This window comes from Zingiber officinale, chromosome 2B (assembly GCF_018446385.1).
Source record: "Zingiber officinale cultivar Zhangliang chromosome 2B, Zo_v1.1, whole genome shotgun sequence".
NCBI classification, from domain to species: Eukaryota; Viridiplantae; Streptophyta; class Magnoliopsida; order Zingiberales; family Zingiberaceae; genus Zingiber; species Zingiber officinale.
The window spans coordinates 72,623,656-72,695,744 of record NC_055989.1 but is presented as its reverse complement, the minus strand read 5'-3'; the positions used below and the strand labels follow the sequence as shown (position 1 = coordinate 72,695,744).

The 72,089-nt window shown below is 37.3% G+C and overlaps 1 protein-coding gene across 1 annotated transcript; it reads left to right on the top strand.

The window, feature by feature from the left end:
- Window positions 1-34,930: 34,930 nt before the first annotated feature.
- Window positions 34,931-51,687, top strand: LOC122045866 (chromatin-remodeling ATPase INO80-like). The gene is made up of 22 exons (XM_042606269.1): window positions 34,931-35,201; window positions 35,597-35,684; window positions 35,882-36,738; window positions 36,834-37,034; window positions 37,137-37,247; window positions 41,448-41,878; window positions 42,013-42,121; window positions 42,192-42,272; window positions 43,556-43,728; window positions 43,830-43,955; window positions 44,121-44,282; window positions 44,358-44,415; window positions 46,099-46,329; window positions 46,527-46,670; window positions 46,795-47,355; window positions 47,458-47,712; window positions 47,872-47,979; window positions 48,697-48,791; window positions 49,369-49,525; window positions 50,125-50,322; window positions 50,580-50,711; window positions 50,970-51,687. The coding sequence occupies exons 1-22, from the start codon at window positions 35,139-35,141 to the stop codon at window positions 51,183-51,185; spliced, it is 4,557 nt and encodes a 1,518-aa protein (XP_042462203.1). The 5' UTR covers window positions 34,931-35,138; the 3' UTR covers window positions 51,186-51,687.
- The last annotated feature ends 20,402 nt before the right edge of the window (window positions 51,688-72,089 follow it).

The following is a 72,089-nucleotide window of genomic DNA, read 5'->3' as shown; positions in this document are numbered from 1 at the left end:
GTCTTATTAGGTTCACCCTTACTAGATTTTGCATAAATAAGTCTCCTAGGGTTATCATCTACATTAACCCTATTCCTATCATTATATCTAAATCTATATTTATGCTTGGGTAAATAATCTACATTATTTATAACAAGCATATAAGAATTAGAGCTTGTATTAAACTTCAAAATAGGGATTACCTTCTCTTTTACCTTTGAAGCTCCTCCTTGACTTGAGCTTTTATTCTTTTTCCATTTCTTCAAGTGCGCCAATTTCTTGAGCTCTCCTCTCCTTGGGCACTTAGTGTGGTAGTAACCATACTCACTACACGTAAAGCATCTAATATGCTTCTTCTCCTTCTTCCTACAACTCACATTAGTTAAATCAATCTTAGTGAGTTTAGGGTTTATCTCCCTTACCTTTTGGAGTGATAAACACATACTCTTATAGTGCCCCATCTTACCACACTCAAAGCATTTGATGTGGCTCTTCCCGCTCTTCTTGGTGGATGAGGTGGAGAATTGAGCTTCCAAGATCTCTTCTTCCTTGGATGGCTCCTCTTCCTCTTCACTCAAAGATGTGGCGGTTCCACTTCCTCTTCCCTTGAAGATCTGGATGACACTTCCTCATCTTCTTCTCCTCCTCGGATGTTGAACACGTGTTAACATCTGATTGGTCCTTCTCCTTGGGCTCCTCCACTTCTTGTGTTTGTGTAGGGTTCTCATGAAGCGCGATTACTTTGCTCCATAACTCATGAGCACACTTGTACTCACCTACATGTGACACAATACTAGGAGGTAATAAATTCAATACAATTCTAGTTACCTCCTTATCCGTCTTCGCTTACTTCCTTTGCTCCTTAGTCCAATACCGAGGTCGGAGGCACTTCCCCTTCTTGTCCGTCAGAACTTCGAATGGAACTTCCAATGAGGTTTATGTCGGGACCGAATATGTAGCTAGAGGGGGGGGGGGGGGGGAATAGCTCGTCGCATGCTCGTGGTTGGCGTTACTTGTTTCTTCAAAGATGTGCAGCGGAAATACAAAGAAGCAAATGCATACAACGCTAACAAATGGATTTTACTTGGTATCCACCTCACAAGAGGTGACTAGTCCAAGGATCCACGCACACACACACACACACCTCCACTATGAATAACACTCCTTTATGGTAACTACCAAAGGCGAAGAAGCCCTACAATCTCTCTATACAAGAAGAAAGCAAAGGGAAAACAGATATAAGAAATATCTTACAAGATAAGCAATGAAAACCCTAACCCTAGCTTTTCTTCTTGTTGTGTTCTCGCCTCTTGACTTGGATGTCTCTCCAAGATCTTTCAAGAACTGACGATCTGAACCTCAAAGAGTTGCTGTGGAGATGCTGGTGAAGATCGGAGCTGAACAGTGTAAGTGATGCCGAAGAAGACGCACGCCAACGACCTTTATCTGCGCCAACGGTTGGATCCTGATCGATTGGATTGCTCCCAATCGATCGGGGAGGCTTTGGATAGATCAATGGATCGATCCAGAGCGCCTCTATGCTCTCTGGAATAGCCTGGATCGATCGGTGGATCGATTCAGGGCTTATTGCGATAAATCACGCCACCCCAATCGATCCACTGATCGATCCAGAGGCGTTCTGTGCGCTCTGTGACTTGCCCACTCGAGGCTTGTCGTGGGGACCTTCCCAATCGATCGGCCGATCGATTGGGCATCAGCCAATCGATCGGCTAATCGATCCAAACTTGGTTTTTGCCCAAAACCAAATCCCAAGCCCCCAAACCAACATCCGGTCAATCCATGACCTGTTGGTTCATCATGCCTAGCATCCGGTCACCCTTGACCTGCTAGGACTCCCTCACCAAGTGTCCGGTCAACCCCTTTAACCCACTTGGACTTTTCCTCATCGTGCCAAGTATCCGGTCACTCCCTTGACCTACTTGAACTCTTCCCTTCTTTCCAAGTATCCGGTCAATCCCTTTGACCTACTTAGACTTTTCTTCCTCGTGCCAAGTATCCGGTCAATCCCTTTAACCTACTTGGACTTTCACCAGATGTCTGGTCAACCTTGACCCATCTGGATTTCCCCATGCCTGGCTTCACTCACCAGGACTTCCCTTTTGCCTAGCTTCACTCACTAGGACTTCTCTTCTGCCTGGCTTCACTCACCAGGTCTTTCACCTAGCTTCACTCACTAGGATTTTTACCTGGCTTCACTCATCAGGATTTTCCTTCTACCTAGCTTCACTCTCTAGGTCTTTCACCTGGCTTCACTCACCGGGATTTTCCTTCTGCCTGGCTTCACTCACCAGGACTTTCACCTAGCTTCACTCACTAGGATTTTCCTTTTGCCTAACATCCCAGTTAGGACTTCTCAGTCAAGTATCTGGTCAACATTGACCTACTTGACTCTTCTTCAATCAACCTGATCAGACCCTGATCAGAAGGGAATTGTACCAAACAATCTCCCCAAATGAACAACTGCACCTGCACTTGTCCATATCATCGAAGTCTTGTATTGTCAAACATTGAAACCCAAACCAAGACTTAAGCTTGGTCAACCAGGTCAACCTTGACCTGAGGGATATTGCACCAACAGTCCAATGGTCCCAATCCATTTGGAACCGAGTCTCTAACTGCTTCCTCCAATACTCAAAATCATCTCGATCATATGGAGGTGGAATTCAGATATCCCATCCTAGAGGTACTTCGGACTCTATCTTCCTCTAGCACTTTGCTTCCTCGGTGATTAATCCGTAGAAGAGTGATCCGCTCTGATACCATTTGTTGGGGCCTTGACGCCGCTAGAGGGGAGTGAATAGCGTCTCACCCAAATCGTTCGCTTCCTATAATGTTAGTGTACAGCAGAATACAAAACAAACTAAATAGAAAGCTAAACTAAAACAAGAAGAATAAAGACAAGCAAACCACAAAGACACGATCATTTACGTGGTTCGGAGATAAAACTCCTACTCCACGACTATCCGTAAGGTGGACGATCCCAATCCATCGGTGGATGACTCACTGGAAAACTTCGGCTCACTCAAACCTCCTTCTTGATGGAGAAACCTCACCACAACCTTGATCCAAACATGCTTAGATCACAAGGGAAGTTTGGAGCACTTAGGATACTTCTAATAGACTTTAACTAAGTCTATTTCATCAACTATGGCCAAGCACCCTGAGTTCTCTTAAATAGATCTTGGGATAAAACACAAGTTGTGTTTCCCACCACCAGTCGACTAGTGTATACACCAGTCGACTGGTCCTAAGTGAAATTCAACAGTTACAGGCCAACGAATTGATACCAGTCGACTGCTATAGTGCACCAGTCGGCTGCTGCAGTACTCAATTGACTACTACAGTACCAGTTGAGTGCTACAGTGCCATCTAACTGCTATAGTACCACTCGGCTATTTTCGCAGCCGTCGGGCATAGAAACATTCTGTGTCCTGCCTCAGTCAACTAGTCAAACTCTAACCTTAGGATTTGACCCAGTCGAGTTCATTCACTAAGCACTCGTCCTCGTCTGACCAACCTAGACCTAGTCTTCTAGCCTCCTCCATCATCCTTGTGTCCCTCGGTTGCCTCTCCATCCTTCATGCCTTGCCTTCTGGAGCTTCCTTCAACCTTGTCATCATTGTCAAGTCTTCACCGCCAAGAGGCCACACCTCCGAGACTTCATCCATTGACAAGTCACACTTGGACTTATGTTATCAAGACTTTATGCTTAGGCTTACACCGTCAAGATTTACACTTGGACTTTCCTCCTTTGCTAAGATCGCACTTGGACTTTTCTTACTGTATATGTATCTTGCACACTTACAATTTATATCAAATACAACAATAAATCTAACTTAAATTTTTGCCCAAAGATCAAAATCTAAGGTACCTAAATTGTTACAACAAATTGGACCGATGGCTAAAGTCCAAACTTTGACTCATCCTCACTAGAACTCTCTCCTCCAGTGACTTACCTTCACTTACCAATTTACAATCTATTGACTAGCCTCTCGACCCACCAAGTCTTCTCTCCAGTTGTTAGGTTCGTAGACCCAATTAGACTTAGACCAGTTGTCAGGCCCCACGGATATAGCCGGACTTCCTGCCAGATATCAGGTCATCCCTTTAACCTATTTGGGCTTCGCACCAACTATCGGGTCCTCAGACCTAGTTGAGTTTCATCCTGATGTCAGGTCCCCTAGACCTGCCAATCTTTGCAAGCTCGATAAATGCATTAGATTACAAAAATACCTAAATTAACTCACTTGTCATTCATCAAAATCTGAGTTAGACTGTTAGTGTAAATTACACCAACACTATTCATATAAGTGTCACTATACAAGGTTGTCTCAGAAATTAACTTTCGCTTGATGGTGAAAGATACATCTATACGAGGAATGGAAAGAAGGCTAAAATAGAGTCAATTAGTGTTTTTAGCTTTGTTTAAGAACTAATGTCTTTCTAAATTTTGAAAATATATTTATTGTACTATCTTTTTAATAGAATTTAATTTTAATTCCTTATTTGAACAAATTAGGTTATTCTTGTTCATTTAGGAATAGAATTTTTAATATTTTCTTAAATTTGGTGTTGGAGCTAATACATACAGACATTTGTGGATCATTTCCAAAGGCATCTTAGAATGGTCAAACATATTTTATTAGCTTCATAGATGATTACTCTCAATTTGGCTATTTATACCTTATTCATGAGAAATCATAATCACTGGACATGTTTAAAATTTTTAAAGACGAAGTTTAAAAATACTAGGTAAGAAAATAAAAGCCATCCGATCCAATCATGAAGGTGAATATTACAGTCAATATAATAGATTAGGTGAACAACATCTAGGACCTTTTGTGATCTACCCTGCTGAGTGTGAGATTGTGCCTCAATATATTATGTATAGTACACATAGTCAGAATGATGTGGCTAAGAGCCACAATCGAACCCTAAAAGACATGGTGAGAAGTATGTTGACCTTCACTTCTCTATCAGAGTCTTTATGGAGTGAGGCACTAAGACTGCAGTTTACCTACTCAATAGAGTATCTAATAAAATAGTAACTAAAATCTCATTCGAGATGTGGATGGATAGATAGCCTAGCATTATACATTTACACATCTGGGGTTGTCCAATTGAGGCTAGGTTTTATAGGCCTAACGAAAGGAAACTAGACTTAAGAATAGTTAGTTGTAATTTTATAGTTACTCTAAGAAATCAATGAGGTATAAATTTTATCCATCTAAGAGATACTTCTTTGAAACGGAAAACACCAAATTTATTGAGGACAGTGGGAGTGATAAAATTAGGGAAGTATCTTTTGAGAAAAGCATTGATGATCCTCTTGTAGTCATTGCTAGTGCAATCAATAGCAGTATGGTTACCATACCACATATTATGGATATTGCACATCTAGTGAACGTAATGAACTAAGATATTATCATAACATCTCTAATGTAATTGGAGGAGCTTACCACTAAAATCAAGGTATTGCCTCATATTGATGAGCAGATACCTCAATTACATCAAGTACAAGTGCCTTTAGACGATTCACAAGGGAATGGAGAACCATGACTTCTTGTGATTATGTTTATCTCCAAGAGTATGATTTTGACATAGGGTTGGAAAGTTATTCTATATCCTTCCAAGAGATCGAATAATGCTCTAACCCTTAAAGCTAGATTAATGTCACGTAAGAAGAGTTGAAGTCTATGATAGATAATGATGTTTAGAAACTCGCTGAATTGCTTGAAGATTTGAAATCTGTTAGTTATAAAAGGATATTTAAAACCAAGTTGCATTCAAAGGGCAATATCAAAAAGTATAAGGTTCATCTTATTGCTAAGGGATCTACTCAAAAAGAAAATATTGATTACAAGGAGATCTCACCTGTGTCGATGAAAGACTCCCTTAGGATAATCATGACACTGTAGTTTATTATAATTTAGAGTTCCACCAAATCAATGTAAAGACTGTGTTCCTCAATGGAGACATTGAAGAATATATATATATATAGTGCAACCAGAGAACTTTGGGTCTCAAGACTCAAATCACCTAATATGTAAATTAAAGAAGTTCATTTATTATTTGAAATAACATCCCATTAGTGATACCAAAAATTTGATCAAGTGGTTGTCTCTTTTGGATTTAGAGAAAATCCTGTTGATCAGTATATATATCAAGTTTACTAGGAGCAAGTTTGTTATACTTGTCTTATATGTGGATGACATATTGCTTACGAGCAATAATAAGAGTTTGCTGCATGAAACCAAGTCATTTTTATTTGATATTTTTGAAATAAAAGATCTTGGTGAAGCATCCTTTATTTTAGACATACAGATTCGTCATAATCATTCAAGAGGCATTCTTGAACTTTTATAACAGGTCTATATTGAAAAGTGTTTATAAGATATGACATGCAAAACTATGCACTTGGTAACACACCTGTGACTAAAGGTAACAAATTCAATTTATAGCAGTATTCACGTCTTGAACTTGAAATAAAGGAGATTGAATAATTCTCTTATGCGTCAGTTGTGGTAAATCTCATGTATACACAAGTTTGTACCTGACTAGATATAACATTTATAATGGGGATGTTAAACAGATATGTTAGTAACCCATGACCGTCACATTGGAAAGCAGTAAAGAGAGTGATGCGATATTTGTAAAGAACTAAGGGATACATGCTCATGTATCAAAGGTCAGATTTGTTGGTATGGTTAGCACTAACGGTCTAACCCAAGTTTTGATGAATAACAAAGTAGGTTAAGTTAGTTTTATTGTTATCTAACGCTCTGATCGAGTGTGCAGGAGAAGCACAGACAAGTTGACGGACTGACCGGATGTCTGGCACGAAGCCCAACTAGGTTGACGGGCTGACCGGATAGCTGGCACGAAGTATAGATGGGTCGACGGGCTGACCGAACATTTGACACGAAGTCCAGCTGGGTCAAAGGGCCGACTGGATAGTTGGCATGAAGTCCAGACGGGTCGACGGGTCGACGAGCTGACCGAACATCTGTCAGGTAAGTCGAGGTAAGTCATTGAGGGGAGTGACTGTAAGGACGTGTTCCCGGGAAGGAAACTTAGGCGCCGATCCAACTTAAAACCATTTCAGAACTCTAAGTCGAGATCTTGACTAGATTCCGGGCTCGGTGAGATGGAATCTAATTAATACTATGTTTAATTATAAACTGTTCTAACATTCTATTTTGCAGGGTATATAACTTATATTTGCCTCCGGACTAACGTTTTCTTGCAAGAAGGGAAGTACTGGAAAGCAAAGGTCCGAACGCCCGAAAGGGATCCAGATGCCCGGAAGGGATCCGAGCGCTCGGAAGTGATCCGGGTGCCCGGAGGCAAATTTTATCCTCCAACACACATTGACACGTGGAGCTTCATGGTTGGCTCGGCTACATCAGAGTCTAGGCGCCCGGAAAGGATCTGAGCGCCCGGAACCTCCTATATAAGGAGGGTTGATGCTGGAGCAAAACACGATTTACTACAACGTCTTCCAACTCTTGCGCTGCCGTGTTGTGCTCTTGCAACATCTCTCTGACAAAGTGTTGTTGTTTTATTTTCCTTATTGTCGGTATTATTTTCTTTAAAGCAATTGTACTTTTACTTGTAATACACATTTCGAATTGCTAGTGGATTGCCCAACAAAAGCACTAAACGTGTGCGGGTCTTGGATTAGGAGTCGACAAAGGCTTCAAACCAAGTAAAACACCTTGTGTTAGCGTTGTTATTGTTTTCACTTTTTCCACTGCTCACTTTCGATATTTTTTAAAATCGCTATTCACCCCCTCTAGCGAATTCTCGATCTAACAAGTGGTATCAGAGCAGGTACTGCTCTGATTTGGTGCAACCACCAATTAGACAGGGGGTGAAACTCTTTTCCATTTTTTTTTATTTTCAGTTTTTTATAATATTCCAAATTGGTATTGTTACCTCTTTGGAAATCCTTTCATTGTAATTTAATCTGAATTGGTGCAACACCAATTCAGTTATTTTTAGATTCCTTTTATTTTATCCCGCACTACTAATCCAAGACCAAGTCTTGGGACCCTCGTCTATTTGTTTAATTGTGTGCAGGTTAGAAAATGTCTCAAGTCGAAGGCCAATTCAACGGGGATGATTTCCTGTACTGGAAGAAGCGAATGGAGGTCTACCTAAAGACCGATTTCGACCAATGGTTCAGCGTCACAAGAGGCTACAAAGTACTGATCGACAACTTCGGAATTCCATTGGACCCGGAACAGTGGACTCCGGACATGAGGAAGAAAGCGTTAATGGACTTCAAAGCACTCAACATGCTACAATACGGGTTGACAAAGGAAGAGCTAAACCGGGTAGGACCGCACCAAAATGAAAAAGAATTGTGGGATAAACTGATTGAACTACACGAAGGAACAAGCGACGCCAAGGTAACAAAGCGTGATCTCCTTTTAAATAAATTATTCAATATTAAAATGCAAGAGGGAGAAACGACGAGCCAACTGCATGCGAGGATCAAAGATATCCTCAACGGACTCCACACGATAGGGCACCAAATGGAGAATCACGATCTAATCAGGTACGCGTTAAATGCTTTTCCGCGTAATACTTTGTGGGCGTCTATCGTGGATGCCTACAAAATTTTAAAAAATTTATCCAAATTAAAACTCGATGAATTATTTTGTGAATTAGAATTACACGAGCAAACTAATGTTGGGACCGAGAAAGATGTTGCCTTGTTTGCAGGTTCCTCTAAGGAAAGAACGAAGACCAAGCCTGAACATGAAGACGAGTCTGACCAGGATTCTGAAGATGAAGAGTACCTGGTGAACCTGGTAAGGAAAATGTTCACCAGGAGAAAGAAAGACTTCAGCAAGAAGGACCTGCAGAAGATCAACTCCCCAACCAAACCAAAGAATGTGACATGCTTCGGGTGCAACAAGAAGGGTCACTATAAGAACGAGTGCCCGAGATTGAAGAGCGACAAGACGAAGATGACCAAGAAGAAGGCTCTCAAAGTGACGTGAGACGACTCGTCCTTAGAAGAATCGGAGGCTGAAGATTAGAAGTACCAGATTTACCTCGCATTGATGGCACGCGAAGCAAAATCGGAGGACGAATCGAAAGACGGGTCCGAATCGAATCGAGCCACGAGTCCGTACTCGTTTCCGAATGTCCTGAAGAGGTATACTCTAGTTTGAATAAGAAGTTTTTTAGAATTATTGTGTGTTTAAATAGGAAATTAGTTACAATAGAAAATGAAAATAAATTGCTCCTTGAGGAAAACCAAAACCTCAAGGAACAAATCACAAATGTTAATCTAACTCAAGACTTAACGCTTGAGGAGGAAAATTTAACATTAAAAATAGAAATTAATAAATTAAAAGACCTTTTAGAAAAATTTACAACAAGATCCAAGAATTTAGATTTAATTTTAAATAATCAAAAAGCAATTTATAACAAAATCGAACTTGGTTACAAGTTAAGTTCTAATAAAACATTTAAATCATTAATAACCCAACATAAACAACAAAACAAAGCGTGGGTTTCGAAAGCATGTTTAACCACGCAAGTAGGAATTAATCAATATTACATACCAAAAGATAAAATATATTATGTAACATTAGATAAACCAAATCAAACACCAAAATACAAACCTAAACCAATAAGTTCAAAATCTAAATATTTTAAAATCCACTAAAACTTAGAATATCATCAAGTTAAATTTAACATAAAAGTAATAGACATAAACCATGAACTAAAACTTAAAAATAAAGGCCAATAATTCAGGGGGAGGTTCCAGAATAGCTAGCACCTTCAAAAATAATCTACCCGATAGGGTAACTGAAAATAACCTACCCGGCAGGGTAACTAGGACTAGTTAAAAAGGGGCAAAGTTTAACTTGACTTACGGTACTGATGAAGTTTGGATGATAGTACGTTAGGGAAGCTTAGTCTATGTATGTCTAGGAAGATATAGCTTCGACCTGGTGCATTTGACTAAGTGGAACTAACTGAATCTACTCCTTACGGATCCTAACTAGTTAGACCAAGGTTTTGTATTAAGTTCAGTGGATAGAACTATTTGAAAAACCTCGAAGGCATGGTTACTCTAATGATGTACAAGTGACTCACCATAGCCTAGAAGTTTATCCAAAGAATCTCTATTTGTTGAGCCCAAAACTAAACCTGAATCTAACACAAAGTTAAACCAAACCCTAAAATTGAACCTAATTCATCTCACAAAATTATAGGATTTCCTGATTGAAAATTTAGATCGGGTGAGATGACTAAGAATTAAAAATTAAAATTAATTAAATTTAATTAAAATTTAAAATAAAAAATAAAAAATAAAAAATAAAAAATAAAAAAATTAATTAAATTAAAAATAAAAATTAATTAAATTAAAATTAAATTATAATTAAAATTGTAATTAAATTTATTTTAAAATCAACTTAAATTTTTTTTACTTAAAAATTTATTTTAAAGAATTCATTTTAAAACTAACTTAATTTTTTTTTAACTTAAAAATTTATTTTAAAAATAAACCTAATTTTTTTTAAAAAAAATTATTTTAAAAATTCATTTTAAAAACTAACTTAAATTTTTTAAAAATTACTTTAAAAATCAACTTAAATTCTTTTACTTAAAAATTCATTTTAAAACTAACTTTATTTTTTTAACTTAAAAATTTTTAATTTTAAAAATTAACTTAAATGCTTTTAACTTAAAAATTTATTTTAAAAATTTATTTTAAAATTACCTTAATTTTTTTTAACTTAAAAAATTTATTTTAAAATCAACTTAATTTTTTTTAACTTAAAAAAAATTATTTTAAAAATTTATTTTAAAATTTACTTAAATTTTTTTAACCTAAAAATCAATTTTGTTTTAACTTAAAAAATTATTTGAAAATTTTATTTAACTAAAAAAAATTACTAAGGCATTATTTTTTCATAAAATAATCAAATTTAAGAATTATTTTTGAGAAGAGATTAAGCTTAGCCCTACAATAAGTCTAAAGGGGTTTAGGAAAGACAATATCTATACAATTAACCTAACAACTTCTTTAATTAAGTGTTATTTAACACAAAAAGAAGAAACTTGGTTATGACATAGAAGAATGTCACACACAAATTTCAGAAATATAAGCAAAGTAAATTGATTAGTTAGAGGTTTACCAAAATTACCTAACTTAGACTCAACAATATGTAATGCTTGTCAACAAGGTAAACAAACAAAATCTACTCACAAACCAACTAATCAATCTCAAACCAATTCAATACTAGAACTTCTACATCTAGACCTATTTGACTCTCATGGGGTCAAGTCAATAAATGGAAGTCTATATTATCTAGTAATAATAGACGACTATTCTAGGTTCACTTGGGTAAAATTCTTAAAAAATAAGGATGAAACTTTTGAAATTTTTACAAACTTTTACAAACAAGTTGAAAATGAAAAAGACCTTAAAATTAAAAGAATTAGAAGTGGCAATGGAGGAGAATTTAAAAATCATAATTTTAATAAATTTTATCTTGAAAATGGATATCATCACGAATTTTCATGTCCTAAAACTCCCAAAAAAATAGAATTGTAGAAAGAAAAAAATAGAACTCTACTTGAAGCTTCTAGAACTATGCTTAACGAATATAATCTACCTAAATACTTTTGGGCAGAAGCTGTTAGTACAACTTGCTATGTATAAAATAGAACAACACTAAATAAAACACACAACAAAACCTTTTTCAAAATATTTTATAATAAACGACCCAATATAAAATACTTTAAAGTATTTGGGTGTCCAGCCTTCATTCTAAACACAAGAGAACACCTAGGAAAATTCACCTCTAAAGTAGAAAATGAAATCTTTGTAGAATATTCACTAAATAGTAGAGGTTACAGAATATATAATAAAGTCACTTTAAAAATTGAAGAAACCACTAATGTAAAATTTGAAGAATTTAAACAAAATCTAGAATAAACCCAAATTCAACCAATTGAATTTATTCAAGGCAACAATAATCAAGAAAGAACCAATGAATGTTTCAATCACGAAGAAGAAGAAGAACCTCTAGAGAATCAACCTCCTAAGACCATAAGAGTCAACTAAAATCATCCAATTGACCAAATAATTGGTGATCCAGACTTAAGAGTTTAGACTAGGTCATCTTTTAGAAACCTAAGTCAAATTTCTCTGATTTCAAAAATTGAACCCAAAACCGTAGCTGAATCTTTACTTGACCCAGGCTGGGTCATAACTATGCAAGAGGAACTAGCTCAATTTGAGCGTAATGAAGTTTGAGACTTAGTACCACCACCCAAAAATAAGAAAATAATAGAAACAAAATGGGTATTTAGAAATAAATTAAGTGAAACAGGGGAAATTACTAGAAACAAAGCTAGACTAGTTGCTAAGGGGTTTAATCAAGTAGAGGGACTTGACTATGATGAAACTTATACCCCAGTAGCTAGATTAGAGTTCATTAGAATGTTACTCAGTTATGCAACACATAAATGGTTCAGACTATATCAAATGGATGTTAAATTTGTCTTTCTAAATGGACTGGTAAAAGAAGAAGTCTATGTAGGACAACCACCTGGGTTTGAAACTATATCTTTAAATTAAAGAAAGCCTTATACGGACTTAAGTAAGCACCCAGAGCATGGTATGAACAGTTGACCTCTTACTGGTATCTAAAGGATTCAATCAAGGTCAAATTGACCCAACTCTATTCGTTAAATTTATAAAAGAAGAAATATTTATAGCCCAAATCTATGTGGATGATATAATTTTTGGCTCAACTAACTCAGAATTTTTAGAAGAATTTAAAAATCTAATGGAACAAGAATTTGAAATAAGCTTAGTAGGTAAATTGACCTACTTTTTAGGTTTATAAATTAAACAAACAAATGAGGGAAATTATATTTATCAACAAAAATATAATAAAGAATTACTTAAAAAATTCAGAATGGAAAATACTAAAGAAATAAAAATACCTATGGCAGTTAACACTATTCTAGATGACGACCCAAATGGAAAACTAATTGACTTAAAATACTATAAGAGTGTTATAGGTAGCCTATTATACTTAACTACAAGCCGACCTGATATTTTATTTGCAGTTGGAATGTGTACTAGATACCAAACCTGTGCTAAAGAATCTCATTTGACTCAAGTGAAAAGAATCTTTAGATACCTTAAAGGAACAACAAATGTAGGAATTTGTATCCTAGAACTAGTAATTTTGAATTAATAGGGTATTCTGACTCAAATTATGCTAGATGTAAATTAGACCGCAAGAGCACAAGTGGTGGATGTCAACTACTAGGTCTATCACTTGTCAGCTAGTTTAGTAGAAAGCAACACTGTGTTGCTCTATTTTCAACTGAGTCAAAGTATATAGCCATAGGAGAATGCGTTGCATAACTATTATGGATGATGCACACTTTAAAAGATTTTAACTTAAACCTTACAAATGTAAAAGTATTAATTAACAATATTAGTTAAATTAATTTAACAAAAAATCCTGTGCATCATTCCAAAACCAAACACATTGAAATTAAGCACCACTTTATCAGGGATCATGTCACTAAAGGAGATATTAAACTCAAGTACATTGAGTCCAAATCTAATTTAGCTGACATATTTGTTGGGACCGAAAATGTAGCTAGAGGGGGGTGAATAGCTCGGTGCGCTCGTCGTGCTCTTCGTTGCTTGTTTCTTCAAAGATATGCAGCGGAAAATACAAAGAAAACAAACACAACGCTAAGACTAAGGATTTACTTGGTATCCACCTCAAGAAGAGGTGACTAGTCCAAGGATCCACACACTCACGCACCCTCCACTAATAAAACACTCCTTTTCGGTAACTACCGAAGGCGGAGAAGCCCTACAAGTTCACACTACAAGAAGAAAGAAAGCGTACAAAATACAAGCAATAGCTTACAAGTTTGCACAAGGAAACCCTAACCCTAACTTTCTTCTTCAGCTGTAGATTTGCCTCTTGACTTGGAAAAACCTCCAAGAACCTTCAAGAACTGGCGATCTGAACTTTTTGGAGAAGTTCTGGAGTTGCTGTGAAGATCTGAAATGAAATCTGGAAGTTTTGCCAAAGGAATCGAACGCCTGCAGCTAAATATGATGCCAATGGTCGGATCCCGATCGATTGGATTGCTCCCAATCGATCGGGGAGGCTTTGGATCGATCGATCCAGAGCGCCTCTGTGCTCTCGAGAAAATGCCTGGATAGATTGGCCGATCGATCCAGACCCCATCGAGCGAAATCGTAGCTTCCCAATCGATCGCCTGATCGATTGGGGGCTCTAGATCGATCGGTTGATCGATCCAAAGCTGTTCTGTTCGCGCGATGCTTCTCCCCAATCGATCCACTGATCGATTGGGAGAAGGCCTGTCGTGAGGACTCACCCAATCGATCGGTCGATCGATTGGGCATGTGTCAATCGATCGGCTGATCGATCCGGCTCCTTGTTTTTGCCCAAAAACAAGTCCAAAGTCCCCTAAACCAACATCCGATCATCCATGACCTGTTAATTCATCGTGCCTAGCATCTGGTCACCCTTGACCTACTAGGACTCGCTCACCAAGTATTCGGTTAATCCCTTTGGCCCACTTGGACTTTTCTCCTCGTGCCAAGTATCCGGTCAATCCCTTTGACCTACTTGGACTTTCCTGTTGGGTTCTTCGGGCCGCGAAAACCGCTTTTTCGCGTCGCGGAAACCCCGAGTCACCCAAAGCCATGGATCTCGTGCAAAGATTCGTAAACAAAATTTTCGAAAAACCTTTTTCTTGTACGAGTTTGTAAAAACTTTAGATCTACACTAAAGTTAAGATCATTACCCTTGTAGCGAAGCCCTTCGCGTTCCCGCTTGTCCAAGATGTCGCCGGATCTCTAGTTGTCAAAGTAGACAACCTCTATATGTATCCACACAGACACAAGTAGAAGGAGATGACCAAAACACAAGGTGTGCTAGCACCAATGGAGTGTTCGGCCAAGGAGTGGGAGAAGGAGAAGAGAGAGCACCCAAGGGAGAAGAAGAGTGAATGAATCAATTGAGAGGAAAATCAAAAAACCCCCTTAGCCATCAAGTGGCCGACCACTCTAGGAGGTGTAAAACCCCCCACATTAATTCCAATTAATGTGGAGACCATTAAGAGTTGTAACCCCCATGAGGTGGCACTCTAGGATGATGTGGATCAACACTATTGGTCCACATCTTGCCACCTCACTAAATGACATGGCAACAAGTGTAACCTCCTCATTTAATGTGGGCCGGCCACATTAAATGCTATGGAGGCTTGTAACCTCCATGAGGTGGCACACATTGATGATGTGGAGCAATCCTATTGGTCCACATCTTGCCAACTCACTAGTGATGTGGCAAAAAGTCAAGTCAAACATGACTTTTTCTCTTCCTCTCAAATCAAGTCAAACTTGATCAAATCTCTCTCATGGTTTATCTAATCCAACAATATGATTCAAGCCAACTTAATATAATGAATCTAATTCATTAAATTAAGTTGATTTAATGAGTCATAATCTAAATTAGACTCATTAAATACATGAATCAACTTGAGTCCAACTCAATTAGCCCAATTTGGATTACTCTTAATCCAATATGATTCATCAAATGAATCTAATCCTCTTGGTTCATCATATGAACCAAATCTCCATCTAATTGTCCTTAGTGTGTGACCCTATAGGTTCTTGTAACGTTGGCAATGCCCTAAACCCATTTAGGAGCATAAATAATTAGCGGTATCTAGCAACACATCATTACTACCCAAGTTACAAGAATGTCGAGATCCGACATCACCTTGTGACAACCAATTGTGACTCCTCACAAAATATGTCAAATGTCCTTCTATCCTTGACATCTAGATTGATCAATGTGAGGCATAGACCGTGTCATCCTCTAATCAATCTAAATCTTGAACTCCAAGTAGACTCACTCGATCAAATGAGCTCAACATCTCATGTTGACTCATTTGGGCATGGCCATGCACTTCGTGGTCTAACTCTATCAAGAATATTGATGTCGCTCCCGTCATATGGGAGGGATAGATCCATCTACATCACTCACATCCCTCTGCATAATTTATTACATACCCAGTAATCGCCTTTATAGTCCACCCTGTTACGGGTGACGTTTGACGAAACCAAAGTACATAACTCCTTATGTAGGGATCCATGGTGACTTCAGGTCAAAGGACTAATAGTCATACTAATAGCCACATGAGAAAGTATATGACACTCATATAACGATCCATGATACTTTCTCATGGCGGGTCATTCAGTATACATTCTCTAATGCATACCCATGTGTTAGCTTGATATCTCTATATCCATGACTTGTGAGATCAAGTCATCGAGCTGACCTACATGCTAGTCTTATTGTATTAACATTGTCCCTGAATGTTAATACTCGACTAGGAATGATTTAGAGTAGTGTTCCCTATATCATCTCACTATCGATTCAACCAATCGATTGATATAGGTAAGAACCTTTCTACTCTAGGACGTTACTATACTTATTTTATCTGGCACTAATACAAATAAGCATAATAACCAAAAACCAAATGCCTTAATATATATACATGAATATGATATACATGAGTCCATACAATCATCAAATGATTGGCTCTAGGGCTCTAACTAACATTTCCAACACCAGATGTCCGATCAACCTTGATCCATCTGAATTTCCTCATGCCAAGTATCCGGTCAATCCCTTTGACCTACTTGGACTTTCCAACACCAGATGTCCGATCAACCTTGATCCATCTGGATTTCCTCGTGCCAAGTATCCGGTCAATCCCTTTTGACTTACTTGGACTTTCCATTGCCCGACTTCACTCACCGGTGTTAGGACCAAAAGTAGCTAGAGGGGGGGGGGGTGAATAGCTCGTCGCGTTCGCTCGGTGTGCTTCGTTGCTTGTTTCTTCTTGGATGCGCAGCGGAAAATACAGAAACAAACACAAACACGCTAACACTAGGATTTTACTTGGTATCCACCTCCAAAGGAGGTGACTAATCCAAGGATCCACACCACGCACACACCCTCCACTATGAAACACTCCTTTATGGTAACTACCAAAGGCGGAGAAGCCCTACAACACTCTCAATACAAGAAGAGGAAAGGGAAATACAAGATAAGCAAAAGCTTACAAGATGTGCAATAAAAACCCTAACCCTAACTTCTTCCTCTTGGCTTTGATCCGCCTCTTGACTTGGAGAACTTCCAAGATCCTTCAAGAACTGGCGATCTCGGGCTTGGAGAGAGCTGTGGAGAAGCTGGCGAGAATCTGAGATCAGTCGGTGAAGCGATACCGAAGGAATCGTGCGCCTGCGGCTTTTATCGACGCCAACGGTCGGATCCCGATCGATTCGAATGTTCCTAATCGATCGGGGAGGCTTTGGATCGATCCACGGATCGATCCAGAGCGCCTCTGTGCTCTGGAAAAACGCCTGGATCGATCCATGGATCGATCCAGCGCTTATCGCGCGAAGCAGCATCGTCCCAATCGATCCACTGATCGATTGGAACCTTTGGATCGATCCACGGATCGATCCAGAGGCTCTCTGTTCGCTGGGACAGGTCTGGATCGATCCACTGATCGATCCAGAGCCTGGATCGATCCCCTGATCGATCCAGCACTTGGTTTTTGCCCAAAACCAAGCCCCAAACCTCCCAAACCAACATCCGGTCAACCTTGACCTGTTGGTATGTCATGCCTAGCATCTAGTTACTCCCTTGACCTGCTAGGTCTCCCTCACCAAGTGTCCGGTCAATCCCTTTGACCTACTTGGACTTTTCTCTGTGCCAAGTATCCGGTCAATCCCTTTGACCTACTTGGACTTCCCAACACCAGATGTCCGATCATCCTTGATCCATCTGGATTTCCCTTGCCTGGCTTCACTCACCAGGACTTTCACCTAGCTTCACTCACTAGGACTTCCTTCTGCCTGGCTTCACTCACCAGGACTTTCACCTGGCTTCACTCACCAGGATTTCCATCTGCCTAGCTTCACTCACTAGGACTTCCCAGTCAAGTATCTGGTCAACCTTGACCTACTTGACTCTTCTTCAATCAGTATCTTATTGTCAAACATCTAAACCCAAACCAAGACTCAGCTTGGTTAACCAGGTCAACCTTGACCTGAGGGATATTGCACCAACAATCTCCCCCTTTTTGATGTTTGACAATACCACAATAACACTTACAATCCCACATGTAAGTTAGGCTAATCCCATAGCCTCCTTCTTCATGCCACTAGGTAATGAAAGCATAAGTTAAGCTCTTCATTTTCCCCCTAAGAGGGCAAACTCCCTCTAGGTAATGAAAGCCTAACTTACTCCCTTTCATGAGTCCTTTCATTCTCCCCCTATGACCTTCCCATAGGTAATGAGGGCCTAAAACTTAAACCATACATTCTCCCCCTATTGGCACACATCAACCCATCGTTGGACACACATCAACCTATGCTCCAATTTTGGGCACACTTCAACAACTCCATTGTTGAAAAACTCTCCCCCTGAAGAGTTGCTCATCGTGATCAACACGATAATGAAGGTCCCATACCCGTCATTATCACCCATGCTCACCCTTGAGCATTGACACGGTCCAATGACCTAAATGAAGGTCCCATACCCTTCATTCTTCCGTAACTTCTCCCTCAATGTTGACAAATGCCCAACCTTGAGCACTTTCAACCACTTGAGTTGCCACTTGAAATAATGAGGATATCCACTCCCCATTTCTCCCCATTTCAAGTTTAAATGCTCAACCTTGAGCAAGTTCACAACAGAAGGTTAATCACCTTCCAAGGTTCATGAAAAATAATTTTCATGTCTTTAAAGAGTCCCTCTCCCTAAAGACATGGTGGTAACTTCTGTCATTGCACCAACAATGACTTGGAATCCCTAAACCATTAGGAAACCCAAATTTAGAAGTTTTGAGGTTCAAATATTCAAAATTTGAAACAAACCTCAACCTAAACTTCAACTTAGCCTTCCTTAACCAATCCATCCTTGTTTTCACATGAAAACATCATTTTTATGTATACAAATGTATTTTAGGGGTTTGGAATGGTTACCTAGACTAAAATAGGTTCAAAGATGCTGAAATCAGGCCTTCCCAGCCAAAATCAGCAACTTGGATCGATTGGAGTTGGGTTCCAATCGATTGAACCTTGCTGAATCGATCCACTGATCGATTCAGACTCCCTGGATCGATCGGCTGATCGATCCAGCGAGCTTCTGCTCGCAGGAATTACCTTCTGAATCGATCCACGGATTGATTCAGGCACTCCAATCGATCCATGGATCGATCGGAGCTCTGATAGTTGCTGAAATTCCATTTCAGTCAACTTCAGAAACCCCTAGAAAATTCTACAAAAATCCAAAAATTATGAAATTTTGTGTAGACATTATTTAGGGCATTTACTATTAAGGAAAAATAGTTTTCTATGAAAATACTTCATATTTTCAAAGATTGACACAAACTTGAGAACTTGCAAAAACTTTAGTGTTTTCTTCAAGTTTGTGTCTAACTATTCAATGGTGATTACTATCAAAAGATAGCCTTCACCAAGGTTTTCCAAAATCATTTTGATTTTTTTTTTTTTAAAACCAATATCCCATCATGTTCCTTGGGCATAATGCACATGACTTGTACATTAGCTTTCCCAATGATGGGAAAACACATAACTATTTGTTTTGATGAATTTAAAACTCAAAGGAATGCACTAAATCAACATCTTGAGTTTTGTTCATCATCCTAACATCTCACTTGTATCTAATGTGAACTAAAACACATACAAGTCACCTTATGGTCTTTGTGAGATGTAAATTTTGGTTTTGCCCTAATCTAGGGATCATGCATATCTATCTAGACATTTTAGAGATATTAGACATCCACCTAGGATGTCACTTGTTAATAAGTGTTGTTAAATGCCATTTGTCCTTAATTACAAGGAATTAAACGAATGCATGATAATGTTATGGCATACATCAAAATAAAATAACTTTCAAAAGAAAGATTCTTATAACTACACGATGTATGCATGACATGACATGATATTTTTGTATTTTTCATAATAAGTCATGAATGCAAAAATAGACATGATGTCATGGCATATGATGGGCAAACAATCATGGCAAGATTTAGCATAAATAAAATATACCTAGATTAACTATCTAAGCATCCTTAAAACCTTAGCTAAACTTACAACTTAAACCTAGATTGCCCTAACGTGCTTCAAGAAAATGCCAAAGCCTAAATTTGCATTTCTAATTCCCTAGATTATTGTATGCCAATTGAAAATAAACACGTCCTCAAATGTTGGCATATTCCATTTTTCCTCAAGAGTGATTACTTAAATCAAGGCCCGGATTGCCTTAAGTTTCCAAGAGAATACCAAAATCCCAACTTGGTATTTCTCAAGGTTTTTCCAATTTGTGCCATTTTAAGATAAAATCAATTTTTCACCATTAGGCACATTTTACTCTTTCAAGGAGTAAATAATAATTCCATTTCATTTTCAAAGGTTAACAAAAACTTTGAAAATGCTCCTTGAGTGTCAATTTTCTCAAAGTTGGGTTAACTACCCTTCTAATCGGAGTTGACACTCTCTATCCCATCTATGGGGTAGAGAAGATGCTCCTAGGAACCCAACACCTATTGGTGCTCCTTGGATGCTCTAGGTACTCACTAGGGATAACTTCCCTAGATACCTTCCTAGTGACCTTGTTGGGCTTCTTAGAAGCCTTGGTCACATTTTCTAGGTCAACTCTAGGGATAGCCTCCCTTGTGACCTTGTTAGTGACTTTCTTAGACTTCTTAGAAGTCTTAGTCACTTTGGTTGCAAAAATACTCTTAGGGATGACTTCCCTAGTATTCTTGGCTTGACCACTAGACCTAGGGTTTGTTCCATAACTATATGGAACCCTATGATAACTAGGCACATCCTTCTTAGCTTTTGATTTGTATCCCAAACCTTTATGGCCATTGGATGGCTTTGATTTTCCTAACCCTAAGTTATGCTCATTTTGCCCTAATAGGATATTTTCCATCCTTTTTAGGGTCTTTTCCATTTTATCAAGTCTTGACCTCAAGACTTGATTTTCTCTCACTAAGTCCTTAGTATTGGATCCATGAGCATTTTTGTTTCTAGGCTTGTATCTAAAATCCTTAGAGTTATTGTCTAGATCTTTACCTACATTCCTAACCTTAGGTGTAGTCTTGGCATGTAGGGCCACATGCTTTTCCTTAATGCTATCATGCTTCCTATGTTCATGGTAAATAGCATTGAAATGATATAAATTTGACCTAGCATGCTTTTTACCATTATGCAAGGGAGTAGGCTCAATGAAAGTTACCTTTCTTTTTACCTTGGAGGCTCCCCCTTGACTAGTGCCTCCTTGAGCCTTGACCATCTTCTTCCCCTTGGGGCATTGACTCCGATAATGCCCCTTTTGATTGCAAGAGAAGCATATGATATGCTCCTTGCTCTTCTTCGTTCCGGGGACGGTCTCCTTGGGCTTCACCTTGCCCTTTTGTGCCAGTTGGCCCTTCTTTTTGGCCAACTTGGGACACTTGCTCTTGTAGTGCCCACTTTCCCTACACTCAAAACATATTATATGATTTTTATTATTAATTGAAATATTTGTACCTTTGCTTGTAGGGGAGGCATCTTTTCCTTTGGATCCGGAGGTAGAAGCTTCCTCTTGATCGGACCTTGATTCTCCTCCATTTGATTTTTCTTGACTTGTGGAGGTAGAACCTTCTTCCTCCTCTTCGTCTCTTGACCCGGATGTAGAAGCTTCTCCTTCTTCTTGATCCGGCGTCACCAAGGATTGCTCCCCCTCAATCCTAGAGGTGGAGGCTTCATCATCTTGAATATGAAACAAGGAGTATGCTCCCTCCTTGTTCCCTTCGTTGCATTCCCTTGAGGATGAAGCTTCTTGGATTTCCTCTTCTTCGGAGGTTGAACATCTCTCAACCTCGGAATCCTCCTCTTGGTCTTGCTCCAAAGAGTCACCCTCTCTGGATTCTTCTTGATCTTGTACAGTGGAGGGGATCTCTTCATGAAGCTTGGCCAATTTGCTCCAAAGCTCCTTGGCATCTTCGAATTCTCCAACTTGAGCCAAGATGTGGCTAGGCAATAAGTTGACCAAAAGCTTGGTCACTTTGTCATTTACCTCGCCCATTTGAATTTGCTCCGAGCTCCATCTGCTTTTCTTTAGAAGCTTGCCCTTGGAGTTCGTTGGAGCTTTGAAGCCTTCCATTAGAGCAAACCATTGCTCTATCTCCATCATAAGAAAATTTTCGATTCTTGATTTCCAAGAATCGAAGCTTGCCGATGTGTACGGTGGAGCCACCCTTGTGTCAAATCCAAGTCCATCTTGGAATTGCATCTTGAAGTTGAGCTTGACAAAATCTTGAACTTGAAGAATTTGCTCCAACTTCTTCACCCTCTAGCTTTTCTTGATATGCTTGACCCTTCCGGCGATGATTCCAGTGAAGAGCGGCCTCGCTCTGATACCACTTGTTAGGACCAAAAGTAGCTAGAGGGGGGGGGGGTGAATAGCTCGTCGCGTTCACTCGGTGTGCTTCGTTGCTTGTTTCTTCTTGGATGCGCAGCGGAAAATACAGAAACAAACACAAACACGCTAACACTAGGATTTTACTTGGTATCCACCTCCAAAGGAGGTGACTAATTCAAGGATCCACACCACGCACACACCCTCCACTATGAAACACTCCTTTATGGTAACTACCAAAGGCGGAGAAGCCCTACAACACTCTCAATACAAGAAGAGGAAAGGGAAATACAAGATAAGCAAAAGCTTACAAGATGTGCAATAAAAACCCTAACCCTAACTTCTTCCTCTTGGCTTTGATCCGCCTCTTGACTTGAAGAACTTCCAAGATCCTTCAAGAACTGGCGATCTCGAGCTTGGAGAGAGCTGTGGAGAAGCTGGCGAGAATCTGAGATCAGTCGGTGAAGCGATACCGAAGGAATCGTGCGCCTGCGGCTTTTATCGACGCCAACGGTCGGATCCCGATCGATTCGAATGTTCCTAATCGATCGGGGAGGCTTTGGATCGATCCACGGATCGATCCAGAGCGCCTCTGTGCTCTGGAAAAATGCCTGGATCGATCCATGGATCGATCCAGCGCTTATCGCGCGAAGCAGCATCGTCCCAATCGATCCACTGATCGATCGGGACCTTTGGATCGATCCACGGATCGATCCAGAGGCTCTCTGTTCGCTGGGACAGGTCTGGATCGATCCACTGATCGATCCAGAGCCTGGATCGATCCCCTGATCGATCCAGCACTTGGTTTTTGCCCAAAACCAAGCCCCAAACCTCCCAAACCAACATCCGGTCAACCTTGACCTGTTGGTATGTCATGCCTAGCATCTAGTTACTCCCTTGACCTGCTAGGTCTCCCTCACCAAGTGTCCGGTCAATCCCTTTGACCTACTTGGACTTTTCTCTGTGCCAAGTATCCGGTCAATCCCTTTGACCTACTTGGACTTCCCAACACCAGATGTCCGATCATCCTTGATCCATCTGGATTTCCCTTGCCTGGCTTCACTCACCAGGACTTTCACCTAGCTTCACTCACTAGGACTTCCTTCTGCCTGGCTTCACTCACCAGGACTTTCACCTGGCTTCACTCACCAGGATTTCCATCTGCCTAGCTTCACTCACTAGGACTTCCCAGTCAAGTATCTGGTCAACCTTGACCTACTTGACTCTTCTTCAATCAGTATCTTATTGTCAAACATCTAAACCCAAACCAAGACTCAGCTTGGTTAATCAGGTCAACCTTGACCTGAGGGATATTGCACCAACAACCGGAACTTTCACCTGACTTCACTCACCAGGATTTCCTTCTGCCTAGCTTCACTCACTAGGTCTTTCACCTGGCTTCACTCATTAGGACTTCCTTCTGCCTAGCTTCACTCACTAGGACTTTCACCAGGCTTCACTCACCAGGATTTCTCCTGCCTAGCTTCACTCACTAGGTCTTTCACCTGGCTTCACTCACTAGGATTTTCTCCTACCTAGCTTCACTCACTAGGTCTTTTCAGTCAAGTATCCAGTCAACCTTGACCTACTTGACTATCCTTGCCAATCTCCCCACATGAACAATCGCACCTGCAATCTCCATGTGTTGTTTACATGTATTGTCAAACATCGAAACTCAACCATCACGACTCGAGCTTGAACCAATTCAAGCTCAGTCAACCAGGTCAATCTTGACCTAGGGACTATTGCACCAACAATCTCCCTCTTTTTGATGTTTGACAATATCTTCTTTAAGTTAGGCTAATCTCATAGCCTCAACTTCCTTCATGCCAATATGTGAATGATGCTTCCCTTCATTCTCCTCCTTTTCTAGAGGGCAAACTCTCCCTTTAGGTAATGAAGGCCTAACTTAACCATACTCATTCTCCCCCTATTGGCACACATCAAAAACTCTCCCCCTGAAGAGTTACCCAAACGTTGTTCACAACTTCACTCGTTGCTCACAACCCAACAACGAAGGCCCCATACCCTTCATTATCATTTAATGCTCATCCTTGAGCAGACACCATTTGAATAATGAAGATATCCACTCTCCATTATATTCAAATGCCCAACCTTGAGCATATTCGCTAAAGAAGGTTAACCACCTTCCAAGGTGTATGGAAAAAATATTTTTCATGTCCTTAAAGAGTAACTCCCCTTAAAGACATGCACATAACTTCTGTCATTGCACCAACAATGACTTGGAATCCCTAAACCTTTAGGAAACCCAAAATTAGAAGTTTTGAGGTTCATAAAATCAATAATGAAATCAAACCTCAACCTAAACTTCGACTTAGTCTTCCTTAACCAATCCATCCTTGTTTTTATCATGAAAACTCCCTTTAAATGTGTATAAATATGTTTAAGGGGTTAGGAATGGTTACCTAGACTAAAGATGGTCCAAAATGTTGAAATCAGGCTTTACCAGCCAAAATCAGCATTCCCAATCGATTGGAGTTGGGTCACAATCGATTGAACCTGCTTGAATCGATCCACTCATCGATTCAGAAGGGCTGGATCGATCGGTGGATCGATCCAGGAAGCTTCTGTTTGCGAGAAGCTTGCTCTCAATCGATCGCCCGATCGATTGAGACCCTTCAATCGATCGGGTGATCGATTGAAGCTCTGAAAGAGCTGAAATTCCATTTCAGTCAATTTCAGAAACCCCTAGAAAAATCTACACAATTCCAAAAATCATAAAAATCGTTGTAGACATTGTTTAGGGCATATAGTATCATGGAAAAATAGTTTCCTAAGAAAATACTTCATATTTTCAAAGATTGACACAAACTTGAAAACTTGTAAACACTTTAGTGTTTTCTTCAAGTTTGTGCTCAACTATTCAATGATGATTACTATCAAAAGATAGCCTTCACCAAGGTTTTCCAAAAGCATTTTAAAATCATTTTCAAAACCAATATCCAACCATATTCTTTGGGCTCAGTGCACATGACTTGTACATTAGCTTTCCCAATGATTGGAAAACACATAACTATGTGTTTTGATGAATTTAAAATTCAAAAGAATACACTAAATCAACATCTTGAGTTTTGTTCATCATCCTAACATCTCATTTGTATTTAATGTGTACGAAATCACATACAAGTCACCTTATAGTTCTTTAGTGAGATGTAAACTTTGGTTTTGCCCTAAACTAGGGATCATACATATCTATCTAGGCATTTTGAGATCATTAACATCCACTTAAGATGTTACATGTTAACGAATGTCATTTGTCCTTAGATTTGCAAGAATTTTAAAATAATGCATGATATGTTATGGCATACATCAAACATAGATAACTTTTCAAAAGAAAATTTTCTATGACTACATGATGTATGTATGACATGACATGATATTTTTGTGCTTTTCATAATAGAGCATGAATACAAAAATAAACATGATGTCATGGTATATAATGAGCAACCAAAACATGGAAAATTAGCATAAATAAAATACCTAGATTACCTATCTAAGTATCCTAAAAACTTTAGCTAAATTAAAATTAAACCTAGATTGCCCCTATTTCTCAAGAAAATGCCAAACCCCGATTTTGACATTTCTTTTGCTTTTCTTAATTTGTGCCAATTTGAATTAAGCACATTCCTCAAATTTTGGCACCATTTACTCTTCCAAGAGTAACCAATTCAAATTAAGGCTTAAATTGCCTTTGCTTTCCTAAGAACATACCACAATCCCAACTTGGTAGTTCTTATGATTTTTCCAAATGTGCCAAATTGATTTTAAGATTAAACTTCTCGCATTATGGCACATCTTACTCTTTCCAAGAGTAAGCCATTTATCCTTATCATTTTCAAAGGTTAACAATAACCTTGAAAATGCCCTTAGAGTGCCAACTTCATCATGATTAGGTTAACTACCCTTTCAATTAGAGTTGACACTCTCTAACCCTTCTAAGGGGTAGAGAAAATGCTCCTAGGAACCCAAAACCTATTGGTGCTCCTTGGACGCTCTAGGTATTCACTAGGGATAACTTCCCTAGATACCTTCCTAATGACCTTGTTAGGCTTCGTAGAAGCCTTGGTCACACTTTCTAGGTCAACCCTAGGGATTTCTTCCCTTGTGACCTTCTTTGTGACTTTCTTGGACTTCTTAGAAGTCTTAGTCACATTTGTTGCAAAAATACTCTTAGGAATAACCTCCCTAGTATTCTTGACTTGATCCTTAGACCTAGACTCGGTTCCATAGCTATATGGAACCCTATGGTAAGAAATTACATCCTTCTTAGCCTTAAGTTTGTATCCCAAACTTCTATGACCATTGGATGACTTTTGTTGTCCTAAACCTAGGTTTTGCTCATTTTGCCCTTTTAGGATATTTTCCATCCTTTTTAGGGTCTTTTCCATTTTATCAAGTCTTGACCTCAAGACTTGATTTTCTTTCCATAAATCCTTAGTTTTTGATTTATCATTAAGTCCATGAGCATTTCTATTTCTAGGCTTATAACTAAAATCCTTAGAGTTATTGCCTAAATTCTTATCTACCTTCCTAACCCTAGGTGTGGTAATTTTAGCATGTAGAGCCACATGTTTTTCCTTAAAGCTCTCATGCTTTCTATCTTTATGGTAAATAGCTTTAAAATGATAGAAATTAGAACTAGCATGCTTTTTACCATCATTTAAGGGGATAGGCTCAATAAATGATACATTTCGTTTTACCTTGGAGGCTCCCCCTTGAGATGTGATTCCTCCTTGAGCCTTGATCGCTTTCTTCCCATTGGGACATTGGCTCCGGTAATGTCCTTTTTGATTGCAAGAGAAACACATAATGTGCTCCTTGCTCTTCTTTGTTGTGGGGACGGTCTCCTTGGGCTTCACTTTGCCCTTTAGTGCCGCTTGACCCTTCTTCTTGGCCAATTTAGGGCATTTACTCTTGTAGTGCCCATGCTCCCTACACTCAAAACATATAATATGATTTTTATTCTTAATTAAAACATTTATACCTTCATGTGTAGGGATGACATCTTCTCCTTTTGTTCCGGAGGTAGAGACTTCCTCTTGATTCGATAATGATGCTCCTCCAATAGATTTGACTCGACTTGTGGAGGTGGAAGCTTCTTCATCCTCTTCTTATCTTGACCTGGATGTGGACACTTCTCCTTCTTCTTGATCCGGTGTCACGGAAAGTTGCTCCCCCTCAATCCTAGAGGTGGAGGCTTGTTCATCTTCATCTTGTATATGGAACAAAGAGTACACTCCCTCTTTGCTCTTTTCATTGTACTCCTTTGAAGATGAGACTTCTTGGACTTCTTCTTTTGAAGTTGAGCATCTCTCAACTTCGGAGTCCTCTTGATCTTGATCTTGCTCCAATGAGTCGCCCTCTTTGGATTCTCCATTGTTTTGTACAGTGGAGGGGATCTCATGAATTGTTGCCAATTTGCTCAAAAGCTCCTTGGCATCTTTGAATTCTCCGACTTGAGCCAAAATATTGCTTGGCAATAAATTGACCAATAGTTTGGTCACTTTGTCATTTGCCTAGCTCCTTTGAATTTGCTTTTGGCTCCACTTGCTTCTCTTGAGAGTTTTACCCTTTGAATTTGTTGGAGCCTCAAAATCTTCCATAAGAGCAAACCATTGCTCTATCTCCATCATAAGAAAATTTTCAATTCTTGATTTCCAAGAATCGAAGCTTGAGGATACATATGATGGAGAAACCCTAACCCTAACTTTCTTCTTCAGCTGTAGATCTGCCTCTTGACTTGGAAAAACCTCCAAGAACCTTCACGAACTGGCGATCTGAACTTTTTGGAGAAGTTCTGGAGTTGCTGTGAAGATCTGAAATGAAATCTGGAAGTTCTGCCAAAGGAATCGAACTCCTGTAGCTAAATATGATGCCAACGGTTGGATCCCGATCGATTGGATTGCTCCCAATCAATCGGGGAGGCTTTGGATCGATCGGTCGATTGATCCAGAGCGCCTCTGTGCTCTCGGGAAAATGCCTGGATCGATCGACCGATCGATCCAGACCCCATCGCGCGAAATCGCAGCTTCCTAATCGATCGCCTGATCGATTGGGGGCTCTGGATCGATCGGATGATCGATCCAGAGCTGTTCTGTTCATACGATGCTTTTTCCCAATCGATCCACTGATCGATTGGGAGAAGGCCTGTCGCGAGGACTCACCCAATCAATCGGCCGATCGATTGGGCATGTGCCAATCGATCGGCTGATCGATCCGGCTCCTTGTTTTTTCCCAAAAATAAGTCCAAAGTCCCCTAAACCAACATCCGGTCATCCATGACCTGTTAATTCATCGTGCCTAGCATCCGGTCACCCTTGACCTGCTAGGACTCGCTCACCAAGTGTCCGGTCAATTCCTTTGACCCACTTGGACTTTTCTCCTCGTGCCAAGTATCCGGTCAATTCCTTTGACCTACTTGGACTTTCCAACACCAGATGTCCGATCAACCTTGATCCATCTGAATTTCCTCATGCCAAGTATCCGGTCAATCCCTTTGACCTACTTGGACTTTCCAACACCAGATGTCCGATCAGCCTTGATCCATCTAGATTTCCTCGTGCCAAGTATCCGGTCAATCCATTTTGACCTACTTGGACTTTCCATTACCCGGCTTCACTCACCGAAACTTTCACCTGACTTCACTCACCAAGATTTCCTTCTGCCTAGCTTCACTCACTAGGTCTTTCACTTGGCTTCACTCACTAGGACTTCCTTCTGCCTAGCTTCACTCACTAGGATTTTCACTTGGCTTCACTCACCAGGATTCCTCCTGCCTAGCTTCACTCACTAGGTCTTTCACCTGGCTTCACTCACTAGGATTTTCTCCTACCTAGCTTCACTCACTAGGTCTTTTCAGTCAAGTATCCAGTCAACCTTGACCTACTTGACTCTCCTTGCCAATCTCCCCACATGAACAATCGCACCTGCAATCTCCATGTGTTGTTTACATGTATTGTCAAACATCGAAACTCAACCATCACGACTCGAGCTTGAACCAATTCAAGCTCAGTCAACCAGGTCAACCTTGACCTAGGGACTATTGCACCAACAATATTTACCAAACTCTTCCCTGAAAGTGAGTTTAGCAATCTATGTAGAAAATTAGAGATGTGTTTAATAGATTAGGATCCTTAAAATTCAAAATTTGTTTTCAAAAATGGTTGTTTTAAATTCTAGGATAAAACTTTTATGTTTTCAAAATATCCCATTTTTAGAATTTTGAAAAATAGTTTTAGCCTTAGACTAGTTCAATCCCCTAGAAAGCACGTACCTATAGGGCTAGTACTTGAGCGTCTTACCAACACCCTAGGTTTACCTTGCTTGTGATTGACGAACATAGAAAGAGTGAGATACGTAGGTAAATTGTCTGGACTTAAAATGCTTATTTCAGTGCATCGACATAAGCCTGAGCGTTAAATACAAAATAGACATTAATCAGGTTAAATTATTCAGTTTAGTCAAACACTAACTGATTACAATGAACTTAACTTGACTAACCAAGTAAAAGCTGTTATCCTCTGATAGTCAGTAAGTAACTAATTGGTTAGACGGTTATTTTTATGTCAGGTTCAGGGGGAGGAATAATTATTTTCACACCTATTTTTCTTTTATTAAAAATATTTTGAAATTAGGTTTTTGGAAAATATTCTTTTTTAAAAAATATTTTAAATATATTTAAAAATCTATTTTTGAAAACTACCCTTTAAAACTAAGTTTTTTTGTAAAAACTTAGTCTTGAAAATTGAATGTCACAAACTTAGTTTTAAAACATTAGGTTTTACTTAGCTGTGAAAATTAAAATTTTAAACTCAATTTTAAAATTTAGATTTTACCTAGTTTTGAAAATTTATAAACTAAGTTTTTGAAAGTTAGATTTTATACTCTTATGGATTGAAAATTAGAGTTTGTAAACATATTTTTTTAATCTAAAAATAAATTTTATAGAAACTTACTTTTTGAAAATTTATAGCTATAACTTTAAAAATTAGCTTTGGGCTTTACAAAATTAGCTATAAAATTTAAGTTTTATAGAAATTGGCTTTGTTATCCGTTATAAAACTTATGTTTGAAAAGTGGTTCAAGTTCAAACTTATCTTGAAAATTAGGCAAAATTTATATTTAATTTGCAACCTAATCTTTCTAAGTTACTTTTCTAAATTAACTATTTTTCAAAACTTAGCTATTTTGAAAAGATTGAAAGATAAAATATAAAAAGCCAAAACCTTTAAAAAAAATGTTTTCTATTTTTTAAACTTCCCCAGTCAATCTAACTTATGTTTGATTTCATTCTTGAATTTTGACTTAGTCATTTATATAATTTATTCTATGTTTATTTTTTATGAATGCCAAAGGGGGAGGGTTAGGTTTAAGTTAGTCTTTAAGTTAGTTAAAGCAACAAAATCAAGACTAAAATCAAAACTAACTTACCATAATTGCTTGTTTTCTCTGCATATTTTTTTACTAACTTAACCCAGGTTGTCATTGCATCAAAAAGGGGGAGATTGTTGGTGCGGTTAACACTAACGATCTAACTCAAGTTTTGATGAATGACAAAGTAGGTTAAGTTAGTTTCATTATTATCTAACACTCTGACCGAGTGTGCAGGAGAAATCCAGACAAGTCGATGGGTTGACCGGATGTCTGGCATGAGGCCCAGTTAGGTCGACGGGCTGACCAAATAGCTGGCACGAAGTCCAGACGGGGTCTATGGGCTGACTGAACGTTTAGCACGAAGTCCATCTAGGTCAAAGGGCCGACCGGATAGCTGGCACGAAGTCCAAACGGGTCAATGGGCTGACCGGACGTCTGACAGGTAAGTTGAGGTAAGTCATTGAGGGGAGTGACTGTGAGGACGCGTTCCCGGAAAGGGAACTTAGGCGCCGATTCGACTTAGAACCATTTCGGAATTCTAAGTCGAGATCTTGATTAGATTCCGGTCTCAGTGAGACAAAATATAATTAATACTCTGTTTAATTATAAATTGTGCTAACATTCTATTTTGCAGGGTATATAACTTATATTTGCCTCCGGACTAACATTTTTCTTGCAGGAAGGGAAGTGCTAGAAAACTAAGGTCCGGGCGCCCAGAGGCAAATTTTATCCTCCAACGCACGTCGACACGTGGAGCTTCATGGTTGGCTCGGCTACGTCAGAGTTCAGGCGCTTGGAAGGGATCCGGGCACCCGGAACCTCCTCTATAAGGAGGGTCAAGGCTGGAGCAAAACATAATTGACTACAACGTCTTCCAACTCTTGCATTGCTGTGTTGTGCTCTTGCGATGTCTCTCCGACAAAGTGCTATCGTTTTATTTTTCTTATTGTCAGTATTATTTTCTTTAAAGCAATTGTACTTTTACTTGTAATACACATTTCGAATTGCTACTGGATTGCCCAACGAAAGCACTCAACGAGTGCGGGCCTTGGAGTAGGAGTCGACAAAGGCTCCGAACCAAGTAAAACACCTTGTGTTAGCGTTGTTATTGTTTTCACTTTTTCCGCTGCTCACTCTCGATATTTTTTAAAATTGCTATTCACCACCCCCTAGCGAATTCTCGATCCAACAAGATCAACTGGAGGTGATATCGATTGAATATTCAGACTCTGATTTTATGGGATGCTTAGATAGCAGGAGGTGCACTTCAGACTATATTTTCATATTTGCTAGAGGGGCTATATCTTGGAAAAGTGTCAAGAAGATGTTGATAGCCACTTCTACTATGGAGACAAAGTTGGTAGCATACTATGAAGCATCTAATCACAATATTTGGCTACGAAACTTCATCACAATATTGTAGATTATTGACAGACCATTGAAGATCAATTGTAATAATAAAGTCACAGAATTGTATACCAAGAACAACCACAGTTTGTTGAAGTCCAAACACATTGACATTAAATTTCTGGTGGTTAAAAAAAGAGTTTTAGAGTTGTCAGATCATGGTAGAGCACATCAGCATATATTCCATGTTGGCTGATCAATTGATCAAAGGCTTGATGCCTAAGGTATTTCATACAATGGTGTGAATATGAGAGTCCTTCTTATATATGGAAGGAGAATTCATCTAGTAGGAGTTTGTACTTATGACTTTATATTGATAAAAACAAACATTTTGTTTTGATTATAGTATGTATTTAAAGTTCAAAATATTAATGAAAATTCTATTTATTTATTTTACTCTCTAAATAAAGTATCATGATTTACTATTATTGGTTAACATTTGATGTTCATATATTTCATGTAATTTTCATACTATACATCTGCATCTTAATCTATATAATTAATCGCATTAGTATTGTGATTACTGTTGAGGCTTGTTATAGACATATATAATAGTTATAATCTCTTTAGTCATATCAATGAAGTTGATAGACTAGATTGTTTGGGGGCTATTTTGTACCTATAAAGTTTGATATTAACTAAAGTTATATTTGTATGTCATGTACACATCACATATAGTTTAAGTGGGAGATTATGGAATTTAATCTCTTAAGGTGGGTTCAATTATAATCTATATAAGTGAATACGATCTGAATCCGTTAAAGTGATCTAACTTATGTTTATTGGGTTTCAGATTATTAGATATAAATTTAATGTGTAGAACCTTTTAGACCAATTTATTATCATTTATGAGCTGATAACATATTAGAAAAATGTGGAACCGCCACATCAGCGGCCCCCCTAGAGCCGGTCCCACGGATATGGAGGGAGGTAAATGCAGGTACACAGGTGGAAAGTGCATGGCGGAGACGTTAACCCTAGGCAGTGACACCCCGGGGATCGACCCCTGGACCTTTCAGCCACAGAACCATGCACTCCCCATCTGTGCTACGCCCTGGGGACAGCTGATAACATATTAGAGTGTATATATAAGAGAGAGGTCCCCAAGGGGTTATAATATTGTGACATTTTCTTTCTTTCTCCATTATCAACGAAAACCTTGTTTGATTTAGGTAATCAATGATTCCCGAGTAATGTTCCATGCCCGGCATATCAGCAAAATGTGCATGCAACCTGAAATAAAAAAATCTTGAAAAATTGAGATTTTTCTTGATTCTGGGTTAACAAATTTTTTTTTAATCCAAAATACCCTCGGATAAGAGAAAAATGTGACAAAAAAAACATAAAGAAAAAATTGGAAAATATAAAAAATAAAATAAAAATTAAAAAAAGAAACGTAAAAAAATAAAAAACATAAAAATAGGAAAAAATTTTAAAAAAATTAAAAAATAAAAAATAGAAAAAATGTAAAAAAAATAATAAAAAAGTTTAAAAAGTAAAAAAAAACTTAAAAAAATAAAAAATAGAAAGAATTGTAAAAAATAAAAAAATAAAAAAATGTAAAAAATAAAAAATAAATAAAAATAAAGAAAAATGTAAAAAATAAAAAGTAAAAAAAACATAGAGTTTAAATAATAATAATAATAATAATAATAATAATATTATTATTATTATTATTATTATTATTATTATTATGTATGGTGGATTTTGTAACTAAGGGTAATATAGTAAAATATTAAACAAAGTTATTCATTAAAACCTTCAAACAAATAAATTTTTATTGCATTACCTAAGTTGAATCAAATAATATTTGATTATATTTTATTCCCCATAACTTTGAACCAAAAACACTCTAATTCTTTAGAAAGATCTTTTTTCTTGCTTCTGTTTCTTCTTTTTTTTCAGTGATTCTTATATGACGCTAAAGATAAAAACATAAATCTTTAATCAGGTTCTTCATCACTTTGATTTAATACTTTCATGTTCTGATGCTATGATACGATGAACTAGATCTTTGTTTATAGGATTGTAACGTCTCCGCCATGCACTTTCCACATGTGTACCTGCATTTACCTCCCTCCATATCCGTGGGACCGGCTCTAGGGGGGCCGCTGATGTGGCGGTTCCACATTTTTTTTGTTTATAGGATTGTTTTCTTTGTACAAATTTCTTTTGTTGTTAGAATTCAAGCAGTTAGGAGAAACAAATTCTTTTCATCCCTTTCTTAAACTCATTGAAACATGAATGATATGTGTCGTATGCATTGGTGCTTGGTATCAAACTTAAGTTTCCCTAAACAAATTTTAGGGCTTAAAATGGAAGGTGAAATTTAACTGAACGAGTCCTCACAACTATGGAAGGTGAAATTTTATGGACTCACCAGTCCATTTCACCATTCGAAACGATGCATGAGACCGAATTAAGCCGAAACATTAGTTTAAACCTGACAGTCGGCCCAATTGAAGCCCACTATTCGCCCACAGACCGGAGGCCTAATTAAGGCCCAACAAGCTAAGCAAGCGGGGCAGCGAGCGAAACCGAACCAGCTGGCCGGCGCACAATAGCCGCTGCCCCTTCCCTTCCCTTCCCTCCCCACCCCGTCGAACCAAATCCAATACTTCCGCTACGGCACACGCTCGCCATGCAATTTCCCTTCTTCGCACGTGCCGACTCGTCTCCTCCGCTTCTTATTCCTCCTCCTCCTCCTCCTCCTGCTCCTCCTCCTCCTTCTAGGCTGATCCTAGGGTTTCGCCGCGACGCCGCGACGTCGCCTCGCCTCGCCGCCCCATGGAGCCGCGTCGGCACCACTCCAAAAACGGCCTCTCCTACTCCAGCCTCTTCAACCTCGAGGTAACTGCCGCCGCTCCGTCCATTCCCTTTCCCTCCTCTTCGCTTGATCGTGCGGCTCGAGATTGCTTCCCGTCTTCTGAGGTTGATTTCTATTGGGGGATTTTTGTTGCTCTCGACTACTTAAACTTGATAGCATTGGGACTTGCAGTGGCAAACACTTTAGGATTCATCTCTTCCGCATGGTTTTAGGTTATCGGTATTGGTGTTGTGGCGGTATCACCAGCATCACGAGTAGTGTTATTATTGTTGAGTTGTCTAGTTTCTTCGTGTTTGTTTGGTTTTTGCTGCTTTTTTCGGTGATAAAAATTGTATTTTTTGTTCACTTAGCTGAGGGTGTCCTGATAGGTTTATTGCTTGTGGTGCATTGTTATTGATGTCCTTGGGTTTTCATGTAGCCATTGATGACCTTTCGTGTTCCACAAGGAGATGATGATTTCCACAGTTACGGGGATAGCAGTCAAGATGAGAACCGAAGTAGCCAAGGTTTTTCTCCTTCTATACTCTCTGCTTGTTCTTATTCTTATTTTTTTTTATTTACTGTTTGCAGTTGGAAAGATCATAGAACAAGTTCTCGACTCAGTTACTTGAATCCAGTGTCACACATTATTTTGATGTGATATTGGGTATTTCTAGTCAATCATGTTCTAATTCTTCGTTTTTGTACTCTGTTTTTAAATCAGACCAAGAGCACCTCTATGAGCAGTGCAATGGAGAAAGGTCACCAGGGATGATAAGGAGGAGACAGAGGCATGATATTCAGTTTGAGGATCTTCCAAGCTCAACCATGAGGAATGATACTGACAGCAATGATGAGATTGATGAAGATTATGAAAATGGAATAACAGAGGAGCAATACAGAGCCATGCTTAGTGAACACATGCAGAGATATAGGACAGTGATGCCTAAAGACTCATCGGCAGGGTTGGCTTCCACACGCATGGGAATGCCAGGTTCTAAGCGAAGTCATGGTAGTAAAAGAAGGAAGTTCAATTCTGAGCCTCTGGTTTCTGCTGAGGAACCAATAGTGCATGAGATGGAAATATCACCCGGATACTATGGAGCTGATTTTGAAGCTGATTATTATGTGGGTAATAGGAACACTTTGTCCATGGAGTCCAGTTATTTGGACATTGGTGAGGGCATCACATATCGAATTCCTCCCACTTATGATAAGCTTGTGAGTTCTCTGAACTTGCCAAACATTGCTGACATTATAGTCGAAGAGAACTTTCTTAAAGGCCCTTTAGATTTGAGGTCTCTAGCAGCCGTGATTTCTACCTATAAGAGGTTTGATAATTATGACCGAGGCGGATTGGGGGAGCCTCAACCACAATATGAATCTCTCCAGGCAAGGTTGAGTGGACTTCCATCTGGAAATTCAGACAAAAAATTCACACTTCAGATATGTGACATTGGTCTGAATGCATTCTCAATACCAGAAGGTGCAGCTGGTAGGATTCGGCGGCACATTATGTCAGATTCTGGTACTTTACAGGTTTATTATGTCAAAGTCTTGGAGAGAGGAGACACCTATGAGGTTATTTTTTGCCTAAGAAAATGATTATTAGTCTGGTGCACTCAGGTAAACAGGTTGCTTTTTCTTATTTTGAATAATCTTTTGTTTGATTATAGATTATTGAACGAAGTTTACCGAAGAAGCTAGTAGTGAAGAAAGATCCGTCTGAAATTGAGAAGGAAGAGATGGAGAAGATAGGGAAAGTTTGGGCTAATATGGTTAGAAGAGATATTCCAAAGCATCATAAGATATTTACAAGTTTCCACAAGAAACAACTTGCAGATGCTAAACGCTTTTCAGAGACTTGTCAGAGAGAGGTAATGTTTCCCTTGTTCTGCATCAACTTGTTTGTCATTTTCTTAATCATGAGATCTGTCCTCTTTTCTTCATTCCTGATTGAATGTACATAAAAATTTCAGGTAAAGTTGAAGGTCAGTAGGTCACTCAGATTTATGAGAAGTGCGGCAGTTCGCACTAGAAGGCTAGCCAGAGACATGTTGATATTCTGGAAAAAAGTAGATAAGGAACAGGTAATGTTGCTGATCTCTTCCTTGTTATAAGTATCTTTAGTGTGATCTTTGGTGAACATTTACCAGACTGGTTATGCTCTTCTTATCTTTTTCCCTTCTCCTTGTATGACTAACTATAGCTTGAACCTTGTTCTAACAAGTTAATTCATTAAATTGTCTTTTGAATAGTCATAAAGTTTTGATTGGTTTCTTGTTAAAATTTTCTTCACCTCTTTAAGTTTGAAAACTTATTGATATTGGTTTATATGGCATAGTTTGTGTAGATTTACGAGGTTTCATTAATTTTGTAAGTAAGAGATGTACTTTAAAAGATGTTGCATGTACTTTTTTGTTGTATATATATGCCATATTTTCACATCATCAGTCTTGAGTTCATGAACACTTGACAATTGGTGTTGCTAACCATGGCTAGTTATTTATTGTAACCTCCTAGAATTTGGGGCCAAGCCAGAACTGGTTGTAAATTTGATTAAATAACTATTAATTTTAGAGAGAGTTGGCTGTTGGATATTTTATCTTTTTTGTTCTTGGATTTGTTACTTTATATTTTTGTTATTAATAATTAGGATAGAGTTCCTTTGATTCAAGTTCCTAGAAGATCTGTTCTACTCTCCAATAAAATAAGGGGCAAAGATCTTTGGTTTTTCTTGAGAGTTGGAGTCTTTGCTGCTAGTCAGTACAAAGATAACTACTAGAATATTTTTTGGTTCATAGAATGTTTAATAGGGCAACTATTATTTTTTTTTACTTTTTACTCTATAAAGTTAGAATGTTATAACTAAAATCATGTAGCTGACACATGGTTTATTGATGGCGATCTATGTGCTAAGTAGTCTCAGTTGCCATTATTTTCTTTAGATTTTAATTTTTTTATGGCATGTAATGTTAGTTGTCCAAACTAGTGATCTTGTATTTGAGATGAGGGAACTCAATTTTGCTTTTAAGTTGTTAGGAAATACTACAACAACAATCAAGCCTTATGGGGTCGGCTATATGGATCCTTATATGCTATTGGACTCTATTCCCTATTATATCATCATCTATATTTAAATAAATCTTATCTTATTTTATTGTTACTAACCAAGTCTTTTTTGGTCTTTCACTTTTTTATTTGATTTGTGTATCTGTCACAGTTTCACATCACCTAACTGAGATATTTATTGATCGTTTAAGTACATGTTCATATCATCTTAAATGTATTTCTCGAAGTTTTCCCTCAATAAATGTAACTTTATCTTTCTCTCTAATGCTCTTTTTTCTTATTCTATCTATTCTCGTATGTCCATACATCCATCTTAACATCCTCATCTCTACAACTTTTATCTTCTGCTTATGTTCTCGAGTCATAGCTCAACATTCAATGCCATATAACATAGCAAGTCTTCTACTCATGTGCTCTCATTTCTTATTCTGCTAATGTACTAAACTGTCGTTTGTAGAATAAGTTTTAGAGATACTTTACGGTCACATACAACACTCAATGCTAACCTTCATTTCAATCATCTTGCTTATATTCTACGTAAGACATCTCTTTCAAATCCCTATATTGTTTTGCAAAAATAATTCTAAATACTTAAAATTCTCAGACAACTCTCCTATCTTAATAATTATTTCATTATGTCTGATATTGCTAAACTTAAATTCCACATATTCTATCTTTACTAAATCTAAAACATTTCACTTCTAGTGTTTCCTATAAATATTCTAGTTTAGCATTTACTTCTTCACGTGTCTCATTTACCAAAACAATATCATCTGCAAATAACATGCACCATAATACTATCTTTGGATGAGTTCGTTCATGATTAGTATAAAAAGATAGAGACTTAGAGTTGATCCTTGATGTAATTCTATCTTTATTGAAAATGTTTCACTTAATATGCCTGAAATCTTCACTTGATCGGTATATCCTCGTACATATCTTTAATTAGTTCAATATATGTTATGCAACACCTCTTTTTTTCTAGAATTTTCTATATACTTTCTCTTATAACTCTATCATAAGTTTTTTCTAAGTCAATAAATACCATGTGTAGATCTTGCTTTTGCTCCCAATATTTTTCAACTAGTTGCCTGATAAGATGTATAGTTTCTATTGTCGATCTTGTAAGCATTTACCTAAATTAATTTTTGGTCACCGTGGTCTCCTTAATCTTATTTGTATTACTCTTTCTCAAAGTTTCATGATATGACTCATTAGTTTAATTCCCTATAGTTTATACAATTTTATATGTCTCCCTTGTTCTTATATAAGGGAGCTTGAGTACTTATCCTCTGATCAAGTTTTTTTTCCTTTTAAATATCATGTTAAATAAATTTGTAAGTCATTTAATACATTTTTTCCTTAAACATTTTCATACCTTTATCGACATCATCTAGTCTAACGACTTTTCTATTTTGTATCCCATTTAAAGCTTGTAAACTTTTATACTCATTTAACCTACTTAAGTTAAGTTGACCACCTAAACCTGAAAATATATCTTCCACCGCACTTTTATTTTTCCATCATTTACTAATACTATATTGCATTTATCTTCAATATATCTTATTTGGATAAAATTTCTTGTTTTCCTCTCTCTCATTTCAGCTATTTTCTTTTTTCTTCCTTTTTATCCAATTTTTGATATAACTGTTCAAAAGTTTCATTTTTTTTCTTCATTTACTGCTTTATTAGCCTTTTCTTAGATATTATATATATATATTTAAATTTTTCTCATTCTTACAAATATATAATGTTTTATAGGTTATTTGTGGTTTCTTCACTTTCTGTTGTACTTTTTCATTCCATTACTATGATTCCTTATTTGGTGGTGCATGCCCCTTTGACTCACTGAGTACATTGTTGCTATTATTTTTTAACTTTGATATTATTTTATCTCTTGTTGTATTAGAGGCGTGCTCCTACCTTTTCCTTAACTATGTTTTGCTTCCTATCCTTTAACTTCTACCACGTAATTATAGGAGTTGTGTATATTTTTCTTCTATTAATATTGAGGCATATATCCAACACTACTAACCGATCTTGGGTAGTTAAGATTATCAAGGAATGACCTTGCAATCTTTATAAATCTTTTTATCCCTCTTCCTAACCATAAGAAAGTCAAATTGTGATTTATTATTCGACCAAGCGTTCTTTTTTCTTAAAAAACGTATTAGCTAGTATAAAGTTATATGCTATTGCAAAATCTAATATATTTTTCTCTTCTTTATTTCTTGTTCCAAACCCATAACTCTTATGTACCCTCTCATAATCTTCATTTTTTACTCTTACATGCTCTTTTAGATCACATATTAAACATTTCATTCAGTGGAATGTTTTGTAATACTTTATTTAGGCCATTCCAAAACCTCCATCTAATCCTACTTAGGTGTATATATACTAATTATGTTCATAGTTTCATTCGTCATTACTATCTTAAGAGTTATAATTCTATTCCCTTTCTAATTACTCCAACAATTTTATTCTTTAACGAACTATCTACAACAATATCTACTCAATTTCTTGTTTTACTTTTTCCTGCATACCATAACTTAAAACCTGAGTTTTCTATTATCTTTGCCTTCTCATTTTTTCTCTTGTACACACAAAATACTAATTCTTCTCTTAATCATCATGTCTACTATCTCAATTGCTTTACTAGTGTTCTGTTCCATGTTCCAAATCTTAGACTATTAGTTTTTTTATAATATTTATTCTTATCCAACCTATGGTGTGAGGATTTTTGCTTATTTAATACTATACCCAAGTTCTCATGGAGATGTAGCAGCCCTTGCCGATATGCTACAATTGGACCTTGCCACCCAAACTCTTGAATATTTAACACTATACCTAAATTCTGGAGATGTAGCGGTTCTTGTCGAAATGTTTGGACCTTGCAACGTGTTCCTTCCTAGTAACAACTCAGCATTAACATAATAGTGTAATGGATCCATTCATTGAACATTTGTTATAGTTCAATGCTATTGACAATCTAACACAACCCTTCTCCTTTATCCAGTCTTGGGACCGGCCATGACGGAGTAATTCATCATTGGCGGAGTTAAGTTGTTAGGAAATGATATTTAATACTATGTGATTTTTGATTCTCTGATAAATTATACTAGTTTTTCTTCATCTGTTTATTTTAATAAAGTAACATTCTGTCTTTTATGAACATATACTTCTATGAGGTTTGAAGTTAACTGAAATAATCTTTCTAGGCTGAATTAAGGAAGAAAGAAGAAAGAGATGCTGCTGAAGCTTTGAAGCGTGAGGAAGAACTTCGCGAAGCTAAGAGACAACAGCAGAGGCTTAACTTTCTCATATCACAGACTGAACTATACAGTCATTTCATGGGGAACAAGTCTTCGACACAACCTGCTGAAACTGCATCTGTTGAAGAAGAAGAAGAAGCTGAACCTCAAGAAGAAAAATCAACTATTTCTGATTTCGAACCAGGGGAGGAAGAGGATCCAGAGGAAGCTGAACTAAAAAAGGAAGCTCTCAGGGCTGCTAAACAGGCAGTCTCTCAGCAGAAAAAGATAACAAATGAATTTGACAATGCTTGTTTAAAACTTCGACAAGTTGACACTGGGGATCAAGCAAATGACTCTATTGCTACAGGGTCCAGTAACATAGACCTCCTGAACCCGTAAGTCACTCTCTAAGCACCAAGTATTTAGTGACCCAACATTTTTAAAAGATGTTTTGAACTCCAGCCTTTAATATTCTTGAGTTGATATCTTTTACTTTCTGGTGTCACATCAATAAAAACCTTATTTGCAGCTCTACAATGCCTGTATCATCAACAGTGCAAACACCAGATATGTTTAAAGGGCATCTTAAAGAATATCAGTTAAAGGGATTACAATGGCTAGTTAACTGTTATGAGCAGGTAATGCATATGTTTGAAGTGCTCTCTCTAAGATTATATTTATATTACTTGATTTTTCACTTGTATACAGGGTTTGAATGGAATTCTTGCTGATGAAATGGGGCTCGGAAAGACAATTCAAGCTATGGCCTTCTTAGCTCATTTAGCTGAGGTTTGTGACTGATTATGAGGTGTCTAAGCTATTTTGAATGCTATTCCAGATATCTGTTATTGAATTTGACAATGAACTTCTGGGATGATGGTAACCCAATGCTTATTAGTTATGACAAATTCTTTAATGACAAAGGATGATTAAGGTGACTAGTGAAGACATAGTACGACCTTGAATAAACCAACTTGCAAAAGGTTCCTTTTGCATAGAGGGACAGCCAAGACATGAAACATTCGGTTTTAGTTTAGGCATAAAAGGACATAGGCAAGATGTGAAGTGTTTGGTTTCCTACTTAAACAACAACAACCACAATGGCAAAAGTGAAAAAGAAAACTTAAGTTGGGTCGTGCAACAGGTTGAGCAAGACTAAATGAAACCTAAATGAGCAAGACTAAATGAAACCTAAATGTGTCTTGCTTAGTTTAGGCATTAAGGGACATAGTCAAGATGCGAAGTGGTTGGTTTCCTACTTAAACAACAACAACCACAATGACAAAAGTGAAACAGAAAACTTAAGTTGGTGCTTTAATATGTTGAGTCACGGTTACTGGTAAGTCGAGAGGGACAAAACAGCATTTAAGTTCCTTATTTGGTTCGGGGAGAGGTCGGGTCGTGCAACAGGTTGAGCAAGACTAAATGAAACCTAAATGTGCCTTGTTTGGTTCGTGAAAATGTTATACTCTGGTTTCACTTTTTAGAAACTAGATTTTGAGGATTTAAAATGAAAAACCAAACAAATATTAATCATTTATTTTTTTTACACCTTCATATTTATTAGAGGTTAATGGTGTCAAAATGCTAATGAAAAATATTTAAATTTTCAAGGAAAAATGAAAACTGATAACTGACACTATAGTAACTTTGCCACCTAATAAGCAAATACCATTTGTGGGTTAAACCTGTATTTTCCACCACCTTTATAATTTTTAACTTAAACACAGCCAAGCTTAATCTTTGGCTTGTTTGTCTTGGGTGGATAAAAAGGTGAGGATGAGACAAGGAGGGGTGCAAAAAAAATCAGAAAATTGTAAATGAGCGATCCAGACTCTGTCCAATTTTGTTTTCTTCATCTTCATCTGGTCAAGTTAAATGAGCCTTGAAGTTGTATTTCTTGCTTTTGTAGATTTGGTTCTCTTTTATATGGTTTTTCTGTTCGTCTATTAGATGTATTTAAAATACTATTTTTTTTCTCTAAAATTATTTTCAGATTCTTGAAATATACTTTAATTTCACATAGCTACATTCATTTCGTGTGTTTTGATATTTAACTGACATGTGATCAGGAAAAAAATATTTGGGGTCCTTTTCTGGTGGTTGCACCAGCCTCTGTCTTGAATAATTGGGCTGATGAAATCAGTAGGTTTTGCCCTGAATTTAGAACACTTCCATACTGGGGTGGAAATCAAGAGAGAGCAGTACTTAGGAAAAACATCAACGCAAAGCGTTTGTACAGAAAGTAAGTATGCCTTTGTTATTGCATACACATTTTTTTTCATGTCTAACCTTTCATCCTCCGACTTTGCATTGTGGAACCAATAATAACATATTTATCTTCAGGGAGGCAAGATTCCACATACTAATTACCAGTTACCAGTTGATTATAGCTGATGAAAGGTTTTTGCGGCGTTTGAAATGGCAGTATATGGTTTTAGATGAAGCTCAGGCAATAAAAAGTTCACATAGGTGATTTTTTATTTGTATACCTGATATTTCTTTTTTTGCTGGTCACTTATAGATTCTGTGTTTTTTAGTCATTATGTAGTTTTGTTCATGCTAGCATTCTTGCTGCAGTAGTATTTTTTTCTTGTGAAAACCCACCTATAAACTTGTTACATTTGCCTTCTGTAGTATTCGTTGGAAGACATTACTCAGCTTTAACTGTAGAAATCGCTTGCTTCTGACTGGGACACCTATACAGAATAACATGGCCGAGCTGTGGGCTCTTCTCCATTTTATCATGCCTACTTTATTTGACAGCCACGAACAATTTAATGAGTGGTTCTCTAAAGGGTATATTTTCATAGGATTATCATTCTTTTTAAAGCATTTTATTCTCCCTATTGTTTAATTTATGTTCTTTTTCAGCATCGAGAGCCATGCAGAGCATGGAGGCACCCTGAATGAGCATCAGCTCAACAGACTGGTACGTGCTTATTGTTACTTTCTATAAGTTAATTTGTCCAATAGCTCTATGTTTAATGGGAGGAAAAAGTGTAGGTTGCCAACATTCAGTCTCATTCTTTTTTTTTTTTCTGAGACATGCTTTCATAATAAATCAAAGTTTTTTTTTAAGTCATTCAAGATGTAATTTCTTATTGTCTATTGAGTTATTCTCCATTATCTATGAAGTTAATATGCTGGTTTATCAAGTAGTCCTAATCAGTAAAATTTATTTTCAAACTCATTTAATATATAATTCTCCACTGGTAAATTTACATGCTAACTTAAAATGTGAGATTTTCTCTAATATTTGATGTCTAGATTATTGGCTATGCTTCTTGGCAACTAGTTTTATGTTTGTTTTGCAGCATTATATCTCACTAGTTTTGTTAATCAGTTGTTTTACCAACTGATATATAATATATATACTATAGTTAATGTGTTTATCAAAATAAAAGATAATTGCAATTATGTCCTAATTGATTATGTTTAATACCATTTATCTTCAACTCTTCTTTCAATTTTTCAGTCAGATTTTGTCTTTAGTAATAACTCCTTAACTATTGTTTAGATATGTTTAAATAAGTTACTGCAAGTGGAAAGAAATAAGAACTAAAAACCAACGCTTTATCAATCATTCCTTAACTGTTATCTTGATAGACTTAATAAGTGAATGCAAGTGACAAAAACACATGATCTGAAAATTTAACAATTTGTTTCTGGCATATCTCACTAAATATTAAATAATATCAGATTTTTTATATATGACTCTTATATCATATGTATATAATTAATGAGTAATATTGATTAATTGATATAAATTATTAATAAACAATATTGGACTATTATCATATTGGATTGTTAGTATACACTTCCAAATTTAATTAATACTAATGCATTTATTCTGTTTTCTCAATATTGTTAGGTATCCAAAGTTATTACTTAATAATAAGTGTTAGCTATTATTATGGTTACTATTTTATTGCTTAATAATATAGTACGTTATATAAATTACATGTCTTCTCTACCTCTTCCTTCCTCAGGCTCCACCCCCACTCCACTCCACTGCGCATAAGCAGTTTTGCATCATTGCACCTGCCTCTCCTTCTGGACACTTTGAGTCTCAATGTCCCTTCTGTATTACCCACATGGCATCCTATTGCTTGAGCACATGGCAAATGGCAATTTTTTTTTTTATGTGCATCTTTTTTTTTGTGCATAGAAGCTGCTTATTGGTCAACTTCAGATGCATTTGGCATGATTTGGAAGTTTTTCATCAAATTCCTTGATGTTCTTAGTGGGTGTGCACTTTCTTGACAAATATCAGATCACTCTTCACCAATCTGATCCAACTCAGCTGATCCTGATTCTGATCAGCCAAAAGAAACTTCCTCTCTTCGGGCACCTTTTTACAGGGATAAAACCATGATGGTTTCTTTCCATAAGCAAAAAATATCTGGATAACCCATGATATGTGTATTTAGGTCAATTCTCACAAAATGATTCTGTCACATACTTTGTGAGGGTTGAAGATATTATTTTATCTACTCGTTATCTAAATTCAAAATAGATCATTCTATGTTCATCATATCTGGTTTTACCTTTTCTCCTTTCTCTATATAGCCATGTTGTGTAATCAATATGATTTTTATTTTTATTTCTTTAGCATGGAGTTTTGAAGCCTTTCATGTTGAGACGTGTAAAGAAAGATGTTATATCAGAGATGACAGGGAAGAAAGAAATCACAGTTCACTGTAACTTGAGTTCTCGACAGCAGGTCTTTTATCGTGCTATAAAAAACAAGATATCACTTGCTGAACTTTTTGATGGTAGCCATGGCCATCTGAATGAGAAGAAAATAAAGAACTTGATGAATATTGTTATGCAATTACGGAAGGTAAACTTTCCATCAAGTTCTGTCCAGTTGTATTTTTTTCTATTTGTGTTTTTCCTTTGTTACCCTGTGGTATATTCAGTACACCACACTACACTACACTGTAGATTTATAACTGAATTCTGGAACTGTGCATGTAATATGTCATTGCCTAATGATGAAGGACCTCTGAGTATGTTTTCCATTTTTTGGAATTGTAGGTGTGTAACCATCCAGAGTTGTTTGAACGTAATGAAGGAAGCTCATATTTTTGCTTTGCAGAGATACCAAATTCACTTCTTCCATCTCCATTTGGAGGAATCGATGTACATTATGCGGGAAACAGGAATCCCATATTGTATAAGGTGCTTTTTCATAGCTTTCTTTTTGGGGATTGTTAGGTCTTCATCCTTTTTCATGTTTAGATATTATGTTCTGTATTTTGCAAATTTCTCATCTTTAACTGGCATTTGTTTTTTTGTTCTTAAGGTGCCAAAACTGGTCCATCAAGAAATGCTCCATAATTCTGGAGCACCTGTTCCTTTTGCTCTACACTGTCTTAACCGTGGAAGTTTTGGCCGATTTTTTGATATATTTTCTCCAGATAGTGTTTATCATTCTGGAGTGTTACAACATAACCTCTTAAATGAGACTTCTGAACTTAGTGGAACTTTTGGGTTTACACGACTGCTGAATTTATCACCAGGTGAAGTTACCTTCTTAGCCAAGTGTTCACTACTCGAGCGGTTGTTGTTTTCTGTAATAAGGTGTGATAGGCAGTTGGTCGAGGAAATCTTAGACTTGTTTATGGAAAAAGAAGGCAATGATCTCGAAAGCACTCACCTGGATAAACAAAATATTCGAACTGTTGCACGGATGTTGTTGTTACCAGCAAAATCTGAATCAAGCTTACTTAGAAAAAGGTTTTCAACTGGTTCTATTGATGCTCCATATGAGGCTTTGGTTACTTCCCATCAAGATCGGTTTATAATGAATGCCAGGCTTTTGCGTGCTATATATGCATTTATTCCACGGGCCAGATCTCCACCTGTAAGTTTGACAGTCTCTCTTTTTTCTTTCAATATAAAGCAGATATCCATGTTTATTGTTGCTACTCTGTGTAATTTCTTTAATATTTTTTCTCTTCCACAGATACATGTTCAATGCTCTGACAGAAGCTTTGCCTACCAAATGACCGAGGAGCTTCATCACCCTTGGATGAAGAAATTGTTTGTTGGATTTGCTCGGACCTCTGAATTTAATGGTCCTAGAATGCCTATTCATTCTCACCCTTTGATAGAAGAGATTTCAGGGTCAAATGTCATTGAGCCCGTTTTTCAGCTCCCTTATAGGATTTTTGGTTCTTCTCCACCCGTGCGAAACTTTGATCCTGCTAAAATGCTTACGGTACTTGATTTTTATTTTCAGGAAAATTGGAATAATTGATGACTCATTGGATCTTTTTTGTAGAATGTCTTTTGGGCTTCCTTTCTTTTAGATATTTCAGCTAATACTGTTTAAGTTAGCCATTTGATATATATGTTGATATGCATAATCTTTTTCTAGGACTCTGGGAAACTTCAAACTCTGGACGTGCTATTGAAACGTCTGCGGGCTGAAAATCATCGTGTTCTTTTATTTGTGCAGATGACAAAAATGTTAAATATACTTGAGGTATTTATAGCCTCTTGTCTTCCTGATATATATATGCACTATTTCTTGGACCAAATTTACCTTTCTTTATGTTGTATATACTTTCTGCAAACCATTAGTGACTACTATTAGATTATAGAAATTGTCTTTTAAGTTCCCTGAAAGTAATTGCGAGATGAAATATAATTGTACTGGTCCTCATTTAGGTTGATTTTAATCATTCATTTAAATCACCGCTATTTTAACTTTCTGCTTACAACAATCCTGTTTTATTTGTAATGTTCTTTTCAATATCATATATAATTTTCTTCTAGAAGCTTCTGTCAATCCTGTTTACTTCATTTTTCACATAGTATCTTCTAGTTGACTCGAGGATATGCAAGGGATGCTGGTTTTTTTCATATTAAAGTTTTTTTCCTTGAGATACATGATTTGTTCTCGAGTAGCATGCTGTTTTAATAGCTGTCAATGAAGGGACAAGGATAGTTGACATTATCAAGATCAATGCTTCTATTACTACAAATGTGGTTTTGAATTGCAAAAATTTCTTTGCCTTTTTTTACTGATTATCAACTTATTTGGCATATGTACTAGGGATTAAGCTATGTAGGTTATTTAACTGAATGCCCTCAATGAAAGATGTTTTCAGGATGTTATAAACTTGCAATAACATTCCTTCAGCCTCTTGTTATCACAAACTTGTAACTTCTTATGAGGATGTTATCAAATATTTTCCAGGATTATATGAACTACAGGAAATACAAGTACTTCCGATTAGATGGATCATCTACTATTATGGACCGTCGTGACATGGTGAGGGATTTTCAGCGTAGGTATGTAATCCCTCTTCTAATAATGTGGCATGAGCATGCATTTAATCTTTACAGGTTCTCACTGTAAGATAAATTAATCTATATATAGCATACTACTTTCAAGGTTATTTCAAAAATAGCACATGCTTCAAATTTATTAAATTGTATTTGCTTGTGCAAACTTCGTTAATCTTCAAAATGACTTACCATAATGTTACTGGTGAAGGTGACTTTATACATGATGTATATATCATTATATTATGTGGCATGCGACATCAGCTAGAATTACCATAAATTCAAATCTTATATGTTTTTCTTGATGATATGTGGCATGCTATGCTAGCATTTCGGATATCATTATAATTTAGCTATACAATGTCAAATTATATAGTGATTGAATAACATTGGATTCATCACGTATATTATTTTTATTATTGGGAGATCTTAATTGAAACAAGTAATACAAATGAAGTAATTTAAACTTGTAGCTGGACATGAAATAATCTTTAAACTTAGTATATCAATAATTACTCATAGATATGATGATGAAGCTTATTACCACTTTGGTCTTGATTGTCATAGTACCCTTTCCTTGCAGGAATGATATATTTGTTTTTCTGCTGAGTACGAGGGCTGGAGGTCTTGGTATTAATCTAACTGCTGCTGATACTGTGATCTTCTATGAGAGTGACTGGAATCCAACATTGGACTTGCAAGCGATGGATAGGGCACATCGATTGGGACAAACAAAGGACGTAAGTAAATCAGCAAAATCTCCATTTTCATATTATCTGGAAATATTAGCTGTTAAGTGAAGATGATTGGTTGTGATTTTTTTTTTTCCTTCATTTTTCATTTAAAAATTGGAAATTGAAAGAGAATTGCAAAAAAAAATAATATATTTATCATGAAAAATTAGAAAAAAAGAGAATAGAAAATAATGGATCTATTTGTTAGAGACATGAAATCTATGCATCTGCTAAGAAATGAGACATGAGGATTCTGCATACTACCTTTTATTTTTTGGATAAATTATTTTTCATGTTTTCTTTTGTTTTCCATTCTGCTATGTAAAATGTTTTGCGTAGCTGAGGATTAGACATTTATGTTTTCTTGGCTAATGAACTTCTCTGTCCCTTCTGGAGCAAATTTAATGAACGCCGACTGGTTGAATTTTGAACATATCCTTGTAATGTTTATAGCAATTTGATGATAGAATGTAAATATTGTTGGGACTGAGCTATGTTCTTTGTCTTGGTAATTCATTCGGTCCCAGTTGCTACATTGCAACCTTGTGGTGTCCATTACTGAGGTGTTAACAAAATGCTTGCCTTGATTTGATTTCTCTACTCAGGTTTCTGTGTATAGATTGATTTGCAAAGAAACAGTCGACGAAAAAATTTTACAGAGAGCGAGCCAAAAGAATATGGTGCAGCAGTTGGTCATGACAGGTGGCCATGTTCAGGGTGATCCTCCGCCCGAGGATGTAGTTTCCTTTCTCCTTGACGATGCACAATTGGAGCAGAAGTTGAAAGAAGTACCGCCACAGATGGTACTTCCTTTTACTTTATTGTTTTCCTGTTAAAGAATCAACCTTCTCACATTATTTAAATGCAAATTTTTCGAAGTAAATCTCGCACCCAAATTTGGATAAGCATTTCTATAATCAGGTTATGTAATGTGGAAGAACCTATCTCCAGCTTATGAATTTTGTTGTAGATACGCATACATTTTGCACCTACTGATGGCTTTTGCCACCCTGATGTGCTTTCTGTATCTCTGACTATAGTTATCATTTTTCGTTGGCAGCCTAAGGAACGACAGAAGAAAAAACGATTGAAAGGGATAAGAGTAGACGCAGATGGTGATGTATCTCTGGAAGACTTGACAAATGGTGTTCCAGTGGAAAATGATTTGGGAAAAAGTACACATAACAGAAAGGTATCGTTCGGCTACCATGACTTCAATATTCTATGACATGCATCTCTAACTTTTGTGATGAATGATTAGAATTATTTATTTTCTGTGTTTATGTTTCATTTAAGTTCAATAAAATGATTCTTAGCTAAGATAGAAATGATGCAATTAGTTAATATCATAATCAGAATTCTATTTCATTTAATCATGGAGAATATGTTCAGAAAATTGATTTGCTGTTCTAACTTTGGTTTCGGTGGTTCCCTTGAATCCTTCACCCAGAGGAAATCGAGTTCCCAGAAGCATAATCCTTCAAAGCTGCAGAACACTCGTAAAACAGCAGGTTATGTAGCTGAACCTGATGAACGCAGTCCAAGTGGCTACGAGGAAGATCACCCTCCCGACCAGAGGCCAAAAAGAGCAAAAAGACCGACAAAGAGTGTTAATGAAAACCTTGAACCTGCTTACAACTCTGTAGCCAATACGGCAGTCGACTAGAACTCCTTCGAATACCAGCTGTCTTCTCACGACTATCATACTGGCAACTACAGCTGATTTACAGGAAGGCACACCACCTTAACCTTCACCAATTCCATCGTATCTAAACCTTCTCTCGTGGATTCTTTGGCAACCCAAGGTTTCTGAACTGTCATGCATCGAAAGTGCGGCACTGCCGCCTGCCGCGTGATCTAGCGCGCTCGAGCTTTATAGTGGAAAGAGATCCAATTACTTGTGCAAATTGTAGATAGTTTATCCTCAAATGCATCCAGGAGAGTTTTGATATGGGATTCAGCTGCCTACCAACTATCAGACTTTGACACTGAAAACTATTAGGAGCTTTTGGATCATGTTAAGTTGTTTTTTTTTTTTTCGATAATATATTCTTTTGTTGGAGAGATGAGATATCGTCTTTTGCTGGAAGAACTTTAAAGTGTTGCAAAATAAGATGCATTAAAGAACAGTGTAAATAAATTGTTGCAAGGCTTTTGTTTTTTGTTAACTGTGTAGTTTTGGGGCATGGCTCATGGAGCGAGTGGTAGACAAAAAGAGGTTTGGAGGTCCCTTTAATTTGTTAAAATTTAATATAATTTAATTTTATCTTATTTTTAAAAGTAATATTTTAAATAATAATAGGAGTTTTAATGCAATAATAAAGTTATTGTGTCTTGCTGATAAGATTATATATATAATAAATTATTAGATTGTATATAATAAATTTAATGTGATCCGAGTATTATTGCTATCGTAACGGTTTATAGAAAAGGGTTTGTCTTTAAAACATATATAAATTTCCACGTCGATTTAAAGTGGCAGAGCTATTTTTTAGTTTTTTTTTATATTAAAAATTCTGAGTCCCTTTCTATTGGAGCCTGCTCACCGGTTGAAATTCTAAGCAAGCACTCCACCGATTATTTTGGTGTATTTTTGAGGGTTTTAAAATTTTTTGGATTTTTTCACACTCCAAGGAGGACGGTAGTCACACTGGTCAGATCAAATCTTCTGTCCTTAATTTGGTTCTCTGTCCCATGTCCCCTTGCCAATTGGACACATCAAATTACATGAAAATGAAACATACTTAAACCAAACGCACATATATATTTTTTATATTTTATAAAATGCCCTAAATTTATTTCCACCATTAAATCTCCTGTTATCTGTTGCGGAAATCTCTCAAATTTATCCCTACTGCTGTCAACCTTAATTTCCAAATTCTCAATCGTTACTCCTTCGTCTTTGTGAGCAACGCCAGTGGCGATGATTCTCACCACACTGGGATGACGGTGGCATCATGAACACACACAGGTAAGTTGTATGAATGTACTTTAATATTTTTCTCATTTGATTCATGCAAACAAGTAAGAACTAATATTTTGTTGGTGCACTTGCGTGAGATATTTCGAACACAGCTTAATGTTCTGAATTATTTATGGTCATCGGCAGGAGCGCATTGGTAAGTGTTTAATGTTTGATTAAGAAAAGTTTGATTTTTCTTAATGGTACAAATCTACATATTTTTTATGCTTGTTTGTGTGAATGCCTTTAATTGCGTCTTGATTTAGAGGAGTTGAGAGTGTAAAACTAGATCTGACGGACTAATAAGCGGACTGGAAAACAAATCGTGATCATCAAAATTGAGCAAGAGAAGAAAGAAGAGTAAATCAGTTTGGAAATGATGAGTCATTTTATTTCAATTCATGTTTTTGATTATTTATTGTATTTTGGAAATAAGTTTGGAAAATTTTGTTCCAACTATAGGACAAGACTGTGTTTGTTGGACGGAACCCTGGCGTTTATAGTATTTGGGAGGAAGTACATATGCAAGTTAGCAAATTTAGCAGAGATGTACACAAGTCCTATAAAACTAGTGAGCAAGAAGTAGTAGCATTTTCTACAAACAAAGAAAACAAGCTACTACCTTTACTCGTGCTGAAAAGAAATGTTCGAGCTCAACTTCTAGATCAAGCTCAATTGAATTCTAATAAACCTGACCAATCTGAGATGCTAGCTAAACTTATGAATACACGGTTAAAATTAGCAAATGAGTATCATACTCATTATTTAAAGGTTGCAGGGATGTTTGAGGACATAGAAAAATAATTGAAATCTCTCCGTGTTAGAGATGATGCTAAGTAGTTTTTTTATGGCGTAATGAAGGTTGAACGAAATATCAAGATAAAAATATGTGCTCCTGTTATGTTTGAGCTCCTTTTATAGCGACTTTGATTATCAATTTTGGAATTGTTCATCATAATGCTTCACATTCATGATTCTTTTGTTTTGGTCACTCTACATATTTAGCTCTCTATGTTTGAGAGAATAAATAATCACCTCGTGGATGTTGGGAGTTTGCTTCTTGTTTAATATGATAAATGTGGTTTATATTCTGTGTGTACATATGAATAAAATAAACCAATTTTAATTTCTTAAAATGGTCTAAAATAATTGAAATAGTTTATGTCTTGAAATAACCAGAATTGAGTTTCAAGTCAGAAACGGTTAATCCTGCAACACTATCCCACGAACTCCAGCAACACATTTGGTATGATATATATATATTTCTTCTATTGTATATTTAATTTTAAGAATTAATCCAAAGTTCAAGCCACCCCAATCGAAGATAAAAAAAAGTTAAAAAAATAGTACTGCATCACAACATCTCATGATCCTTATTATATATCATGAAGTGCCCCCAGGGCGTAGCGCAGACGGTGGGCGCATGGTATCTCTGGTGTAATGGCCAGGGGTCGATTCTCAGGAACTGACGACCTGGGGTTTACCCCGCTATGCGCCTATGGCCTGTGTACCTGCATGAACCTCCCTCCATATCCGTGGGGCCGGCACTAGAGGGGCCGCTAAGGTAGCGGATCTACCTTTTTTATTATATATCATGAAGTTAACAAAATACATAACACCAACAAAGTCTCAAAACACTACTTCACCAACAAAGTCTCAAAACACACACACACACACACAAAGTCTCAAAACACCAGTGCATTACATCTACTGAAATTGATAGCTGACAACAAAAAATTTACTGAAATCCTCAACTTACAATAAAATTATCCCAAAACATCACTGCATTGCATCACATCTACTGAAATGCATTAACTACCAATTTCAATCCTTCCCAATTGAAGATTCTAAAGCACATGTTGTTGATTTAGTTTTTGAAACAAGCTTCACAATTTCATGGCCTTGGCTTGAGTGACTCTTCTTTCTTTGATCATCTAACGGTGCTCTAAGTCTAGAAATCGTCACAAAGTTTTTTTCCCCTTTCATGAAGACTGGATTTTGTACATATGTGGTCTGAGTGACATTGAAAAAAAAATAATTAGAGGATTATATATTAATTACATTTTATTTATTTACATGTATATATCAATTACATTTTATTAACTTATTCACAGTGGTCGAGCTCGCTTTAGCTCTAGTCGATCTCCCTCCTACATTTTGCCAACCACAAACCGACCTTCTCACCTGTGTAAAGCATAATAATAAGTGAAATAAGATTGGTCTTGATTGATACACATTTTCTTTCCGAAAGTCATTCTCATGATCATCAAAGCATGACAACAACTAAAATAACATTAAAGATTGAAACCAAGAATGAAATTTGGATATTGGAACTCTAGCAATTTATCATACAAAAGTTACAACTAATATATCTGTAATTTTTTTTCTTTTAATTTGAGTTGAATCAACAATAGGCGTTGTTTGACTTTGTTGTGTCAGATGCTCTTGCACAATCTCTCTAGGTTTTTTGCATGTCCTCTGGTTATGGCCAAATTCTCGACACTTTTTGTATTTATTATTTCTTCTTGCTCCACGCAGATGTGTTCTTGCAATTTATCATATACAAAAGTTACAACTAATATATCTATAATTTTTTTCTTTTAATTTGGCTTGAATCAACAATAGGTGTTGTTTGGCTTTGCTGTGTCAACTGCTCTTGCACAATCTCTCTAGGCTTTTTGCATGTCCTTTGGTTATGGACAAATTCTCGATACTTTTTGCATTTATTATTTCTTCTTGCTCCACGCAAATGTGTTCTTGCAATTTATCATACAAAAGTTACAACTAATATATCTATAATTTTTTTTCTTTAAATTTGGCTTGAATCAATAATAAGTGTTATTGGGCTTTGTTGTGTCAGATGCTCTTGCACAATCACTCTTAAGTTTTTTGCATGTCCTCTGGTTATGGCCAAATTCTCGACACTCTTTGCATTTATTATTTCTTCTTACTCCATGTAGATGTGTTTTGCTAGAACTAGGAGGTTCATCTCTTTCCCTCCTTTGCAATTTAGGAGGTCTGCCCTCTTTTTCTTTAAGCACAAGAGGTAGTGGAGATGACAATGAACATTCAAGCCATAAATCAAGACCAATGATTGGCAAAATAGATTTCTCGTAGCATTTCTTATATGTCTCAATCCCATAATAGGAATGCATGTAATCAAGTGGATCTTGATACTTGTATCAAATTGCACACATCTCATGTTGGCAAGGGATGCCAGTCAAGTCTCATATCTTGCAACTGCACGAATTTGTACCAAAGTCGATTGTGTGTTGACCAGATGGTCCATTAACCTAGAAATGCGTATGATCAACTTGTATCAAACTATGTTTTGCTGCATCATTGCAATTTTATGCCAAAACCTTTTTGATTCTTGGAGAAATCTTGTTGTCTCATTTCTCAGCCTTTTCTCTAATAAGCTGAAATCGAACCATAAGCAAATTTCTTATAGCTTCAAACATCAGAATAATTGGCTTCTCTCTGGCCTCCAATATAAAACTGTTAAAGCACTTGCACATATTATTCAAAAGTGTATCACATTTGAAGATTGTGGTAAAATATAACTTGGACCACTGTTCCTCGAGTTTCTTATCCAACCACTCGTACACTTTCACATCAATTTGTTTCATCTCGTCCATCCTCTGACGAATTCTGCAATTGTTGTTTCTTTGGCTGCCGTCTAAAGTGAATTTCTAATAGACATACTTGGAAAACCGTCCCTTTTCATGTTAAAATGCAAATGCCTAACACAAAAGCGATTCTCAACAGTAGGAAACAAACTTTTGAATGTCGGAATCAGACCCTTCTATTTGTTTGACATGAACATCCATCCATGTCCATCTCCAAAGCTTATATCATGTCCAACAACTGCAAAAACCACATCCAACTATCTTTTGTTTCTTTTTCAACCAAGGCATAGCAAATAGGGAAGATATTTTTGAAATATCCTGCCACTGTCTAGTCCCAATACTTGAAAAGTCACACCGGGAAAATAAATCACGAAAGTCCAAAAAACACAAGAAATAGGTCTCGTAAATCTGTGGCTCTGATACCAATAAATTGTCACGCCTTGAAGGTAAGATTATCCGACGAAAATCGGACAGTACCTCTTCTGTAGCAGTGACAAATGAAATATGTATACAATGTCACAAGGCTACTCACAAGCTATCAACAACTCACATGACTAGATATAAACACAACCACATAGTTTATAAGCAGCCCATACGGCTAGAAGTAAACACAACCACATAATTGATAAATAGTCCACACGGTTGAAAGTAAAATATAGTGGAAGTCATAAAATAACCAATGCAAAACCACAAAATAACTAATTACGAGCCAGTCTAGCTTGACACAACAACAAAAAAACAAAATACACGCAACCACGAAACTAAACTATAAATCTACATCGAGTTATTACAATACCAAGTTCGCAAATTCAAAGCACAAACAAAGCAGTAAACCAAACTAGAAAATGTTGGTGAAATTATGCCCTGGAAGTTTCAATGTGTTGACAATTGTTTAAGTTTAGGTTAATACGTTGGATCTAACATGCATTGTGAGTTTGCAGGAGAAGTGCTTGCAGGTCAGAAGACCGGATGTAAGGCAAGAGAAGTCCAAGAAGGTTGAGGATCAGATTCTTAGCAGAAGAAGTCCTTGCAGGTCAGAAGGCCGGATGTAAGGCAAGAGAAGTCCAAGAAGGTCGAGGACCAGATTCTTGGCAGAAGAAGTCCTTGCAGGTCAGAAGGATGGATGCAAGGCAAGAAAGTCCAGGGGAACAGGCGTTCACCTGGCATGAGGTATTTGTGAAATTAGATATGTATTAATCCATTTGTGATCAATCGAGAAACTAGCAATCGATTGATAAATCGATTTAGACGCATGGCTGTGATACAGGGAGTTCCTGGATCGATCAGCCGATCGATTGGAGGAAAGCAATCGATCAGACGATCGATTGACTAAGCTCGTGCCAAGAACAGAATGACACTGAATCGATCAGCTGATCGATTGGAGTAAACCAATCGATCGACCGATCGATCGGTAAGACTTCTGCGCGACGCACAGAATGGTCCTGGATCGATCAGCCGATCGATTGGAGTAACCAATCGATCAGTCGATCGATTGGAGAAGCTTCTGCGCGACGTACAGAATCCTCCTGAATTGATCAGCCGATCGATTGCAGGTATTCAATCGATCGGCCGATCGATTCACAGAGTTTCTGCAATTCTGTGATTCAGCGTTTCTGCATCTGAATCGATTCGTTAATCGATTCATGAATTCAATCGATTGGGAGAAATGCCCCAATCGATTGAAGTTCGAACAGGATGATCTACATCGTTAATCTTGACGCGATGGCTTTCAACGGATAGTTGTGAATCGATTGGAATATAAACTCAATCGATTCATGGCGACAATTATGTGAAAAACGGCTAGTTTTTCTCGACGTTTAAAAAGTTGGAAGCAACAGGAACAAAATGATCTAAGAACATATACTGTTCCATTTGCTCTCCAAGGGAAAAATCTCTCAAGTGCTCAAGATCTAAAAAGTGTTCAAGTTCAAGTATCTCAATCTCGCTACTATCTCAAGACTCACTTTGCGAAGAAGAAGCAAGTTCAAGTTTGTAATCTTTATTTTCTTCTTCATTGTAGTGATTGTAATCCTTTACTTTTGCGAGGGAGATTTGCAAATCTTGTAAGGTTTCTCCACCTTCGGTGTAATTCCGAGAATGAGGAGTTTAATAGTGGAAGAGTGACCGGTGGTGTGGATCCTTGGACTAGTCACCTCCTTGAGGGGGTGAATACCAAGTAAATACAAGAGTTAGCATTGATCCTCGCCCCCCCCCCCCCCCCCTCTAGCTCAACCGATCTTAACAGAAAACTGTCCTCGAATGTGACGTGGGACTGGTAGTCAGGATCCTCCAAGTGTCTTTGTATCATCTACATGTTCCTTGGCGAAAGAAAAACCAGATCAAGGGGTAGTGAGTGCTGGGACTCAACGGGTAATAGACCGATAGTGCATGAGCATAGTATATATCTAAAGAGCCAAAGGTATATAGTCTCATAGGGAAATGTAACATGAACTACAGTGTAATCATAATAAATATTCATACCTGAATCTATATACTAAGCTAGTAATAGAAAGTCAGGGGTAATGAGAATCTGCAATAGTACTGCTCGTAACTATAAGGGTATCATGTGAGGTATATACATACTACCGATAGGTAAGCCAGTGTCGAACCATATGCAACAGGTATATAACTCAACATATATAAGCATATCACATGGATACGATAAGAGAATTGCATAAGTAAACGACCAACGACATAAGCAAGTAAAATAACAACAGCGTATGCACGAATGGTCACCTCGCCCACCTCTCTACACCACGGCCCCTATATGGTTGAGAGGCCAGAACAATGGCAACTGTACAACACTCCAGCGGCCACTACTCTTGAGTGACCGAGTGGACAGTTTGCATAGTAGCTAACTAGCTACATAGTAATAGGGGTCCCTGCTGCTCGCATCTCCAGCTGCCACAACCCATGAGTGACCGAGTAAGAGCACTACAGGACAAGCAACACATACTCCAGCTACCAGTACTCATGAGTGGCTGAGTGTTCTACCCTGGTCAATGACTCTCTCGACCACAAGGGAGAATTTGATATTTACATGCATACAATGATAATATGATGCGCAAGATGCAACAACCATCACATATATAAATAGCAATAAGCTATTCTATAATAAAACCAGCATTCTTAATAAGATACATGTATAAGCAGCAATCAGTCCCCTCGGGATGGACTAGTGGCTAGTGCATGGGGTGTTGCCACAATAAGGTCTGGGGGTCAAATCCCGGCTAGTAGCCGATTTCCTGTCCTCCCCTATGCACTAGTCATTATCCGGGCTAGTAGTCCCCGTGATTTACCTCCTCCGTGTTGGCCTAGGGACAAGTTGGCGGAGGTGCTGGGGGTGAGCGAATCGCCTTTTGCCACAATGTAAAAGCAACAATCAAAGCAAGTAAAATGGTATCTAGTATCTGTTGGTCTTTTGCCGTTGGTAAGAGGAGGTGAATTGTCCTACACAAATAAACTCAATCCTTTGTCAATTTTTATAACTTGATTAAAATAACACTTGTACAAAAAAGAAATAGCAAGCAAATTAACAAGAGAGAGAAAGAGAAACAGAGGTTTTACTTAGTTTATAATCAGATGATTGCTAATCCAAGACGTTGAAAGCTCACTAAAGTCTCCTTCAGACGGAGAAGCCTCTTATAGCAGTCAAAGTAAACAATTACAAAACTTAACTCAAATAAAATTGTTTACAAGTGTTCTATCTAGCTTCTGGGATCAGAGCTGTATTTATAGCCCTGATCGGGGCGCCTGAAAGGATTCCAATCGCTTAGAACTGGATAAAATTTTATTCAGGTTGTAATCGATCATGACACGTTGAGTTTCAATAAACTTTCTGGTTCGAGCAGCCGGAAGGGTTTCGAACACTCGGACGATGTCGATCCGACCCTGGTTGGGGGAGGCGTACTGGGGTGCCCAAGTGATCTGGGTGCTCGGACCAGGTCCGGGCGCTGGTCCGGGCACCCAAACCGTAAGGCGCCTGGAGCTGGTCCAGGCGCCCGAACCAAAGTCAACATCCCTATTGATTTTTTTATCTGGGCTCTCACTCTGGCTCCACTCGCTTGGGTGATTTCAACCATCTTGAATAGGGTTCACCCGAACCCATTTTCTTGCCTTCTTAAGCAGTCTTCCGCTCCGGCTTCTTGTCCCTCGGAATTGCTACGCGTTTCCTTCTTGTGTGTTAACGTACTCTTCCACAGCACTTAGACATAAGGATATCAAAACATAACATGACCTTGTAGGATTGTAATAAATTTAGATATCTCCACAATTGCATGATATTGTCCACTTTGGGCCTAAGGTCTCATGGTTTTGCTTTTGGGCTCTACCCAAAAGGCCTTACGCCAATGGAAATATCTTTTTCTTATAAATCCATGATCTTTCCCATGTGTTTTCAATGTGAGACTATATTTGCAATCTTACAAACCCAACAATCCCCCCCCTCAAACAAAGGACCATATACTTCCCAAGTATGATCTAGGACTTCATATCTGGTCCTCTTAATTCGAAAATAGGAGCTCCCACTTTCTTTGTTCGAGGTAATATTGTACCAACATGACTTAATCAGACCATGACTCTTGTGCACAGTCGACAGTTAAACCTTCTGGCAGTCCGAGCTCTGATACCACTTGTAGGATCGTAATGAATTTAGATATCTCCACAATTACATGATATTGTCCACTTTGGGCCTAAGCCCTCATGGTTTTACTCTTGGGCTCTACCCAAAAAACCTCATGCCAATGGAGATATTTTTCTCTTATAAACTCATGATCTTTCCCATGTGTTTTTATTGTAGGACTATGTTTACAACCTTGCAAATCCAACAGACCTAACTTGACTTGGTTGATGATATCAAAACTACCATGGAGTACTTACAAGCTCTCCCTTTTTGATGTGAGCAACCCCAAGTTAAGTTAGCGTAAACCATAAACAAGTAACAGTAAAAAATTGCATGTACATAATTTTCAAAAAAATATACCCTATCCCTAGACTTAATCTTTAATTCTTTCTCTTTGATCACATTAAAAATAGGGTATTCTATAAAAATAATTTTAAACTAAATGTAAATCAGAGTCTAAGAGATAAACATAAGGTGATTATTATCCAGAAAAATCATGAACTTTTAAACTATTTTAAAAAATTTTAAAATTATTTTTAATTATTCAAAAATTTTGAAAATTTTTCTAATTGTTAAGCATAAATATCCGAAGTTGAAATAAAATTTTCAAAAATAATTGAATTGATTTTAAGCTGATATAGATAAAGATATATTTTTTTAAAAAAAATTATTTAAAAATAGTTTCTAAGCTAAAAAAATCTTAAACAATTTTCTATGTATGTATTATAGCAAGTAGCTTTGCAGAGAGAATAAATTTTCAAAAATAATTTTTAAGAATTTTTAATATTAAAAATCATATTTGGATAAATAATTCATAAAAAATTCACCAACTATCAAAAAATTTTGAAAATATTTTTTAGATAGAGAAAATGATAAATTTTCATAAAAAAATAAATTTTATAAAAAAATAATACTGCAAGATATTTTTTAAATTGAAAAATATGAATTTTGTTTAAAAAAATAAAAAAAAATAATACAAGGACAAAAAAATTCAAAAATTTTTTCTACATATGAGTAATGAAAATTTTCTTTCTAAAAAAAAATAAAGTTTAATTAATTTCCACCTGAAATTATGTAAAGAAATTTATTTAATAATTCTTAAAAAATTAATTTATGCATGATTTTGGAACTCAAAATAGGTTCCTTCTAACCGTGTCAATTAAATTTTTTTTAGGAATATACTTTGGTGATAATTTTCTAATTTAACCCAATTATATCTAAAATATCAATTTAATCTATTATAATTTTGAGTTTGTTGAACATGTGACCATGCAAGATTTTTTATTTCTATTTTTTAATTTTTAATTTTTCATTTTTATCTTGTCGAAATCCTCTAATCGACAAGACATTGCTAAAGTTCCTTTTAATTCATTATTTTCTTTTAATAATTTTTTATTTTTTATTTCTAATTTGCAAGAACTTTATTTTTATAAATTCAAATAATTTATCCGGATATAAAGATCATACTTAACATATCTTGTCGATCTTAGACGCTCCCCCATAATTATTGGATTTTAAATTCAATACATTAGAAATCAGTCAAACCTATTATAAAAAAGAAATAAAACATGATAAACGTAGAAGGTCAATAGGAGTGGAATTTTAACGCCAATGATGATGTAAGATTAGAAAAATCTGAGACACACAGTTGATGAACTTGACATTATATAACATGATGATTGAAAAGTACAAAACTTTTCACCTTGATATACAAAATCATAATTAAGCCAAATTGAAAGTAGCATAAAAGTTAGTTAGATTATGTTAAGTTGAATTCTATTCTATTCTGATTTTCATATATCACGATCATTGTTTGCTTCTCTCTTCTATTATGTTGATGTTATCGAGGGTCGACATAATTTTTCTATATTAAAAGCATTTAATCATAAAATTTGTTGTTGCTTATTTTATTTGATTTCTTAATGGAATAAAATAAATAATAACTTAATTTTGATTAGAGGGGGGGAGCTACTTTCTTCTAACGTTGTTCCCCCTTCATCGATACTTTCGATGGTCATTTTTTATGAGCTTGCTTCATCACCTTCTTCGTGACTTGTCATCAGTGCAAGTCCGGCTTAGGCTTCGGTTTCTGATTCTGATGAAGTTTCGTCCCATGTTGTCTTTAGATTCTTGTGTCTTTTCTGGGTCACCTTTTTGTCCTTTTCCTTGTCTTTGTTCTTGTTCTTCAGTTTTGGGTAGTTGTCCTTGACGTGCCCTTCTTCATTGCAGTGGTAGCATCTTATTTTTCTTTTCCTTCTAATACTCTGCACTTAATTAAATTTATTAGGGGGTGTTTGGTTGATGGGTTTGGGAATAAGGGAATGAAATGATTGTAAAAGATAGTGTTTGGATTGTGAGTTTGGGAATGACAAATTGGGAATGATTTCTAGATTTATGGGAATCAACCAAACTTATATAACTAGGTGTGTTTCATTCTCATTCCCATTCCACCTCACTATTAAACTCATACTCATAGTCATTCTCATCATTTAACAAAACGTCACCTTACTTTTAATATTTTTTTTGAATTTTCTTACCATAAAAATTGTTTTATCATCATCGAGAGTCGTTTCGGATTCTGATTCCTCCATTGTTTCCCTTAAGATAATGTTATGCTTGAGCTCCTTCAGATCTGCACATCTAGTTTCATACACTTCAAGTGTAGAAAATAATTCTTCTAATGTACTTACTTCTAGACCCTTAGAGATGTAATAAACATATACTAAGGTTGACCATTCAGGATTCCTGAGAAATGTGTTAAGTGCATACCTTAGCGAATCTCGATTGGTTGCCTTTTCTTCAAGATTCGTTAGTACAGTGATGAGTTCCTTGATCCTTGAGTGAAGGTGTGCGACGGTTTCACCTTCTAGCCGAAGGTTGCTGATCTAGTTCTGAAGCAGGTCCCGTCTCGCGAGTTTGGTTTCAGACGTACCTTCATGTAGCTCCAGTAACTTCTCCCAAAACTCCTTTCCTAATTCGTAGGTGCCAATTCTGTTGACTTCTTATGAAGGTAGCACCCTCAGTAGATGGAATTTGGCTCATGCATTTGCTACGAAATTTGTTTGCTCCTTCTTGGTCCATTGATATTCTTCTTTGTCTTTTGGAGCTCCAAAATCATATTTTAATATTAGTAATAAATCAAAATCTATTTTGAAGAATACCTCCATCTTTCTTTTTCAAATCGTGAACTCTCCCTTGAACCTCGGTGGGTAGATACTTGGTTCGGCCATCTCTTGTGCTTCGGTCAGCGGTTAGTCCTTCTGAAGCATCCTCGCTTTGATACCACTTGTTGGTCTCTTGCGGCCGACAAGAGGGTGGTGAATTGCCCTTCACAAATAAGCTCAAACCTTTCTCGATCTTTATATCTTGAATAAAATAACACTTGTACAAAAAAGAAATAGCAAGCAAATTAATAAGAAAGAGAAAGAGGCACGGAGACTTTACTTGGTTTACAATAAGAAGATTGCTAATCTAAGATGTTGAAAGCACACTAAAGTATCCTTCAGGCAGAGAAGCCTCTTACAACAGTTAAATCACATAATTACAAAGCTAAACTCAAATAGAATTGTTTACAAGTATTTTATCTAGCTTCTAAGATCGGAGCTATATTTATTGGCTTGATCGGGGCGCCTGGAAGGGTTCCAGGCACTGGGACATGGATAAAATTTTATCCAGGTCACAACAGATCGTGGCACGTTGAGTTTCATAAACTTTTTGGTCCAGGTGCCCGGAAGGGTTTCGGGCGCCCGGACGATGTCAATCCGACCCTCGGTGGGCGAGGCACCCCGGGGGCACCCAGGTGATCCGAGCACCCGGACGGAAGTCAACTTCCCTGTTGACTTTTTAGTCCGGGGCTCTCACTCCGGTTCCACTAGCATAAGTGATTTCAGCCATCCGAAATAGGACTCACCCGAACCCATTTTTAGGCCTTCTCGAGTAGTCTTCCGCTCCAACTTCTCGTCCCTCGAAATTGGCATGTGTTTCCTTCTTGTCCGCTAGCATACTCTTTCGCATCACCTCGTCCTTCGAACGCACCGAGCCCATCAACTCTCTCCTATGTCGTCATTCTTGCTAGTTGCGTCTTTCGTTCGACTTCCTGTGCTCCTAAGTTCATACACACTTAGACATAAGGATATCAAAACATAACAGGAGCTAACTTAATTTGGTTGATCACATCAAAACTGCCATGAGGTACTTACAGTATTTGCTAATTAATATGAATGGCAACGAGAGACTGTATAGATATCAGATCGATTATCTTAAATATAGAGTGGATAAGTATCAAGCTCAGAAAAAATATGAGTGGAGTCAAGGTAAATACAGTAACTATCCGAAAATATAGCTCATGCACTAAGGTTAAACTACTAAAGAATCAAGATAAGAATTACTCACCTCAAATATTGCACGTGCCAAAGATAATCCTCACATCAAGCGGCTCGTAGTAAGTCAGAGTCCTATAACAAGATGATTAATTAAGCTAGACCCCCATGTATACAATGGCTAAACTGAATTCCTATTTAAATCCAGAAATCCTAATTCATTCATTAATCTCGGTTAACTAAACACATCGGATCTAACCTGAACCCTAGATTAAATCTAACATTTAACCTCAATCGTTTCAAAAAAGCCACTTGAATTAATTATCCCTAATCATACCAGCATAAATTCAAATTTAAGCTAAAATAAGAATCAAATTTCCAACATCTTACCCTACTATGAGGTCTCCCCTATTGACCCATGGTCGAGAAGAGTGGCTTCTGGAAAATGTTAGCCGGTGGTACCTGCTACTGGAGATACGTGGTCGGAGCTACTATGAAGCTACTACCAGGAACAACCTCCCCCACTTAGCACAACATCCCATACTAAAATCGAAACCCAAATCTCTACACACCTAGAACCCAAAACCGAAATGCCTTACCAAATCTTAGTGTCGACATTTCCCTCTCCGACAGAAACCACAACAAGCGACATTTGAGATTGGCGAAGAAGGAATCGACGATGGTAGCTCAATATCAAGGTACGAAAGAAATAAATAACCGTCTAGAAAGCTGACCATAACCAACTCCAGTGAAATTAGGGCTCGGAACTTCCCCTTGGCCGAAGATCGACTTGTGAGGGGTGGCATTTCAAAGAGGAGCACTACTGGTGGAACTCCAGGTGAGGGGTGGAGGAAATGGGAGGCTCGGCTAGCAACGAGTTGGGTGGCGCCGGCGAAATCGAGTGCCGAGGAAGACGTCGAGCTCTCAAGATGTTGGTCGGCGAAGTTGGGAAGAGCGGAAACCAAGAGAGAATGTCGTTTCTGTTGGTTGCTACTCGGAAAACCTAATGGTTCCACTGTACAAAAATTTTGTACAAAGGTCTGAACCTTTTCCTAGCTACCATGTGCTCTTTTAAATTAAACTTGGATCGCCTGCGGAACTTAACACGTGTGATCCAAAGTTTAATCTATTTGTTCTTTTAGGTTTTGACTTGGATCTCCTGCGGAACTTAACACGTTCGATCCAAATCACCTAAGTTATTAATTCCATTAAATATTAATTTCCATAATTAGTTCCCAGTATTGACGTGGCGAGGCACATGGCCTTCTTGGATATGGGAGCAACCACCATCGACTAGACAAAACCTTTTAAGGAAAGCTAATATTTAATTTCCTAAAATAACTTTAGGTTAACCAAAAGGACAATCAAATCACAAGGAAAAGAAAAAATAACAAAGAACACAACATCGAAAATAAATTCGAAATACTAGAATCGTATGCCTCTTGTATTTGGTATTTATTTCCAAAAATAACTAGTATGATGCGGAAAGGAAAAATACTAGTTATACCTTTTAGAAAAACCTCTTGATCTTCTACCGTATTCCTCTTCTAACCTCGGACGTTGTGTCGGCAACGATCTTCCAAGATGAGAAACCACCAAAGCACCTTCTTCTCCTCCTTGCTAGGTTCGGCCAAATCAAAAGCTTCACCAAGGATGAAGAAAAAACACCAACCAAGCTCCAAGGGATGCAAGCTTTCTCTCCTTCTTCTTCTTCTTCTCCAAGTAGTATCCGGCCACCACAAGAGCTCCAAACAAAGAAGAGTTTCGGCCACCACAAAGAGGAAGAGAGGGAGAGAAGATGGCTGGCCACAACACCAAGGAAAAGAGGGAGAGAATAATAGAGGTTGTGTCTTGTGAAGGCACCCCAACCCCCTCTTTTATATTCCTTAGCTTTGGTAAATAAGGAAATTTAATTACAATAAAATTTCCTTAATTTTCCTTGACATAAATTAATTGAGAAAAATAAAATAAAATTTCCCAATTAAACTTGTAATGGCCGGCCACCTCGTGGAGAGCAAACAAGACAATTTTCAATCAACAATTAAAAATTCCTTATTTGTCTTTGGAAATTTTAAAAAATAAAATTCCCTTTAAAATCCCTTCATGGTTGATAAAAAGAAATTTTTATAATTTTAATCTTTCAACATGTGAATAATTTTCAAAGAGAAAAAATAAAATATCTTTCCTACTACAAATAAGGAAAGAGATCTAATCTCTTTTCTTAATCTTTTGTAAAAGAGATATTTTAATTTTAATTCTCTTCAATAAATTATATCTTCCACATAAGAAAAATTTAAAATTAAAATTCTTTTAAATTTAATGGGGGCTGGCCACCTAAGCTTGGGTTCAAGCTAGGGTCGGCCACCCATGAACCAAGACTTGGCCGACCCTAGCTTGAACCACAAGCTAGCTTGGCCGGCCCCCTTATCATGGGTATGAAGGTGTGTATAGTACTCTATAAATAAGAGGCTACGATAGGGACCGAGAGGAGGAATTGATTTTGGTCTCTCGATAAAATTAAGCATCCCGTGTTCGCCCCGAACACACAACTTAATTTTATCAATAATAATTCATTCCACTAGAGAACTATTATTGAACTACCGCACCAATCCTAAATTACATTTTTGGGCTCCTTCTTATTATGAGTGTGTTACTCTCTCTGTGTTTAAGATGTCGAATGCCCACTAATTAAGTGAGTTACTGACAACTCATTTAATTAATATCTTAATCCAAGAATAGTACCACTCAACCTTATCGTCATATCGGACTAAGTCCACCTGCAGGGTTTAACATGACAATCTTATGAGCTCATCTTGGGGACATTATCAACCTAGATTACTAGGACACAGTTTCCTTCTATAATCAACAACACACACTATAAGTGATATCATTTCCCAACTTATCGGACTTATTGATTCATCGAACTAAATCTCACCCATTGATAAATTAAAGAAATAAATATCAAATATATGTGCTTGTTATTATATTAGGATTAAGAGCACACACTTCCATAATAACTGAGGTATTTGTTCATTTATAAAGTCAGTATAAAAGAAACAACCTCAAATGGTCATACTCAATACACTCTAAGTGTATTAGTGTAATTATATAGTTAAGATAAACTAATTCCTAATTACACTACGACCTTCCAATGGTTTGTTCCTTTCCATTTTGGTCGTAAGCTACTGTTTATAATTTATAAGGTACTGATAACATCCTCTTCTATATGTGACACCACATACTATGTTATCTAGAATATAAATTAATTGAACAACTACAACTAAATGTAGACAATTTGACCAAATGTGATTCTTTATTCAAAATAAATGTTTACAAAAGCTTAGGCTTTCAGTATACACTCTAACAATCTCCCACTTATACTAATGACTAAGCTGCCATATCTGTAAGACCGTTAGATTCGATAGAGGGGGGGTGAATATCGATTCAAAAAAAACAACGAGTTAAAACGCAGCGGAAATGTAAAGAAGTAACGAAATGAACACGGTTGATTTTTTACTTCGTTCGGAGCCTGTGACGACTCCTACTCGAAGGCCCGTACTCCTTGAGTACTTTCGTTGGGCAATTCACTAGCAATTCGGATAAATACAGTTTACGTACAGATATTGCTAATGAAAAGAAAGAAAACAAAGCTAACCGACAAACAATAAATTAAAAGAAGAGCCGGAGTGAGTCGTCGGAGCTTTGTGGACGTCGTTGGAGCGCAGAGCAGCAGAGTGATTGGACTCAGAGTTCTCAGAAGACTTGTTGATTGAAGCTCCTGCCTGGGGCTTCTTTTATATGCTGCTCCGGGCACCTGGATTCCTTCCGGGCGCCTGGAATGTGACGTAACACTCCCAACCAGCATGCTCCAAGTGTCAACGTCGTCCTGGGGATAAAACTTGCCTCCGGGCGCCCGGATCCCCTCCGGGCGCCCGGACCTCTCTTCTCCAGAAAGTCCTTCTCCTGCAAGAAAAGGTTAGTCCGAGGCAAATGTACCCTGCAGTAAAGAATGTTAGCACAGTTTTATAGATGAGCAAAGTATGACTTAGATTCCGTCTTTCCGAGACCGGAATCTAGTCACGATCTCGACTTAGATAACCGAAATGGATCTAAGCCGGATCGACGCCTAATGTTCCCTACCCGGGAACGCGTCCTCGCAGTCACTCCCCTCCAGTGACTTACCTTACTTACCTGCCAGACGTCCGGTCAGCCCGTCGACCCGTCTGGACTTCTCGCCAAGCGTCCGGTCAGCCCGTCGACCCGCTTGGACTTCTCGCCAGCTATCCGGTCAGCCCGTCGACCTAGCTGGACTTCTCGCCAAGCGTCCGGTCAGCCCGTCGACCCGCTTGGACTTCTCGCCAGCTATCCGGTCAGCCCGTCGACCTAGCTGGACTTTTCCTGCACACTTGATAAAAGTGTCAGACAACAACAAACCTAACTTAACCTGATTTGTCATTCATCAAAACCTGAGTTAGACCGTTAGTGCTAACCGCACCAACAATCTCCCCCTTTTTGATGGAATGACAACCTGGTTAAGTTAGTGATAAAAAGTATGCAAAAATCAAGCATGATTTTTGAGGTTTTTAAGGTTTAAGTTAGTTTTTTTTAAGTTTGCATTTAGTTGCCCTAACTTAACCAACCTAACCCTCCCCCTTTGGCATTCATCAAAAACAAGGGTAAAAAATCATAGCGAGAAATACTGAAAATAATAATACCTTGAACAATAACTGAGTTTTTAAATCCACGAGAAGATCAAATTGACTTGGGGGAGTATAAAGTTTTGAAAAATTTTCAAAAACAAGTTTCAACTTTGAAATGCTATTTAAACATAAGTTTTCAAAACCAACATTCCAAAACTAAGTTTGAAAAATCTATTTTTCAAAACTGATTGAAATTTATTTTTCAACACTAAGTTTGTAAAATATTCAATTTTCAACATTAAGGAAAATGATTTTGAGAAGCTAAATTTTGTAAAAGTTAAGTAAAATCAAATTTTAAGAACTAGACTCAGGATAATTTTCAAAGTAAAGTTAAATTAAGTTTAAATCTTTAGCTTTCAAAGATCATATATTTAGAATGTTTTTGTAAATTTGTTTTCCAAGATCAAATTTTCAAAGTATTAGATTTAAACCTATGGTTTAAAATTTTTGAAGAGTTCAGTTTTCAAAAAATAGGTAAAAAAAAGTTTGTGTAAAAAAATCCACAATTTTAAACAAATTGTTTTTAAACTTTGAGTTTCAAAATTAAGTTTTAAAATTCAATTTGAAAAAAATTTGATTTCTCCCCCTGAATTTGATATTTAACTCTAACCAGCTGTCTAACCGATTAGGTACTAACTAACTATTAGAAAATAGTAGCTTTCACTTGGTTAGTCAGATTAAGTTAATTATAATCAGTCAGTGTTTGACTCGACTGATGAACTTTAATCTGATTAATATTTGAATTGTATTTAACGTCCAGACTTGTACTGATGCACTGAAATAAGCATCTTAAGTCCAGACAGATGGCCTATGCATCTCACCCCTTTCTATGTTTTATCAACCACAAGCAAGGTAAACCTAAGGTGTTGGTGAGATGCTCAAGAACTAAACCTATGGGTACATGCTTTCTAAGGATGTAAGACTAGTCTAAGGCCAAAACTGTTTTTGAAAGTCTAAAAATGGGAAGTTTGAAAACAAACAAGTTTAGCCTATAAGTTGATAAAATCAGTTTTGAAAGTATTTATGAAGGATCCTAGTCTATTGAGCAAGAACATATTCAATGTAAGTTTGAAATGTCACTAGATAAATCCAAAAATATTTTACAAATAGTGTAGCTACAGAAGTAGGTCATCACTAAAGCTACTGAGATGATGAAGAGGGTGGTCCAGATCCCAAGGATCGAAGAAGTGTCATCAGCTCAGTGTGGCGGGTGTCCCCGGCAGCTCGTAACTCGGCAACCTCTCGCCGTATGTCCCGATGAAAATCGGAGTTCTCCTGCTGGAGACTCGCCATGGCTCTCTCTAGTCCGGTCATACGGTCGGCTAGAGTGCGGGGAGCGTGTCGTGGTGCTCGAGCTGGGGGTGGTGGTGGAGCCGGTGCGGCTTCCTCCGGAAATAGTGCGAGCATGAACTCGTCCATCTGTGCGTCTGGATCGGGCTGGTGCTGTGCCCCCCTCCGCCAAGTCATAGTCCCGTCATCTCTATCTACCTGGATGCCGGCTAAGGAGAAGTTCCGAGAGGATATAACATCGAACTCGGTCATATGGGCAACGTCTCCTCTAGTGACATCAATGTGCAGTGAGGACATATAGGCTGTCAGAATGTGACCAAATGGCATATGGACTCGACTGTCAGTCACGTATCCGGCTGCGTAAGTGATGGTGGAGAAGATATGTAGGCTAATGTCAATCTCCAACCTATGAATCAGGGCATAAAGTAGGAATGAATGGAATGGGCGCATCACAGCGATGTCCCGAGTGGTCAGTGGTAAAATACAAAGAACTACAACTCTATAAAGAGCGTAGTCCTGGACTCTAAGTTCTACTGACCTAAACTGTGTCACAGTGGGATCTCTCTCCCCAAAAAAAATACGAATACATCGTATCGAGAGTAATATGTGAGTAGGGATCGTCGAACGGTAGATCCCTCGGAGGATAGCACAAGAAGTAGAAGGACGCAACTCTAAAAACTCTCTGATAGTCGTAGGCGAAAATACGATATCAGTGCCTGCTGCCCTAGTGGTATAGGTGAAGTCATCTACTTTTACTAAGTTATTGCAAAATTCGGCACATAGACTTATGTTTATTGGACTGGTACATTCTACAAGGTTCCTTAAATTGTAGTGGCCTATAACCTCTAAGGCAGAGGGACATGACCTTAGGAAGAACGCTCTATCTATGCAGGTAGTCCTAATGGCCTTATAGATGGTGGACTCAAATTTAATCCTAAGTTCGTCTGTGGGAAACCTAGGGTCTGTACTAGCATTGGAGGGTCCAGCACCAGTATTTGTTCGTTTCTTACTGTATATAAAGAATATATATAAAAAATTTAGAAGACAAC

Excerpts from the sequence above, each read along its gene's own strand:
- LOC122045866 (XM_042606269.1), top strand. The coding sequence starts at position 35,139 with ATGGAGCCGCGTCGGCACCACTCCAAAAACGGCCTCTCCTACTCCAGC. Across the intron at positions 41,879-42,012 it reads AACATAGACCTCCTGAACCC|CTCTACAATGCCTGTATCAT; the intron begins GTAAGTCACTCT and ends CCTTATTTGCAG. Across the intron at positions 44,416-46,098 it reads AGCATCAGCTCAACAGACTG|CATGGAGTTTTGAAGCCTTT; the intron begins GTACGTGCTTAT and ends TTATTTCTTTAG.